The sequence below is a fragment of the Triticum urartu genome, chromosome 2 (assembly GCF_003073215.2).
Source record: "Triticum urartu cultivar G1812 chromosome 2, Tu2.1, whole genome shotgun sequence".
NCBI lineage: Eukaryota > Viridiplantae > Streptophyta > Magnoliopsida > Poales > Poaceae > Triticum > Triticum urartu.
Window position 1 is genome coordinate 747846096 of NC_053023.1, and position 71831 is coordinate 747917926.

Genomic DNA, 71831 nt, shown 5'->3' on the forward strand with positions numbered 1-71831 from the left:
TGACAAGTTCCATCATTTTCATATTGCTTTGCATGATCATGTAGTCGACATCGTATTTGTGGCAAAGCCACCATTCATAATTCTTTCATACATGTCACTCTTGATTCATTGCATATCCCGGTACACCGCCGGAAGCATTCACATAGAGTCATATTTTGTTCTAAGTATTGAGTTTTAATTGTTGAGTTGTAAGTAAATAAAAGTGTGGTGATCATCATTATTAGAGCATTGTCCCAAGTGAGGAAAGGATGACAGAGACTATGATTCCCCCACAAGTCGGGATGAGACTCCGGACTAAAAAAAAGAGGCCACAAAAAAAAAGAGAAAGGGCCCAAATAAAAAATTAAAAAATGAGAGAAAAAGAGAGAAGGGGCAATGCTACTATCCTTTTACCACACTTGTGCTTCAAAGTAGCACAATGATCTTCATGATAGAGAGTCTCCTATGATATCACTTTCATATACTAGTGGGAATTTTTCATTATAGAACTTGGCTTGCATATTCCAATGATGGGCTTCTTCAAAATGCCCTAGGTCTTCGTGAGCAAGCGAGTTGGATGCACACCCACTTAGTTTCTTTTGTTGAGCTTTCATATACTTATAGCTCTAGTGCATCTGTTGCATGGCAATCCCTACTCACTCACATTGATATCTATTGATGGGCATTGATACGTCTCCAATGTATCTATAATTTTTGATTGCTCCATGCTACTTTATCTACTGTTTTGGACTATATTGGGCTTTATTTTCCACTTTTATATTATTTTTGGGACTAACCTATTAACCGGAGGCCCAGCCCAGAATTGCTGTTTTTTTGCCTATTTCAGTATTTCGAGGAAACAGAATATCAAACGGAGTCCAAACGGAATGAAACCTTCGGAACGTGATCTTCTCACCGAACGAGATCCAGGAGACTTGGACCCTACTCCAAGAAGTTTCCGGGGAGGTCACGAGGGTGGAGGGCGCGCCCCCCTGGGCGCGCCCCCCTGCCTCGTGGGCCCCTCGGAGCTCCACCGACATGCTCCTTCCTCCTATATATACCTACGTACCCCCATTAGACCAAAGATGGAGCCAAAAACCTAATTCCACCGCCGCAACTTCCTGTATCCACGAGATCCCATCTTGGGGCCTGTTCTGGAGCTCCGCCGGAGAGGGCATCCATCACGGAGGGCTTCTACATCAACACCATAGCCCTTCCGATGAAGTGCGAGTAGTTTACTTCAGACCTTCGGGTCCATAGCTAGTAGCTAGATGGCTTCTTCTCTCTTTTTGGATCTCAATACAATGTTCTCCCCCTCTCTCGTGGAGATCTATTCGATGTAATCTTCTTTTTGCGGTGTGTTTGTTGAGACCGATGAATTGTGGGTTTATGATCCAACTTATCTATGAATAATATTTGAATCTTCTCTGAATTCTTTTATGTATGATTGAGTTATCTTTGCAAGTCTCTTCGAATTATCCGTTTGGTTTGGCCAACTAGATTGGTAGTTCTTGCAATGGGAGAAGTGCTTAGCTTTGGGTTCAATCTTGCGGTGTCCTTACTCAGTGACAGAAAGAGTTGCAAGGCACGTATTGTATTGTTGCCATCGAGGATAACAAGATGGGGTATTTATCATATTGCATGAATTTATTCCTCTACATCATGTCATCTTGCTTAAGGCGTTACTCTATTTTTAACTTAATACTCTAGATGCATGCTGGATAGCGGTCGATGAGTGGAGTAATAGTAGTAGATGCAGGCAGGAGTCGGTCTACTTGTCACGGACGTGATGCCTATATACATGATCATACCTAGATAACCTCATAACTATGCTCAATTTTATCAATTGCTCAACAGTAATTTGTTCACCCACCGTAGAATATATATGCTCTTGAGAGAAGCCACTAGTGAAACCTATGGCCCCCGGGTCTATTCTCATCATATCAATCTCCATTACTTTATTTTACTTGTTTTGCTTTTACTTTTTACTTTGCATCTTTATACCAAAAATACCAAAAATATTATCTCTATCAGATCTCCCTCTCGTAAGTGACCTTGAAGGGATTGACAACCCCTAAGCGTTGGTTGCGAGTTGCTACCGTTTTGTGCAGGTACGAGGGACTTGCGCGTGACCTCCTACTGGATTGATACCTTGGTTCTCAAAAACTGAGGGAAATACTTACGCTACTGTGCTGCATCACCCCCTCCTCTTCGGGGAAAACCAACGCTAGCTCGAGACGTAGCAGGAAGGATTTCTGGCGCCGTTGCCGGGGAAGCCTACGCAAAAGTCAACATACCAAGTACCCATCACAATCTCTATCTCTCGCATTACATTATTTGCCATTTGCCTCTCGTTTTCCTCTCCCCCACTTCACCCTTGCCATTTTATTCGCCCTCTTTTTCCCCTTGCCTTTTGTTTGCTCGTGTGTTAGTTTGCTTACCTGTCGTTATGTCGAATTCCTTATCTTCTCCGTTATCTCCCGAGAATGAAGTGCTAAATTTTAAACGAAGGGAGGGAGAAAATCTAAAAGATGCTTGGTATAGAATTTGCAATGCTCAAAATAGATCTACCAGAAAGCAATCTACTTCAGTCCTTCTTCGCAATTTTTATGTAGGTGCTAATCCTTGGTATAGATATATCCTTGATACCATTACCAGAGGGAATTTTTTGGGTAGCCATACTTTTGATTCCTATAATGTTTTAATAGATTTATTTGGCTCATCTCCCCTTTTGGTTAATGGAACTGTGTTAACCTTGGAGCATGTTATGCAAAGGCTTGAAATTATTGAAAAAAAAGTTGCTACCATTGAATCCATTGAAAATCTAGATAAAAAGATTCATAATCAAATTACTCAATATGGATCTAAGGTAGGAATGACTTTGAAAAATATTAAGGAGAAGGAACCCATGGTTAATGAAAAAATAAATCTAGACTCTACTCAAATCGATAAACTTGAGGGTATCATTACCAACTTGGGAACTACTTTTTCTTCCATAAAAAGTACTCCTAGTCCTCCCACTAAAATTTCCAAGTTTATGTATGTTCCTAAAAATAAGGGTGAATCATCTAGTAAGGAAAATGCAGATCTTAAATCTATAACTATTCACCCCGATCTTTTTACAATCATTAAGGAACCATTTGCCACGAATGAATTTTTCGATCTTATGCCTAAAAGTTTGATAATCACTAGAAAGAAAGAAAATTCTAAAGGAGGTGGATGCCTCATTGAAGAATTGCCTACCAAAGATGGCAATACCTAGATCTATCCTTACTTTTATGCCTAGCTAGGGGCGTTAAACGATAGCGCTTGTTGGGAGGCAACCCAATTTTATTTTTTGTTTTTTGTTTTTGGTTTTGTTTAGGAATAAATAATCCATCTAGATTCAGTTTAGATGTGGTTTTATCTTTTAATTAGTGTTTGTGCCAAGTTAAACCTATTAGATCTTCTTGGAAGATAGTTATTTGATCTTGCTGTAATTTCCAGAATCTTTGCGCTCAGTGCCCGAATTGTCAAAAATCACCAGAACGTGATAAAATAGTGATTCCAATTGCTGCTGATCAATAAACAAATTGCCCAGGTCGTCTAATTTTGGTAGAATTTTTTGGGTTCCAGAAGTTTGCGTTAGTAACAGATTACTACAGACTGTTCTGTTTTTGACAGATTCTGTTTTGCGTGTGTTGTTTGCTTATTTTGATGAATCTATGGCTAGTAAAATAGTTTATAAACCATAGAGAAGTTGGAATACAGTAGGTTTAACACTAATACAAATAAAGAACAAGTTCACTACAATACCTTAAAGTAGTCTTTTGTTTTCTTTCTCTAACGGAGCTCACGAGATTTCTATTGAGTTTTGTGTTGTGAAGTTTTCAAGTTTTGGGTGAATTCTTTTGATGGATTATGGAACAAGGAGTGGCAAGAGACTAAGCTTGGGGATGCCCATGGCACCCCCAAGATAATCCAAGGACACCAAAAAGTCAAAGCTTGGGGATGCCCCGGAAGGCATCCCCTCTTTTGTCCACTTCCATCGGTAATTTACTTGGAGCTATATTTTTATTCACCACATGATATGTGTTTTGCTTGGAGCGTCTTGTATTATTTGTGTCTTTGCTTGTTAGTCTACCACAATCATCCTTGATGTACACACCTTTTGAGAGAGCCATGTATGAATTGAAATTTGTTAGAATACTCTATGTGCTTCACTTATATCTTTTGAGCTTGATAGTTTACTCTATGTGCTTCACCTATATCTTTTTGAGCGTGATAATTTTTGCTCTAGTGCTTCACTTAGATCTTTTAGAGCACGGTGGTGGTTTGTTTTAAAGAAACTTGATCTCTCATGCTTCACTTAGATTATTTTGAGAGTCGTTAATAGCATGGTAATTTGCTTAATGTTAATATACTTGGTATTCAAGATATGTGAAACTTTCTTTTTAGTGGGTTGAATACTAAGATAAGTTTGATGCTTGATAATTGTTTTGAGATACGGAGGTGATAATATCATAGTCGTGCTAGTTGAGTAGTTGTGAATTTGATAATACTTGTGTTGAAGTTAGCAAGTCCCGTAGCATGCACGTATGGTTAAAGTTGTGTAACAAATTTGAAGCATGAAGTGTACCTGGCTTGTGCATCCTTATGAGTGGCGGTCGGGGACGAGCGATGGTCTTTTCCTACCAATATATCCCCCTAGGAGCATGCGCGTAGTACTTGATTTTTGATGACTTCTAAATTTTTGCAATAAGTATATGAGTTCTTTTGACTAATGTTGAGTCCATGGATTATACGCACTTTTACCTTTCCGCCATTTGCTAGCCTCTTCAGTACCGTGCATTACCCTTTCTCACATTGAGAGTTGGTGCAAACTTCACCGGTGCATCCAAACCCCGTGATATGATACGCTCTTTCACACATAAACCTCTCTATATCTTCCTCAAAACAGCCACCATACCTACCTATCATGGCATTTCCATAGCCATTCCGAGATATATTGCCATGCAACTTCCATCATCATCATCATCATGACATGCTTTACTTTTGTCATATTGCCATTGCATGATCTTGTAGTTGACATCGTATTTGTGGCAAATCCACCATGCATTATTTTTCATACATGTCACTCTTGATTCATTGCACCATCCCGGTACACCGCCGGAGGCATTCATATAGAGTCATATCTTGTTCTAGTATCGAGTTGTAATCATTATGTTGTAATCAATAGAAGTGTGATGATCATCATTATTAGAGCATTGCCCAATTAAAAAAAGAGAGAGAAAGGCTAAAAAGAAAAAAAAGAAAGGCCCAAAAAAAGAGAGAAAATAAAAAGGGTAATGCTACTATCTCTTTTTCCACACTTGTGCTTCAAAGTAGCACCTTGTTCTTCATGTAGTGAGTCTCATATATTGTGCTTCAAAGTAGCACCATGATTTCATATAGTGAGTCTCATAAGTTGTCTTGTTCATACTAGTGGGAATTTTTCATTATAGAACTTGGCTTGTATATTCCAACGATGGGCTTCCTCAAAATGCCCTAGGTCTTCATGAGCAAGCAAGTTGGATGCACACCCACTAGTTTTCTTTTGTTGAGCATTCTTAGCTCTAGTGCATCCGTTGCATGGCAATCCCTACTCCTTGCATTAACATCAATTGATGGGCATCTCCATAGCTCATTGATTAGCCTCGTTGATGTGAGACTTTCTCCTTTTTTTTTCTCCACACAATCCCCATCATTATATTCTATACCACCCATAGTGCTATGTCCATGGCTCGCGCTCATCTATTGCGTGAAGGTTGAAAAAGTTTGAGAAAGTTTGAGATTATTTGAGTATGAAACAATTGCTTGGCTTGTCATCGGGGGTATAGAAGTTGGGAACATCTTTGTGACGAAATTGAAGCATAGCCTAACTATATGATTTTGTAGGGATGAACTTCCTTTGGCCATGTTATTTTGAGATGACATAATTGTTTGATTAGTATGCTTGAAGTATTATCATTTTTTATGTCAATGTGAACTTTTGTCTTGAACCTTTCGGATCTGAATATTCATACCATGATTAAGAAGATTTACATTAAAATTATGCCAAAGTATCACTCCGCATCAAAAATTGTCTTTTTATCATTTACCTACTCGAGGACGAGCAGGAATTAAGCTTGGGGATGCCTGATACGTCTCCAACGTATCTATAATTTTTGATTGCTCCATGCTACTTTATCTACTGTTTTGGACTATATTGGGCTTTATTTTCCACTTTTATATTATTTTTGAGACTAACCTATTAACCGGAGGCCCAGCCCAGAATTACTGTTTTTTTTGCCTATTTCAGTATTTCGAGGAAACAGAATATCAAACGGAGTCCAAACGGAATGAAACCTTTGGGAACGTGATCTTCTCACCGAACGTGATCCAGGAGACTTGGACCCTACTCCAAGATGTTTCCGGGGAGGTCACGAGGGTGGAGGGCGCGCCCCCCCTGGGCGCGCCCCCCTGCCTCGTGGGCCCCTTGGAGCTCCACCGACGTGCTCCTTCCTCCTATATATACCTACGTACCCCCATTAGACCAAAGACGGAGCCAAAAACCTAATTCCACAGCCGCAACTTCCTGTATCCACGAGATCCCATCTTGGGGCCTGTTCCGGAGCTCCGCCGGAGAGGGCATCCATCACGGAGGGCTTCTACATCAACACCATAGCCCTTCCGATGAAGTGCGAGTAGTTTACTTCAGACCTTCGGGTCCATAGCTAGTAGCTAGATGGCTTCTTCTCTCTTTTTGGATCTCAATACAATGTTCTCCCCCTCTCTCGTGGAGATCTATTCGATGTAATCTTCTTTTTGCGGTGTGTTTGTTGAGACCGATGAATTGTGGGTTTATGATCCAACTTATCTATGAATAATATTTGAATCTTCTCTGAATTCTTTTATGTATGATTGAGTTATCTTTGCAAGTCTCTTCGAATTATCCATTTGGTTTGGCCAACTAGATTGGTAGTTCTTGCAATGGGAGAAGTGCTTAGCTTTGGGTTCAATCTTGCGGTGTCCTTACTCAGTGACAGAAAGATTTGCAAGGCACGTATTGTATTGTTGCCATCGAGGATAACAAGATGGGGTATTTATCATATTGCATGAATTTATTCCTCTACATCATGTCATCTTGCTTAAGGCGTTACTCTATTTTTAACTTAATACTCTAGATGCATGCTGGATAGCGGTCGATGAGTGGAGTAATAGTAGTAGATGCAGGCAGGAGTCGGTCTACTTGTCATGGACGTGATGCCTATATACATGATCATACCTAGATAACCTCATAACTATGCTCAATTTTATCAATTGCTCAACAGTAATTTGTTCACCCACCGTAGAATATCTATGCTCTTGAGAGAAGCCACTAGTGAAACCTATGGCCCCCGGGTCTATTCTCATCATATCAATCTCCATTACTTTATTTTACTTGTTTTGCTTTTACTTTTTACTTTGCATCTTTATACCAAAAATATTATCTCTATCAGATCTCCCTCTCGCAAGTGACCGTGAAGGGATTGACAACCCCTAAGCGTTGGTTGCGAGTTGCTACCGTTTTGTGCAGGTACGAGGGACTTGCGCGTGACCTCCTACTGGATTGATACCTTGGTTCTCAAAAACTGAGGGAAATACTTATGCTACTGTGCTGCATCACCCCCTACTCTTCGGGGAAAACCAACGCTAGCTCGAGACGTAGCAGGCATCTCCATGCCCCGTTGATACGCCTAGTTGATGTGAGACTATCTTCTCCCTTTTTGTCTTCTCCACAACCACCATTCTATTCCACATATAGTGCTATGTCCATGGCTCACGCTCATGTATTGCGTGAAGATTGAAAAAGTTTGAGAATGTGAAAAGTATGAAACAATTGCTTGGCTTGTCATCGGGGTTGTGCATGATTTAAATACTTTGTGTGGTGAAGATAGAGCATAGCCAGACTATATGATTTTGTAGGGATAACTTTCTTTGGCCATGTTATTTTGAGAAGACATAATTGCTTAGTTAGTATGCTTGAAGTATTGTTTTTTTATGTCAATATTAAAATTTTGTCTTGAATCTTTTGGATCTGAATATTCATACCACAATTAAGAATAATTACATTGAAATTATGCCTAGTAGCATTCAGCATCAAAAATTCTGTTTTTATCATTTACCTACTCGAGGACGAGCAGGAATTAAGCTTGGGGATGCTTGATACGTCTCCAACGTATCTATAATTTTTGATTGCTCCATGCTATATTATCTTCTGTTTTGGACATTATTGGGCTTTATTATTCACTCTTATATTATTTTTGAGACTAACCTATTAACCAGAGGCCCAGCCCAGAATTGTTGTTTTTTGCCTATTTCAGAGTTTCGCAGAAAAAGAATATCAAACGGAGTCCAAACGGAATGAAACCTTCGGGAACGTGATTTTCGGAACGAACATGATCCAGGAGACTTGGACCCTACGTCAAGCAACCAACAGGGAAGCCACGAGGTAGGGGGCGCGCCTACCCCCCAGGCGCCCCTCCACCCTCGTGGGCCCCCTGTTGCTCCACCGACATACTCCTTCCTCCTATATATACCTACGTACCCCCAAACCATCAAATACGGAGCCAAAACCCTAATTCCACCGCCATAACTTTCTGTCTCCACGAGATCCCATTTTGGGGCCTGTTCCGGAGCTCCGCTGGAGGGGGCATTGATCACGGAGGGCTTCTACATCAACACCATAGCCTCTCCGATGATGTGTGAGTAGTTTACTTCAGACCTTCGGGTCCATAGTTATTAGCTAGATGGCTTCTTCTCTCTTTTTGGATCTCAATACAATGTTCTCCCTCTCTCCCGTGGAGATCTATTCGATGTAATTTTCTTTTGCGGTGTGTTTGTTGAGACCGATGAATTGTGGGTTTATGATCAAGTTTATCTATGAACAATATTTGAATCTTTTCTGAATTCTTTTATGTATGATTGGTTATCTTTGCAAGTCTCTTCGAATTATCAGTTTGGTTTGGCCTACTAGATTGATCTTTCTTGCAATGGGAGAAGTGCTTAGCTTTGGGTTCAATCTTGCGGTGTCCTTTCCCAGTGACAGTAGGGGCAGCAAGGCACGTATTGTATTGTTGCCATCGAGGATAACAAGATGTTTTTTTATCATATTGCATGAATTTATCCCTCTACATCATGTCATCTTGCTTAAAGCGTTACTCTGTTCTTATGAACTTAATACTCTAGATGCATGCTGGATAGCGGTCGATGTGTGGAGTAATAGTAGTAGATGCAGGCAGGAGTCGGTCTACTTGTCTCGGAGGTGATGCCTATATACATGATCATACCTAGATATTCTCATAACTATGCTCAATTCTGTCAATTGCTCAACAGTAATTTGTTCACCCACCGTAAAATACTTATGCTCTTGAGAGAAGCCACTAGTGAAACCTATGGCCCCCGGGTCTATCTTCTATCATATTAATCTTCCAACACTTAGCTATTTTTATTGCCTTTTATTTTACTTTGCATCTTTATCATAAAAATACCAAAAATATTATCTTATCATATCTATCAGATCTCACTCTCGTAAGTGACCCTGTAGGGATTGACAACCCCTTATCGCGTTGGTTGCGAGGATTTATTTGTTTTGTGTAGGTGCGAGGGACTCGCGCATAGCCTCCTACTGGATTGATACCTTGGTTCTCAAAAACTGAGGGAAATACTTACGCTACTCTGCTGCATCACCCTTTCCTCTTCAAGGGAAAATCAACGCAGTGCTCAAGAGGTAGCAGCAACCCATCATCTACTTATTACTTCCCAATGCCTTCCTCTAGGCCCAAATAATGGTGAAGTGCCATGTAGTCGACGTTCACATAACACCACTAGAGGAGAGACAACATACATCTCATCAAAATATTGAACGAATACCAAATTCACATGACTACTAATAGCAAGACTTCTCCCATGTCCTCAGGAACAAACATAACTACTCACAAGATGGGCATCGAAGGGCCACCAGGGGGCCCACGAGGCAGGGGGCGCGCCCAGGGGGTAGGGCGCGCCCCCCACCCTCGTGGCTGGTGAGTGGTCCCCCTCTGGTACTTCTTGCGCTCAGTATTTTTTATATATTCTGAAAATAACTTCCGTTAAGTTTTAGTACTTTTGGAGCTGTGCATCATAGGTCTCTAATATTTGCTCCTTTTCCAGCCCAGAATCCCAGCTGCCAGCATTCTCCCTCTTTATGTAAACCTTGTAAAATAAGAGAGAATAGGCATAAGTATTGTGACATAATGTGTAATAACAGCCCATAATGCAATAAATATCGATATGAAAGCATGATGCAAAATAGACGTATCATTTGGTTCATGACTAACTTTGCCACAACTAACCTTAGACAAAGTGTGGCTGCCACAAAAAGTGTGGCTAACAAAATGGCCACCACAAGTGAGACAAAAAATGGCAAAAAATTAAGCATGTGACATGTGGACCATATAACTAGAAAACAATGACAAGCCACAAGTGTGACGATGAACCAAACATATGTCTTAAATGTTGTGGTATAACTAAGGTTAGGCGTGGCAACCGTAGGCTGGGAACCAAATAGGCCCACATGCTCGTGATATGGAAGTGTACATATAATATGTCCATATCATATAAGCAGTGCACTGATACATGTCAAACATATCTATAGTTTTTCTCATGCTAATGTTACACTGTTGTCATTTATATATGGTTTCATACAACAATTTATCATTTTTTGAGCTAACATATTAATTATGTGCCAAAGTGCCAACTTTTGTATTTCGATTTACAAAAGGGGTATTTTACAGGGTGTGTGTGTGGGCATCTACATTTGTATTGTCTTCAAAAGGTATTTTATGAAGCGATGAAAAATGGGAAAAAATCACGATGGAGATTTTTGTATGGAAAATCACGACTTTTATATCAAGAAGACATTTGTCAAAAGAAAAAATTTCCATGGGCACTAGCACCTAGGACGTATATTTTATAGAAGGAGCCCACCGGATGAGACGCCACAAATTCGCTTCCGACGGGAGTCAAACCGTGGGCGCAAGGTTCGCCACTGCGACCCTTGCCACTAGGCTACTGCCTAGTCCTCCATTTTGTCAAAAAGAAGGCATTTGTGCCTTGCTCGCCAAGTTGTATGAAGTATTTCTACTGGTCTGTTCAATTTTTTTGGATTTTGTTTGATACCATTTTTCATTTTTTTGGCTAAATTGGGTGTAGTACACCCATCCAGTCTCCAAGGCAAACCATAAAATAGTGTTTACAGCCTGTTTGGTAAACACTCTGCTCATGAATGGTAGTTTGCACGAGGATGTTTATGGATGGATTAGGCATGGAAAGTAGATATTTACTCACATTCCCTTGTTTGGTATATGATGGGAATTAGCGTGGGATAAAACTCTGCTCAGGGTACTCCTAGCGTGTTTGGTTGGGGCTGATTAGATCTAGGGAATGGGAATTGAAGGGGTGTGAGTCTTTAAATCTATTGTTTGGTTAGGGGGACTGGGAATTTAGAAGGGAATATGCATGGGACTTTAGACTCCAACTCCCACCGTTTTATTAATAAGAGAGGGGGTGGGAATTGAAAGGGAATTATTTTAGTGAGTCGATCTTAGCCCTTCATCATAATTTACGTTAACTTCCCATGTCCAGTCCCTTGCCAATTCCCATGAGCCAAACAAAGGAATACACTTTTTCCTCAAATCTCACATGTAATTCCTATTATGTGCCAAACAAAGGATTGGGAATAAAATGTCTCATCCCATGTCTAATCTCAATATAACTACCTACTCTAAACTCCCATTCCCCTTCCCAAATATTACCAACAGCATGTTTGGTTGGGGGTAGTTAGAGCTAGTGAATGGGAATTGAAGGGGTACGAGACTTCAAATCTATTGTTTGGTTAGGGGGATTGGGAATTGATAAGGGAATAGTCATGGGACTTGAGACTCCAACTCCCACCGTTTTATTAACAGGGGAGGGGGTGGGAGTTGGAAGGGAATTATTTTAGTGAGTCAATCTTAGCCCTTCATCATAACTTACATTAATTTCCCTTGTCTATTTCCTTGTCAATTCTCACGAACCAAACACGAGAATACAATTTCTCATCAAACTCTCACACATAATTTTCATCATGCGTCAAACAGAGGATTGGAAATAAAACGACTCATCGCATGTCTAATCTCAATACAACTCCCTACATTAAACTCCCATTCCCCTTCCCATTTTTTGCCAAACACGCTGCAAATGCGTTGTCCATAGAAAGAAATCGATGGGAATCGGCTTCCTCAACTCCCATTCCCCTTCCCACTTAAACTCTCATTACCTCTAATCAAACAGTGGACTTTTAATCTCCTCACCTCTCAACTCCCATTCCCCATCTATAATTCCTCCGAACCAAACACGCTGTTAGGAAGAAAACTCGATGGGTAAAGCCAGGAAAAGGTAATTTAAAACAGAACGCGGGCGCTTCTTTCCATGGTGAAGGCGGAGTGGGACCAACGAGAGCCGTCATTCCTGATGACCAAGCTACATTTGTACGCCCTCCGGTTCTTTTTAGTTCGAATATAAGATTTGATTGAAGTCAAGCCTAGTAAAATTTGACCAACTTTATAGAAAAAAGTACCAGCATTCACAATCTGAAATCAATATCTATAGATGTGTCATGACTTAAAGTTTCATATTGTATAACATTAGCATGTCAGATGTTGATATTTTTTCATATAAGTATGATCAAACTTTGTGAAGTTTGACTTCAAAGAATTCTAATATGCAAAATAAAAAGGACCGGAGGGAGTAGCTGCTGGTTATTGCCGTGTTCCTTTTGCTTCGGAAGTCTCAACTATGGAAGCTTTGGCAATGAAAGCATGGCCTTTCTTTGGTTAAACCGGGCCCGATTTTCATCCCTAGCTGCATGGTCCTTTTTTTTTACAGAATGCATCGCACTTCTTGCTATCTCAGCATTCGAGAGCCTACGAGGAGGTATTGCTTGTCTATCAAGAAGCCATTTCTGCCTTGCTTCCCAAGTCGTAGCATACGGAGTTATTTCTACTGGTCTCTTCGGACAGAAGAAAGAAAAAAAAAGAAAAAAAAATCCGGTCGAGCGAGCAAGAAGAAGAGATGGCGAGCCGCTTATAAGCCGACCTGGGCCCGTCTCCCGGCCCAGCCCAAGTACAGTCTGCTACTACTTCTCTTCCACGCCTGAGCCCTCGCCCCTTCTGCTTGCTCCCCACGCCGACCAGACCGCCCGCCCGCCCGTCCCCCCGCCGCCGCCGCCATCGCCGTCGCCCCCCGCGCCTGCCCCGCCATGGCGTCCTCCGCCGCCGCGAGCGCGTGGCGGCGCTCCCTCCGCGGCGCGCTCCTGCGCGGCTCCCCGTGGCGCGGCCCCGCCCCCGCCCTCGCCGGCGCCCGGCAGGCCAGCAGGACGGTCTCCGCCGTTGCAGTGCCCATTAAGGTGCCCCCGCCTCCCCGCAAGGTAACGCGTCCCTCCCAGCCGCCCCCCGCCTCCTCGGCATTGACGCATACACCTCACGCGCGCGCGCTGCGCTCTGCTCCTCCGCGCGCTGCTTCCTCTCGAGTAATGGAGGAAGCAGCTGGCGTGTTTTAGATGCCGCGCCCGCTGGTTGCCGCCAGTACGCTGCGCTGGTGATCTGGTCCATGCTCTCGTGCCATCTGAACGCGTTGCGTCTTTTGATCAAAGATAATATTTTTGTGTGACCTTTTGTAGCGCAGTTACTCACTTGCGCTCTGTCCCATCATCATGATTTAAATACAAATACAAAGGGGAAAATAATAATCGGACTTGATGTTCCTGTAGATGGAGGATCTATTGACTGCACTATTCTTGAGATTTTGACAACAATACTTGTCCTCTTTTATTTGAAAAAAGTGCATTCTTAAATTAGTTTCTTGTGAAGGATCTTATGAAAGATTGAGTTGATCATACAGTTATTATAGTGATTACCTACCTGTCCCTTTACTGTGTCATTTACTTTATTAACTAGTCCTTGTTGTTCCTCGTCAATATGCAGGGTAGGCTTTTGACTGGGGCCATGATAGGATTGGCCATTGCTGGAGGTGCTTACGTGAGTACTACCGACGAGGCCACGTTTTGGTACATGCCACTAAGTTCTTGGACCTAATTTTTCATTAGAACAAGTTGTAATTACATCTGAATAGCACGAAAGCACCCCATAGGTGCTTGAAATAGCCACAAGTTGGGATTCTAGGAATTCGTAAGCTCCTGCTTATTCGTACCCTTTTCTGGGTACAACTATCAACTACTAGGAGCCTATTCACTAATGGCTCTGCCCTTTGTGATCGTGCAGTGGGTGGTTATTCAAATCAACAGAACTCGTGAATCCACTTTTTGCGCTGCTAGATGCAGAGTTTGCTCATCGTTTGGCTGTTTCTGCTGCTGCTCATGGATTTGTCCCAAGAGAAAAGAGACCTGATCCACCAGTTCTTGGGATAGAGGTTTGGGGAAGGAACTTTACAAATCCAATTGGTCTTGCTGCTGGATTTGATAAGAATGCTGAGGCCGTGGAGGGTCTATTGGGTCTTGGATTTGGCTTTGTGGAAGTTGGCTCTGTAACACCTCAGCCTCAAGAGGGAAATCCTAAGCCGCGGATATTCAGATTGAAAGAGCATGGGTAAGCATTTCATGTTCTGCTGCTGCTATTCAAACTGTCCGCTGCCACTTTAATTATGAAACAAATTAAAAATGTTGTGTGGTGGTTTCTTGTAATGGTGTTTTCTTGCTTTCTCTTCAGTGCTGTAGTCAATCGCTGCGGGTTCAACAGTGAAGGAATTGTAGTAGTTGCTAAGCGTCTTGGGGCACAACATGGTAAGAGGAAGATGGAGGAAACTTCGAGCTCCAGTGATGTAAAGCAAGGAGGGAAAGCAGGTCCTGGAATTTTGGGAGTCAATCTTGGCAAGAATAAGACTAGTGAAGATGCTGGTGCTGACTACGTGCAAGGAGTTCATTCGTTGTCACAGTATGCTGATTACCTGGTATCCATCTTTTGCTGTTACAAGATAACCTCACATCACACGTTTGTTACTTTCAGTTTCATATGCACCATAGATTCAGATGGATATGGTTGTTAGAATAAGGAAATTTGCATTCATTCATGTTGATCTGTTCTCATCTAATGTGGCTCATCAAAGAGAGAAAAATAGCATAACTAGAGAAATGTTTGCTTCAGAATAAAACTGATGCATTTCTTGAATGTTTTGTCGTCAATGCACATTTTTTAACAGAAGGGCTTAACTTGTGAAACTGTGTGCTTCATGATGGCTCCCCATTTGGTACCACCTGCTAAAACATGCTACTATACTTTCTTATTGAAATCAGGGGCTATGCTTCTGCATATGAAGAAAAACATTTCATTGTTTTGTGCTCTCTTTCAAGCATGGAAATAGGACTGCTGCTGGATGAGCAGTGTATATGGACATGCAGCATAAATGGTAACAACCGGTTTCTTACTCTTAATGCAGGTCATAAATGTTTCTTCCCCAAATACTCCTGGTCTTCGCGCATTGCAAGGTAGAAAGCAGCTGAAAGAACTTGTGAAGAAGGTCTGTAGTCTTATTAATTGAACTGGATATTTTTCTTCATTTTTATGGGTAATTAGTATGACGTACACTGGATGTGCAGGTGCAAGATGCACGAGATGAGATGCAGTGGGCTGAAGATGGTCCACCACCATTGCTTGTTAAAATCGCACCGGACTTGTCGAAGCAGGATCTTGAGGACATTGCTGCCGTAACATACTGGACTAAAGCCTTATTTTTCATGCTCTTTGACAGTTGGTGAATATTTTTCTTATGCTTTTGCTTGCTGTTTTCCAGGTTGCTCTTGCTTCCAAGTTAGATGGCCTGGTAGGTGGATAATTATTCCATGACACACTTTTACGTGTCACTGCACTGACTAGCATAACCCTAATTAACTCCTGTGCAAATATGTATTTCTCTCGTCCATGTTGCTTCACTAATGTTTGCTTACTCTTTATCGATATTTTTAACAACACAGATTATATCAAACACAACAATTTCAAGGCCACCCCCTGCAGACGCACATCCATTAGCTCAGGAAGCCGGCGGATTAAGTGGGAAGCCTCTGTTTGACTTATCTACTCAAGTTCTCAGGGATATGTATATCCGTACAGGCGTGCGTGCTTTATCCTGTTTCTTACTTTATTACAGTATATATCTATTTACTTTAGCACATCTTCCATCCCGGGCATTGCATTCTTGGTTCTACTATTTCTTTACTGGAGTTTCGTAACTCTCCCTGATGAGCAAGTGTTTGCATATCCTGCAGGGCAAGGTTACGCTGATAGGCTGTGGTGGTGTAACTAGGTAATGTTGGTTTGTTATTTACTTTGATGGTGTTTTTCACTTTCAACACCAATATTTAATCAAAAAATTGTAATGCACATACAGCGGCGAGGATGCATACAAGAAGATACGTTCTGGAGCCACGCTGGTTCAGCTTTACACTGCACTTGCCTACGGAGGTCCAGCTCTCATCCCGAGAATAAAGGTGATCTAACATTTATTTTACTTGGCATGAATCTTACAAGTTGCAACCGTTTTCCTAGTTACAAACGTACCACTGCTCAGTAAATGAGCCCGGCCATCCTGACCAACATATTTTAGCCTGCTCCCTTGTGTATGTCTGAATTGAACTCTGATGCTGATGGTTATTCGACAGGCCGAGCTCGCAGAATGCTTGGAAAGAGACGGTTTCAAATCTGTCCAGGAGGCAGTGGGAGCAGACTTCAAGCCGTTGAAGGCCTGAACACCAACTGAGATCCTCAAAGACACTAGCAGATTTTCCCGTGAGCGTCCTTTTGCGCTACTCACTCGGATGCTACCCGAAACCAACCAAAGTCTGAAACTATTTTGAGGGTGTCGTACTAATTATACAGCATATGCACGTTTGCGTGCATACCCATGGCATCATCTAGTTCTTGTTTGCTTGTAAGCGAGCTGCGCAAGAAGTGTTTTGTTTGGTTAACTTATGTGTATATCACCAGGCTTCTCTGTGGAAACAACGGCCGGTTTACATAGTATTGTGCTAGGATATCTGAAGCTGCATTCCCTCCCTAGCAAATATATATGCAGAAACTACGGCTAGGATATGCCATGTGTTTGCTGGCTGAATTGATGAATTGTTGGCGAGAAAACTTAACTAGTGCCTTTTGTGCCGCGGTTATAATTTGCACGATCGTTGTTAGCTTTTTGTGTGAAGAGCTTTCGTGTTGCCATCTGAAAATGCTGCAGTTATAACTGTGGTGATCGTTGTGCATCATGAAAGCCTTTGTCTGAAAATGTCTCCAGTCCCTGAAGAGAGCAGACTGTGATGGAAGTTTTGCACTTGTGTGCTGTTCCAAACGGCTACTGCGTTGAGACACCGTAATCATGCAGCCGTGCAAGCGCATGCACTTCCTAATTTAAGTGTAAACTAATATAAGAGCTTTTAGATCACTACTATACTATCGCGTGCAGCTTCCGGTGAGCTTTGAGCTGACCATACTCTGCATTTTGCATGTGCGTGAACCGAACCATCCTCAGAGCACTAGCAACATAAACAGAGTTTCTTTAGCCAAGCAAACAAACAGGGTTGGTTGGTGAGGCGTCGCCATGCATGTTTGTTTACCTACAGCTACTGCTCGCCCATGCCATGCCATGCCATGCACGATCGTTAACAAGTGCGCCAGGAATGCACGGCGACCTCTGGTTTGTGTCGAGGAAAAATAGACTGGATATCTGCTCTCATAAACGTGCCTGGCTGCATGCGCGTGTTGTCCCTTCCGCCGTTCGTTCGTTAGTCGCCACTTGGTGCGATGATACGATGAGATGACCAAGCTTTCGCTCTTCTAAAAGCCACATCTACTCCCTCCGTTTCAAATTACTTGTCTTAGATTTGTTATTCGGAATGAGATGACCAAGCTTTCGCTCTTCTAAAAGCCACATCTATTCCCTCCGTTTCGAATTACTTGTCTTAGATTTGTTATTCGGAATGAGATGACCAAGCTTTCGCTCTTCTAAAAGCCACATCTAGTAGCAGCAGTACCGCTGCCCTTTCGTGGCTTTATTAGTGCTTATTTTTTGCGAATAACAACGTAGCGGCTAATCTGTTAGAAGAAGCAGGATCTGTCTGCCCGAGAGATATTGTTGTGGCTGCGACGCAGAGTACCCGCGCAAAAGGGTGCGACTAGATGTTGTGAAACCGCATTGAGGAAAGTGATCCAAGGTACGTATAGTCTTCTATATCTATATTTCTTTTCGGAAAAACAGTGCGTACGACAGTCATAAACTAGTATGCAGAGGCCGGGGGTAATTGATCCTCCTTTTCAAAAAGAAAAGTCATAAACTAGTCTTCTATACAGTAGTCAATCTTCGGGATTTTCTCCTCCTCACTCATGTTTAATCCCACCCTTCTGAGAACGAATCCTAGCTAACCACATATAGCCAAGTAGATGATCCACGATGACCTATTTATCTCAACTATACATCCAAATATATCCACTCAGAATTAAAAAAAATTGCAAACATATATGACACCTCAATATGTAACCATGCATGTGGAAAGACGGAGTTTTCATTATATTATGCTACTTAATAAATTTAACAAATATACAATAAATGTATGTGTTATTAGTTACCGTTCTCACACTATTAACCCAAATAATCGTGTTTCATATAAACAAATCTCATTTAGTCTACAGTGTTTTTTTTTGGATAAATGTACCGCAGTTCATAAACTAGTCCTTTAGTTCCTCTTGATATTTCACGAACAAAGATGACCCTGACAATTAAATTTGTACATTAATTATGTCACTGATGAGTATATACATAGTTCTTTATATTGCAAAATTAAGTCCGCACTGAAATTATCATTGTGCCATGCATCAGGTGGCCGGCGTGTGACAAAATGATGTGGACTTTGATCAAACTTTTCGATGAGTGGGAAATTCAGCTACTTGTCCTTCTCAGCTTCACACTACAATTGTTCCTCTTGTTTGCTGGAAACCTTCGGCGCCGCAGGTCCAGTGGGTTCTTAAGGGTTCTCATTTGGTTAGCTTTCTTGGGGGTAGACTTGGTAGCAGTTTATGCCCTTGGCCTTCTCTCACGACGAGAGAACAACATCACCACCATCATTGACAAGGGAAGCCAACCCCTAGCTTTCTTTTGGGCACCATTTCTCCTCATCCATCTTGGTGGACAGGACACCATTACTGCCTTCTCCATGGAGGACAACAACTTGTGGCTGAGGCATTTGCTGAATCTGGTGGTGCAAGTTGTCCTAGCATTCTATGTTTTCTGGAGATCCATCAGAAGCGTACACAGCTTGGGGTTTCTCACTTCAGGTGTCCTTGTGTTTGTTGCTGGAATTATCAAGTATGGAGAAAGAACATGCTGTCTTAAGCGTGGGAGTCTTAAAGGCCTTGAGAGCTCAACACGGGTCCTAACAACATGGAGTTTTCTGCATCTGGATCCTGCTATTCAGGGCTATTCTAAGGCTGTTTATGATGCTCTCAGGTCAGTGTCATATGCCCTCCACATCTTTTCAGCACGTGGTTACTGTATGACAAACTTCTACCCGCCAGGAGACATCAACCAAACGGTGAAGATAGGGAGGCTTCAGCTTGGCCTAGTGTACGACGAGCTCTACACAAAGGATGTTGTACTCAGAACAAGGAGCGCCATGATATTCAGATACATCTTTCAGTTATCCATTGTTGTTGCTTTTGGGCTCTTCCACGCAATTGTAGACAAACAGGGGTATGCCAAAGTTGACATTGCAATCACATATTCACTATTTATCGGAGGATTTTTCATAGAAGTTTGGTCAATAATACTTAATTCCACGACATCACCACGGACGTGGTTGATGTTGAAGCGCCGGAAGTGGGAGAGGCTTGCGAAGTTGTCCTGGTTTATTTTTTCCAATGATATCATTGGCTTGTCGGAGAAGAAGCAGCGGTGGCCAGGCCAAGTTCAATCGGACAGTACGACCTTGTAGGTTGGATGAATGGTAACCGAGGGACTAGATTCAGTCAACGAGTGATGACCGCGGTCATAAGGGTGTTCGTTGGTTTCTTTGGTGGCGAGAAGGTGAATATATTTTGGATGAGCAAAGTGTTAGACACCTGGTACATGGATGCTGATGAGATGACCATGGCGTGTGTTGCAAAGGAGATTATTGTCTTAGATGATGAACTCAGCGGGATGCCACTCGAGAGTGGCCAAATGTTGGCTCGATGTTGGCAAAAAGGATGCAGGGTTTTGAACAATTTTTTGCTAGGACTGTCGTGGAGATGCATGTTCTGACCGAGTTACTCTTGAACAAATACTCCCTTCTTTTAGATTCAGACATGGTAGCACCAGCAGAAGATTATGGTAGTATGGTGCGGGTATGCCGTAAACTATCCAACTATATGATGTGCCTTTTCGTTGCCCACCCTACCATGCTGCCACTCACTACCAGCACTGCAGGTCTGTGGATAGATTTTCAGAGCCCATATATGGTGAGCAATTTGTCTAAGGAAATGGACAAGTATGATCTCCAGCCAACCAAGGAAACAATAGAGGAGATGGTACACATGTGGATGAGGATTCTTCTCTACGCCGCTGGCAAGTCTCGAGCAGAGTTACACGTGGCGCGACTGGCCAACACGGGAGGGGAGCTCATCACCTTCGCCTGGCTAGTCATGGCTTTCTTCCAGATTGGTGATACCCAAGGGAGAAGGATTTCTATCATGAAAACACCTAATGGAGAGGCCAACGCTGAATCGAAGGCTTACGCCTTGGACGTCATTGCGAGTACAAGCGAGCATGGCAGTAGGTATGTAGTAGTAAACTACTCATCCTACTCCCATCGTTTATTTATTTGTGAGTAATTTAAGTACCTCTCCTCACTAGCCTTTTTAAAGAAAATCTCCCTTATTACTGCACCTATATAAAACGTGGAGTCAATGGTGCAGTAATAAGGGAGATTTTCTTTGATGCATGCTCAAGAAAGAATTGGATGATGCATGAGGGCCTCCAAAACAATGCATGGATCCTGAAGATCAAACCTCCTACCACTCTATCCATCGAGCACACCCGATAGTTCTTCATCTTTTGGAGTTTACTGCATGGCATACAGCTTGATGAGAGTGCCAATGATGGCATTGTGTGGAAACATAAAAATTCGACAAATGAGCTCTATTCCGCAGCCTTTGCCTACAAAGCGCAATTCCTTGGCATGACCTTCTCCTCTTTGGACCAGATGGTGTGTAAGGCTTGGACGCCGCCAAAGGTTAAGTTCTTCGCATGGTTGGCTATTCAAGATCGCATTTGGATCGCCGATAGGTTGGACAAGCGGAGATGGACAAATTGTGGGCTTTGTCCTCTTTGCAACAGAGTGCAAGAGTGTGGCGAGCACCTTTTTTTCAAGTGTCGTTTTACATTGAGGCTTTGGGGCTTGGTCAAAGAGAAATTACGACTTGAGAACTTCGACGTCACTTCTTGTCACTTGGAAGGCTTCGTAAAAAAGTGATGGAAAAGTCGTGCCAGCGCGGGCATCACTCAGAGGAAGGCCATGGCTTCGCTTACCATGCTTGTCTCATGGACCGTATGGAATGAAAGGAACGCAAGGGTCTTTCGCAACAAAAGCGCGCCACCAACCATTTTGCTCAACAACATCATGACGGAGGCAAATCTTTGGGTCACCGCCGGGGCTAAAAACCTAGGGTCACTCATGACGCGAGAGTAATAATCCATGACGTTGTTTTGGGTCGCTTGTAATAAACACTATTCTCTTCTTAATTAATAGATGAGGCAAATCTTTTGCCTCGGTTTCAAAAAAAAATTGACTCCACGTTTGACCGCCATTGAGACTGCTCATAATGGGAGTAACTTGAGTACTAGTATCATAGACTTCAACTCAATTAATTTGCCTATGTGGCAATGATTTAATGAGGTCCCTGCGCCTGCACCGGCACTCGCATGCGTACCACTCTATTTCGCGGAGGCATCCAGCAGTAGTTGACACTCCTATGGAGGGTCGCCGACGGCAGACAGATCGATATGGCCGGCCGCGGAGCCCACCCGCCCTTCTCTGCCGCATGGCTCGATCACTCGCCGCAACCGGAGAGGATCGCGTCAGGGCAGTTTCAGGCTTTTGTTCAGCTCGATGTCAGCTGCTCGATCGGCCAGATGGTCCAAAACACATGGCGCCAGCTGATCGGATCGGGGCAGTTTCAGGCTTTCTTTACATATTTCTCTTCAAATGCGTAAACTTTTTTCAAATTCATTTTTTTCTCAATGTTGTGTTTTTTTTAGAATTTGAAAACCTTTTCAATTCATTCGTAAACTTTTTTCATGAAACGGAAAGTTTTTCATATTCGTGGACCTCGTTTTGTGAACTTTTTTCAAAATTTGATTTATTCAAATTTCAAAAATGTTTTCCATATTTTGTATATTTTTTTCTCAAAAATGTGTTTGTTTAAACGCGTGAAATTTTTAAAATTTATGATTTTTTTTCAGATTTATGATTATTTTGCAAAGTTACCAGTCAACTGATGAACAAATGAGCGAGGGAGGAGAACATCCGAGCGAGCCAATAGCTCGCGTTTTGGTGGGTCGGCGCAGGCGAGAGAGGCCAGTGAGCGTGAGCTCGCTAGCCAGCGCCACTACAGTACAGTATGCGTGCAACGCTATGTTGTTTTGCCCGCGACCCACTATAGGTCATCATATGCATATCAGAATCAAACATGCGGCCGGTTCATCCGTAAGTCATTTCTGAGCTCGGGCTCATCTACACCCGATGAACAATAAATTTGTGGGCACCGAATCGCTGCTTCCCCGGTTAATCGCATACTGTAATTTGGTTGGGCATACATACAAGAATCAACAATGAGATATAGCTACAATCATATTTGGAAATGGATAACAGAGTTGAAAAACTGCCTGAAAACCGAGACGCCGACTCAGCAAGACCGACACATGTTTTCTTGAGAAAAGCACTGCAAAATGCAAATCCTCAAGGACCCTTCTGGCTGCTAGCCGGTTGAGTTCGCGGTCGCGAGGACATTGACTGTTGATAGCACATAAAGAACGTTTTGTGAGCACCCAGCTGCTGCTTGCCCAGCCGTACGTGCTTATCATGACGCTTTGAGGCTAACTCCACCGTGCGACCCAAAACGGATGTTCGGTTTGGCCGGATTTTGTCCCTTTGAGGCGCCGATGGGTTCGTCCGTGTTCGGTCTTATCCGTTGGGTCGTGCGTACGTGCGCCTACCATGCGGCCGCACCCTAAATCACGTCCGTGTTGGACATGATTTAAAAAAACAGAAAACATAAATAAAATGACTAAAATAAATAAATAAACGCAGTTTAATAAACATAAAACTTAGTTAGGATCGCCACGGCCACAAAACGGCTCAGTTTCATGTCCAACTTGACATAATTAAACATAAAAAAGAAAATAAAAAACGGCCGCCGCCAGCACGCTTCTGCCCGTGCCCGTCGATGTCGTCGCCGTCGCCGTCTTCAGTGGCCGCCGGGGTCATCGTCGTCGCTGACGAGGTCCATGTAGGCCGGTGGCGTCCATAGGTGGGCCGGCGGTGCGTGGTAGACGGGGGCGGGCTGGATGGCTGGAGGTGCCTGCACGACCTCCTCCCGTGGCGACGCCTCCCGCTCCGGTGACCGCGGCGGAGTGGCGCACCAGTTCACGCCCACGGCGGCGGCCATCTCCGGTGCAGTGCAGGACCAGCCCCACCCCTGGCCCACCAGACCCGGGTGGAACGCGGCCACCGGCTCCTCCTCCATCGCCTCCTCCGTCCTCTCCTCCTTCTTGACGGCCACCATCTCCATCTTAGGGAAGGCGACGTCGCCGGCGGCAGAGAGTGCCATCGCCTCCTCCAGGCCGTGCCATTGGCGCTCGTCGTGCGTGTTCATGGAGTCGTCCATGACACGCTGCATGAGCCGGGCCTCCTCCTCCGCTGTCATGCGAGGAGGTGGAGGTGGTGACGGAGACGGGGAAGGCGACGGCGTGGGCGTGAGGCCGCGCACCCGCGTACGCCCCCGCACCTCTCGACGTGGCCGCCGCGGCCCCGACACCGTGCCGGCGAAGTAGGACGCGCGGTGCGTGTCGTGCTCGTCCTGGAGCCATGTGTCCCAGAGCACGGAGTCGGGGGCGTACCTGTCGTCGTAGTACAGGTCGTCGGGGAGGAGGCGACTGCGGCGCTCGATCTCATCGCGGCGCGCATGGCCGCTAGCCGGCACTGGCGGGATCGGCACACGGTCGGCGCTGAGGTGCCATCCGTTGGGGAAGTGGACGTCGCTCCACGGGATGGGCGTCCTCGTATCCCAGTACCGCCGGCACACGTCCGCCGCGAGGTACTTCTGGTCGCGCTCGCCGGCGGGCCTAGGGTTGATAGTGAAGGGGGCCGGCGGGGGGGCTCGACAGGAGGAGCGCGGAGGTGACGCGGGCTCCTCCTTTTTCACGGAGTCGGGGGCATACCTGTCGTCGTAGTACAGGTCGTCGGGGAGGAGGCGGCGGCGGCGCTCGATCTCATCGCGGCGCGCACGGCCGCTAGCCGGCACCGGCGGGATCGACACACGGTCGGCGCTGAGGTGCCATCCGTTGGGGAGGTGGACGTCGCTCCACGGAACGGGCGTCCTCGTATCCCAGTACCGCCGGCACACGTCCGCCGCGAGGTACTTCCAGTCGCGCTCGCCGGCGGGCCTAGGGTTGATGGTGAAGGGGGCCGGCGGGGTGGCTCGACGAGAGGAGCGCGGAGGTGACACGGGCTCCTCCTTCTTCACGGAGCCGTGGCGGCGCCCCGAGGAGGAGCCGGCCTCACGGTCGTGCTTCCTCTTGCGGCTCCAGAAGCCCATGGCTTCGAGGTGGCCGGCCGGCGAGCTCGAGAAGAAGAGAGGGCTAGGGTTTGGGTTCGGCGCTGTCGGGTTTCGAGGAGGCCGCGGGGTGGCGTGGGGTAGTGTGGACGACGACTCGTCCACGCTTCCCACTTCAAGAAGGACGGCGACCTTTCGATATTCGGATGACAGGTGAGGCCGCCCGCTCGTGCGTATTGATGCGGGCGGGTAGGAGGTAGGTGGCCGCCTGCCACGCGGCCTCGACACGGACGAGGCGCACGTCCGTTTGATGTACGTCGCGACCAAAACCCGGCGCAAGTTTACGCTCGAAATGGGTCGGCCCGAACACAAAACGGATAAGATGGGTCCGAGCCGTCGCGTAGAAGTGAAGCAAGATATGACGAACCGTAAATATGAATATTCCATTGGATCTCCAATACCAACATTTAAAATGTAATTGTAATGTTCAGCATTTCAAGCTGTTTAATATTCATTCGTACAATATATGCTTTTCTTTGAATCTGTTCATGGAAACCATAAAGTTCTGCAGCAACGCGCGGGGTATTATCTAGTTGAAGATAAGGATAGGAGATGATCCATTGTAGACTTTCTTTTTTGTCATCTCTAAATTACATGCAAAACTTAAGATAAAACTATTTTATCAACCATTGTATATGCACTTAATAGGTTATATAGCTACACAGTATCTGCAGGGACGGAGCCAGGATTTGAACATAGGGGGGGCAAAAAAAATCCTCTAGTACAGAGACTCATTTTTTTTTTGAAGAGACAACCTAGTTAACAAACTAAATCTTTGTCAAAACATGTTCTGCTGTGAGCAAGTTTAATTTTTATCAAAAGTTACCATCAAGCAAATGCCAAAGCAATTCACCTGTTAATGAACTAAAACAATGTAGTATTGGATGGGGCAAACAATGCAAAAGCTTGTCCAATGGGTACAGGGATATATCCCCAATCTTTTACTTTTATACAGTTATTACTACCATTCGATTTGTGTAGTTCTGAAGGCATCCATTAATCTGATTTAGAAACATAAGCAAGGACAAACCAATGAGTGAGAAACAGACTAACCTAACCCTTTCCTTGGTCGCCGCTTCTCTCAACTGGTTGCGCGGCCGGCCGGCCGCGCGTCCGCGCAAAGATGGCCCTCGTTCGCGTTAGACGCGATCTCGTCCAAGTAAGGATTCTCCGCTCAAATTGATACGTTGCTGATCATGAATTGCCCTAAAGCTTAGATTGAAACGGCCTTGGTCATGGACTCAGATTGAAACGGCGCTGGTCAGGAATTACCCTAGACAGCTAGACCTTGGCGACAGGCATCGAACAACGGAAAATCAAACGATCTGACGGTGTCCCTTCGTGCTGGGCTATTTCCTGCGGCGTGTTAAGGATGGGCTTTGTGATTTTGTTGGGCTTCAGGTGGTCAGGGGGCCTCGGGGGGGGGGGCGATACTAGCTAAATATTCACTTTTTTCTGCCGACCTGCTAATCGCTACCGAGTAAAATGAGATTGTTAGGGGGGGTCTCGCCCCCCCTCGTCCCCCCTTGGATTCGTCCCTGAGTATCTGTGCTGGAAGCTGAAGATGTTCTAAGGTGCCACGTAAGATTTCTGGCCTTTGCATATCAGATAAAAGGTCTCTGTCAAATAGTTCTCATTTTTTGGGATTTTATTTATTCTTCGCCATGGGCAGAAAATATGGACGGTGTGACTGCGTGTGTATCGCGAGACAAAAAGGAAAAGCAGGGGAAAATCAATCCTTTCCTGAGCATTCTGTCTCGCACCTTTTTTCGAACTTTTCCAATTCATTAGCACTGTATGATAAGAATATAAGGCCAACTCTACCGCGCGACCTCAGACGGACGTCTGTTTTGTCCTGTTTTTGTCCCTTTGGGTAGGGATTTGGGGCCGTGTCCGGGCCTGTCCTGGGATGCGGTGGCTGTGCGCTCAGCGCGCGGCCGCATCCTTTTGCCCCATCCTGTCCGCCAGGGCCAAGAATTGCCCAAATTTGCATTAAAACTAGTTTCGAACCTAAATATTTGTCTGAAAATTAAAATAGTTTTACAACCCAATTGAAATTGTCTTTAATAAAATAGTTTTACATCCAAATCGAAATTGTCTTGACTGAACATAAAATGGACAAATACATCTATTGGTTGCCAACGTGATCCCACACGTGCTCAACCAAGTCATTTTGAAGATTCACATGAGTGTGCCAATCACGCATCTCACGGTGGAATTGGGCAAACTGTTCAAATGTGGCCGGGTCTTGGTGCAGTGGCTCAATATTTTCACCTTGATAATCAAATCCTTGGTCGAAGATACTCTCATCACGCTCGTCCTTGACGATCATGTTGTGCATGATCACACAAGCAGTCATCACCTCCCAAAGCTTCCTTTCATCCCATGACAGTGCAGGGTTTCGAACGATACCCCACCGGGATTGAAGCACACCAAAAGCATGTTCCACATCCTTTCTAACACTCTCTTGCATTTAGGCAAATCTCTTTCTCTTCTCACCTTGGGGTTTCGAGATTGTCTTCACAAAAGTTGACCACTAAGGATATATACCATCTGCTAGATAGTATCCCTTGTTGTAATGGTGGCCGTTGATCTCAAAGTTGACAGGTGGGGAGTGGCCTTCTGCAAGCCTCGCGAAGACTGGAGAACGCTGCAGCACGTTGATATCATTGTGAGAACCTGCCATGCCAAAGAAAGAATGCCATATCCAAAGATCCTGTGATGCCACCGCTTCTAATATGACAGTGCACCCGTTAACATGCCCCTTGTACTGGCCCTGCCAAGCAAATGGACAATTCTTTCACTCCCAGTGCATACAATCTATGCTGCCAAGTATACCTGGAAAGCCTCTAGCTGCGTTGGTCGCCAACAATCTCTCTGTATCAGCGGCAGTTGGCTGCCTCAAGTACTCTGGGCCAAAGACCTCGATCACAGCCTGACAAAACTTGTACATTGACATCAGACATGTTGTCTCACTCATACGCACATACTCATCCACCAGATCGCCTGGAATTCCATATGCAAGCATGTGGATGGCCGCGGTGCATTTCTGGTAGGAGGAGAATCCAAGCTTGCCAAGGGCATCCGTCTTGCACTCGAAGTATGGGTCATGAGCAACCACTCCCTCTCGGATACGATTGAACACATGCCTGGCCATACGAAAACGGCGACAAAATTTATCCGGCCTGAAGAGCGGGGTGTTGGCAAAGTAATCTGCATAGAGCAGGGCGTCGCCTCTCTCCCTGTTGCGGTTCAGGTTGGGAGCACGGCCAGGGACTGACCCCCTGTACCGAGGAAGCTGCCGTTGAATATGGTCGTGAACGACCAGTGCAGCCACCACAAGATCGTCATCATCCGACGACGAATCGTCCGATGAACAAAGGAAGTGATGGTAGAAAAACTCGTCTCCACTGTCCATACCTTTATTGGCAAAAGGTCGAACATCTTGCGCTCGTGGTGGCGAAGAGGCCGCAATGATCACCTCGACGCAGCAGGGTGGTTGTCGGCCGGCTACAGGCCGCTCTGGAGCTCTCGTGGGAATCTGCCTCGGCCGCCGTGGTACGTCGCCGGCAGTCGTGTCCCCTCTGCCACCGGCAAGGACGGCGAGGGCCAAACCTCCTCCGATCGACGACCAAAACTACGGCGGAAGCGCGGGCGTGGTGGCGGCCATGTCGAGACGTGGTTTGGTACGGACGGCGGGGGGGGGGGGGGCTGGGGGGGGGGGGGGGGGGGGGGGGGGGGGGGGGGGGTGGGGGGGGGGGGGGGGGGGGGGGGGGGCTGCGCGGTGAGGAGGCGGCCGGAGAATAGCGGCGGCGCCGGCGGCGGGGCGGGACAGGGAAAGAGGGTGAAGCGTTGGGAGCGGAGGGACTGCTAGTGTCCCCGATAGGCGGGCCACGGGGGGACAAGGGCGTGCGTCGAGGCCGTCCGCGCGCGTCCGTTTCACTCCAAACCGAGCGCAAGTTTGGGCCGGGGATGGGTCGAAAGCGGACGGAATCCGGACATTTGTCCGTTTGCGCGAGCGCGCTGGGCCGTCTCGTTTGTCCGTTTTACCCCAAACGGACGGGGGCGGGCAGAATAGGGTCGCGCGGTGGAGTTGGCCTAAGGTTTGTTGTTCACATGAAGTGCTGATTTATTCACTTCAAACCATGGTCTAGTACAAACAAACATAAACCAGTTTCCATTTGATGACCATGCAAGGGCACTGACATGAAACAAGACGGTGGCATGGTCATTGCTATGCAAAGCAATATAAAATCCGTTGTTCTATCTAAATGAAAATGTAGAAGGTGGTAGTACTACTGCCAGCTTGTTGGAGTTCAAACACATATGTGTTAGTTTGGTAAGTTTTGTAGTCTAATAGGAAGATTCTACTTGAGTTAGCTTAATATTTGTGATCACTGTTGCCGTGTGCTTAGACTAGGAAGGCTGAGTGAGGCTAAGACTAGTAATTCAGCACGTACGTGTGGTAGTAGTGTTTTGCCGTGTCCGATATGTAATCTGTTAGAACATGCAAATCTGGTAGCGGGGGGGGGGGAGGGGGGGAATACCATTAGTTATTAGTTTAAGCAGAATCTTTCCTTTTGGCCCCCTCAATAATCTATGTCACTTAAGATTTCGTGATCAATAAGTGACTGACGCCGTCCATTACGTGGCACAAGACGGCTCAGCGGATGATACACGGGGCCATCGACCTTGTAGTGTAGGCAGTTCTAGAGATCTTAGAAGCAGCTCAACCGCTCCATCAAACTAGTTGTTGTGCCCTGCCTATTCTCTTGCAATAAATCGTGTTGGCTTGCTCGTCGTTGTTGTAGCTCAACTGCCCTTCCTGCAAAAGAATTCCACTGCAGGGGTATGTATTGATGCAATTGAAAGTCATGGCCACTAGCATTGCTGAAGAGCCGTAGATACCAATTTATTTTATGTCGCTGATGTTGATGGCTGGAGTCTGCGTGTAGATAACACAGAGTGAGAAAAACTGCAATCAGAATAACGTTTATATACATTGGATGAACGTATGTGGTCCCATGTCCGAGGCAGTCAATGTTTTGGAGGCAGTAGTGCTGGTCACGGGATGTGATTCAACATGAATGTGAGTTTGTTTACCGAGCCTGGCTTTGAATTAGCCCACGTTTTTATCCTAACACCATTTTTTATGCCAATGAATGCACACCGTCATGTTCTTCACCGACTCATGGTCCAACCCTCTACTGGTGACCTGGACTCCCAACACTAGCTGAGATAAAAAGAATTGAACAGACTGATCTGTTAGCCGTTTGGTACAACAAATGCTTCTTTTGTCCATGTGAGAGGAAAGTAAAACATATCAACATCTTACCTTATGTCATGGCATGAGCCACAGATGAAGCCTTCGATCCAAAGATTCGAGCTCCCAGAACCAATGGATATGCAACCATTGCCTATGCTGATGTTAAAGCGATATATCTGAACATTCGTTGACATATTTATGTGAATGCCAACTGTATCCTAACAATGTTCGTCATTACCTATTTCAGCTCCGCACTTCCATTTTTTGCTCCTGTGTCTATCTGGCATTTATCCTTTTTTGCTCCGGTGTTTGTCCCTAATGTCACGCAGTGTTTACTGGAGTTCTTGTAGCTTACTACGACTTGGTTACACACGCTGATTTTTTCTCTCGAAAAGGAGGCGTACCCCGGCCTCTACATCTCTTGATGCACACAGCCATTTATTAAAATTAAGTTTCCCGAAGGTTCCAACAAGAAGTCTCAACATGAAACAAAGGTCTTACTAAACAAAGAAAAGCCACAAGCGGCGAAAAATAAAAATCACAACCGGCGCCATAAAGACTAGGAGACTAAACGCCTATCCTATTATTGGACCGCCATCCAAACCGGTTGTATGTATCCCGTGCAACCATCTCCCATCGGCTGCACCCAATATCCATATGCTTCCTGTGGTCCGCACGGCTGAGTAATGACCACATACGGATCCAAGTAGACGCTCTGAAGATGACCTGCAAAAAGTTGGTAATGGTTTGTCTGTTAAAGGCAACGTCATTGCGACAATTCCATAAAGACCAAAGTAATGCACATGCTCCCACTCGGATATGTGCCGCGGACTTTGGCTCCACTCCAGCCAACCAGTTATCAAACAAGTGTGATATCGTGAGAGGTGGAGTTATGTTGAAAGTAACGTGAATAGTTCTCCAAAGCAGTTTAGCAAGCGGACATTTGATAAATAAATGTTCTATTGTTTCATCTTGATCACAAAAGCAACATCTTTTACTTCCTTCCCACTTACGCTTAGCTAAGTTATCTTTAGTAAGAATGACACCCTTATGCACAAACCACATAAAATACTTTTATCTTCAAGGGCACTTTAACTTTCCAAATATGTACCGTCCTCAGGATAGTCCCGGTATCAATCAAATCCGTGTACATGGATTTAACCAAGAAGACTCCTGACCTGGAAAGCTTCCATTGCAAAGTGTCTGGTACATCCGAAAGGTTAACCTCCATTAACCGACGCACAAGATGTAACCATCTATACCAACGCTCACCTATAATAGACCGCCTAAACTGAATATTAAGCGGAATGGAACCCAACACTGTAGCAACGGAAACCTCTTTCCGTTGTGCAATGTTGTATAAGGATGGATACTGCAAGGCCAGCGGTGCATTGCCTAACCAAGTATCCTCCCAAAATATAGTATCCCGTCCATTCCCGACGATAAATTTAGTCCTGCTGAAGACGGCTACTTTCGTCCTCATAACCCCTTTTCAAAACGGTGAGTCGGACGGTTTTGCCATAACCTGGGCTAGTGTTTTGGCATAGAGATATTTGTTACGCAATATCTGAGCCCAAACTCCATCTCTTTCTATCGATAAACGGTACAACCATTTCCTAAGTAAACACCTATTTTTCATCTTCAAATTTTCAATTCCCAAGCCTCTCTGGTCCTTTGGTCTACAAATTACATCCCATTTTGCCCGTCGATACTTATTTTTGTTCTCATCAATTTGTCAAAAGAATCTAGATCGATAAAAATCCAATCTTTTCCGTACCCCAACCGGGACTTCAAAGAAAGAGAGGAGGAACATACGTATGACCGTCCCTATACGTTTGTGACACCTTGATCTACAACTATTCATGTCGATTCGGGTTCTTGAAATAGAAAGCAAAACAACGCTAATATACAACCATACATACTCGTGCGAACTTGAGAGGAAATCCATATGATGCAAACCTGCGCTCTATCGGTTGGATTTGACCACCGGATTGGTATGGCGATGTCGCCGGCTAATGGCCGGTCGCTCGCTGGCACGGTTGTCTGCTAGCCGGTTGAGTTCGCCCGTCGCGAAGACATTGGCTGTTGACAGCACATAAAGAACGTTTTGTGAGCACCCAACTTGCTCAGCCGTGCTTATCACGACGCTTTGAGGCGATGAGGATATCGATCAAGAAATCCACCGCTGGACGCCCATCGCTCTCGCCGAGATTGCATGCATGCCTTGGTCAGAGTCGAGAGCTCCACTTTACACGTCCTTCCCTGTTCCTTTTCTTCACCCTCGTCTCTCTCGGTGCGAAAGGCATGGCACCGGAAGGAAGGAAGGGGAGACGGCCGGCCGGGGTTCATCGATCCATGATCATGATCCATATCACCTTTGCCTATTTTGCGTGCCAGCTAGGAGTAGTGGCCATGCATGGCCGGTCCGCTGGTGGGTACGTACTTGAATGAAAGATGACACGTACGGGCAATCAAATGTGCGGTGCGCTCTATCGGTTGGATTTGACCACCGGATTGATATGGCTAATGGCCGGTCGGTCGGTCGCTAATGGCGACACACACTGCTAGCTGTACATGCTTGGTTTCGTTTGTGCACAACAGCTAGCTGTACATGCGAGGGTGACTCGTAGCGGCGGGTCGCGCTTCGGTCGCTGCGGCGGACGGCGACCCGGCAGCACGCGCACGCAAAGATTCCAAGTACACTAGCTCGATCATAATATAACGGCCGGTCTGGAGCATGAAAGGTACTCTACGTCGTTGCTCGATTGCGTGCCGGCATGTCATGGCCAAGGCCTCGCGACAGTTTACCTTGTCGATCGCATGCCGGCGGCATTAGGTTCGGCCATGCTGAGTACCCGACGGCAAATACGTACGCCGATACGCCACCCCACCGATCGAGCCGCCGACGCACCGCGGTGTAGCTGGCGCCGTCGTTGTCGCGGCTGGCGGGCTGGGTGGCCGACACGGCCGGCCGGGTTCATCAGCTGCACAGGTTGGTTCGCTGCATCTGCAGAGAGGCAGGACAGGGCTAGTCAATTCTTCCTCGCTAGTTGGGTGTAGCTGCTCGATCCTCAACCAGATGCTCCCAAACCCATGCATGCATGCCGTGTTATTGAACATTATCAGTACATGCCCGTCCCCACTGTCTATCTTGCACTGCACTGTATAGTTTACTAGTCGGAAGCAGACCATATGCAATGCACGCCTTCCATCTACAATGCTGTAAACTGTTGTTGGATGCTAGCTCGATCGCCGGCCACGCGCTCAGGAAACAGACACGACTCCAGTTTAAGTTAGCCTGTCCTACCACGCATGCATGTTTTTCCCGCCCTGTACTTTAGTAGTACATAGCATAGGGCACCCCAACATTGAGCTTTCCACAAACTTTTATTCCCTTGGAACATCGTTCAGCTCTCGTGCGACCATGCGCACTACCGTAGCTGGCCTGATCAGTAGTGCTTGATCGCAGTCCAATACCATCGTGGCATCGATCGGTATACCTTTTTTTTTGAAACGTCACCGGGGGGCAGTAGAAAACTGCCCACCTGAATTTTCCATTAACTTCTCATCCAACCAAACATAGAGAATAGGGTTTTACAGCTAGTACGAGAGCATCTCCATTCCCAGAGCGAGACGTCCGCAGAGATGTTACGGGCCACATCAGAGGGCAGGAGGTTTTGCGCGCGGAAGACCTTTGCATTTCTGCTCTTCCAAACATTCCAGAGGACGGCGATGGAGACGGCGGCCCGTAGACGAGGCGCCACGGGGAATCCCTCGCCGCTACCAGAAAACAAGGCCTCCACCGATGAAGGAACTGCGACGCTCGTGGAGACCAAAGCCCAAATGGCGGGAGCGTGGGCGCATTCGAACAACAGGTGCTCCGTGGTCTCCAAAACCCCACAGAACACGCAGTCAGGGCTGGCAATGATATGCCTCCTGAAGAGCAGGTCGGCACTAGGCAGCCGCTGATGGTGACAGAGCCATAGGAAAATTTTGCATTTGCCCGGAGTGAAACTCCGCCAGGTCGTCGGCACGAAGACATCCACCACATGAACCTCCAAGGCGGCCCGACACGCCCCCTGGAACTGTAACCAGCCCCGGAGACCTTTGGTCAGGGACGCCCACGGTCAGAGTCACACCGCGCAGCTCATCCGGAGAGAGACCGGCTTTGCCCAAGCGACCGAGGAGAGCCGCGGTTGGAGCTGCCCACCCAAGCCAGCCAAAACCGCCGAGACACTCGCATTGGGGTGCGGCGAGTGAGAGAAGAGAGCGGGGAACCTGAGCTCCAGTGTTGCCTGGCCCGACCATAAATCCCGCCAGAACGCCGTGCGCTCGCCATCTCCAACCACACATTTGGTGCAAGCATGGAATTCAGGGAGGAGAGCCCGGAGAGACTTTCAAGTGGGAGTGTCTAGCTGGCCAGCATCACCAAGGTCACGCCCAGCAGACCACCCATATTGCAAAGAGAACCACCGTTGTCAGTCAGTAGAAGACCGGGCATGGATTTTGTCCAGGAGCTTCATGAGTAGACACGTGTTCTGCAACCGCATATCCCGAATGCCCAGGCCCCCACGCGCCTTCGGCCTGCACACCCGAGCCAAGCAATTTTGCACAGAAAAAAGCGCGGCATTTCTTCTCAAAGCTGGAGTGCGTGCCCTCCGCGAGCTGGAATCGGTATACTTTCACATTACAGAATCTGGATGCCAGTAGTGAAGAAGCGGGGGAGGGGAGGCCTAGCTAATCAATCATTAGCCCACCCATGGCCAGCACCAACGCGGCCATTACGCAGAGGGGCGCAACACAAGGAAGGAATCGACCACACACACGCACGATCCCATCCATGGCAAAAACTTTCTCTCGTCCATCCATCCATCCATCCAAAGAGACCAACCAATTCTACAATTTCTCGACCTTCAAGCCGCTCCACACACGAGGATATATAGCCCTTCCCAAGTCCCAACCATACACATCATGCATTATTCTGCATGCAGAATTGGATTCGACCGACCGAGCATAGCCATATCTGAGACGCCGACCTGGCATGCGTTTCTATAATTTTGATAATAGAATATAGCACTGCAGATCGGTCCTGATTTGCATGGCACAAGCCATAGGGAAAGATAAGGGCTTGATAGTCCCCCACCACTACATGCAATGTATCTATGCAATTGGTTTGGTACGTTATTGCTGCTCGCTACCTTGAGTGATGGGGATCGGCCCATTCTTCTTCTTCTTCTTTTTTTTTTTGAGAAATTCTTGATGCCTGCCTGCCTGCCTGCCTGACTCACTGCCATGGACTCTCAGGGACCCATCATTCATTGATTCATGCAAGCGCCATACACCACAATCATTTCAATTTTGAGCTGCGAAAATGGCCTCTGTTCGAAATTGAAGCCACAGCTAGCCACTCCTTACTACAACTAAGCTGATCCACACGATGTAGTACTAGTACTTCCCAGGCATGCTTAGCTTGCTTGTCTTACTCAAAGTGAGCTTTAAGCATGCATGTTTGGGAAGCCATTACAACCTTTACCTTGTCTGGCATGCATGACTAACTGGCCCCCTTAATTAATCTTGAATAATCGTTGGAGGCAGCCCGGCCGAAGCTCCAAGTGGGCACCTGAATATATAATCGATGTGGATAAGAAATGCCCCCTGCTTGCACTGCACTTGCTTAACTGCCTAATTAAATTATACTAGGTTCTTTGTAGTACTAAGAAAAACAGATTAGCTGTTCAGTAATGCCAATTTAGTTGAATTCTCAACCGATTATTAATCAGTTATATTCTTAGGTGGTTACAAACTCCAACTAAACAATAATCGGTTGGAGAGCAAGTAATTAAGTATGCGTGCGTGATCAGTTCAATCATAGTGTATGCCCCGCAAAAGTTCAATCATAGTATATACACCCGTTGAACCATTGATGCATCACGCAGGAGAAACAACGAATAAGGCCGTGCTCAATCGAGGAAAGCCAGCCCTGTTGAACTGGAGCGTACGGAGGGGAACCGGATTAAGCTTAATTTGATGGTTTAGCGGTTCACATCTCAGCTTTGGAGCTAATCTTTGTTTAATCAAGTTGTACAAAGTGCTAGTAAAACCTGTTGCCGGCAATAGTGGTTGAAGATATTATATGCATAAATGCACTACCTTTATACAGTACACTTTGAAAATGTAGCAAGTACATATGCAATTACTTGTTTTTCTTTTCACAGTGCCATAGTAACTATCATTGGCGTTGTATTTTATCTCACCCTGATATGATTGTGTTTTATGTGGGTGCCAAGCTGGGGACGTACGCACTCCCTCCATCCGAAAAAGCTCCTCCTGATCCGCCGTCTCGCCGGGTGCCGACAACGAACGCGACGGCGGTGTCAGCGGAAAACGTACGTACGGTGCAGACTTATGCACCAAGGTCGTCGATTCCCAAAGCCACTTTAGCCATTTGCTTCCTGTATAGGAGTGGCTAGGCATGCGCGGGCATCCGTCCAAAGCGTCGGCGCGCAGTCCCTCGGAAGATTAAGAAAACAGAGCGACTAGTAGTTGCACAGTAGGAGTAGTTGAGTTGGAAAGTAAAGTGAAAAAGAGACGCGAGGGCACAAGTTGTGCACTATCTGAAAGCAGTAGCATTTTACTATACTTGACTTGCACCTGAATTCATTCCCCTCGGGACTGAACTGAAAGCAGTAGCCGTGAATAGGAAGTCGTCTACTGTTACTGTCTGCCCAAACCAAAGCTTATCCCCTGGGAACTGAAATGAAAGCAACAGCAACTGCCATAGCAGTGCTCCTATGTTTTCTGCAGGCTTAGTGGAGTGCTAATTTAATCTCTGCTCTACCATTGTTTAGTGCTCATAATTGTGGCCTAGGGCAGCTACCCCCCTGCTAGCCTCGAGCAAATCAAGATTTAAGAAGTACGTAGCCACGGACATAGACTCCCTTGGCAGCTTCATGACACTAACAGTGCGATTAATCATTAGGATTTGTCACATCTTGTCTTGCAACAGGCTGTCCAAGAATTCAAAGGTCTAGTGTGGTGGTAGCCTTTACAAATTTAGGCACATGTTGGTAGGGCATTGTAGGGAGAAAACGGTGTGGGGAATTCAAACCTGATAGGTGAGTTGATCTTTGGAATGTCAGTGGCAATGACGCCAGTAGTTTTTAAGAAAAAAGAAGCCAGTTGTTGGGACAAAGACAGAAAGTGGTTAAGCAACAATATAACATAAAGCATACATATTCGTGTTCTGCTCGACCGTGTGAGCTCCAAATGGAATTGATAGAATACAAGCAAGTTGCACATTGCCTTGTAAAGTTTTCATATAATAATTTATATACTCCTTGAAGATGACCTCAAGTACTAATTATAATCAGGTATATGCAAGCAAATGGAACTGATAGAAGTACGAATTTATATACTCCATGGCTGCACTATATGTTTGTGATTCTGCTTATGTCAAGCTGAAAGCAATACAACAGAGTCCGACCAGGGCAAACTACATCTTGTCTTGCAAGAGGCTATCCAGGAATTCAAGGGTGTAGTGTGATTTTACAAATCTTGGCGCATGTGGCCAGTGCATGAGTCCCTCTCATGTTGGGATAAGATGGAGCAACTGAAAGTCTGAAACTGCTGCGTAGGGACAACGTGACTGAAAGAAATTTTGATCTGGTAGGTGAGTTGATCTGTTTGTTTTTTCTTTAAAAAAGGGAGAAATACCGCCGGCCTCTGCGGGCGACACTTTCAATGAATGAAAAAATATCAAGCAAAGCGGATATATATAATGGTTTAACTTTACGGAAATCATAATTAGTCATGCACTTTTGCTTGGAGTAGCACTGCTCGCTCGGTTCAGACGCCACTAGGGACACACCACTTCTCTCGGTCTCATCTCAAAGAAAAAGAAAAAGAAACTCTCATCTCACAGAAAAGGCAGCTACTAGTTGTGACATGGACACAAGTGGTTAAGGAACAATACTAACACACGCACACATACTCATGTGAACTTCAAATGGAATTAAAATACTCATCTGAACTTCAAATGAAATTAAACAACAATACTAACACAAGCATACATACTCATGTGAGCTTCAAATGAAATTAAACAACAATACTAACACAAGCATACATACTCATGTGAACTTCAAATGAAATTAATACTAGGATGCAAGTAGCATACTGCCTTATAAAGTTATCATATAATGAACCATTTATATACTCCCTGAAGCTGACCTCAAATACTAAGTGTAATCTGTACAAGTTCTACTCCATGATAGGCATATGATTGTGATTCTTCTTATGCCAAACTGAAAGCAATACTACAGAGTCCGGCCAGAGCAAAAAGTACAACATACACTTGCAGAAGTAATAGGCTGGATAGCTACAGAGTATCTGTGCTGGAATCTGAAAATGTTCTCTGGCTTCATGTCCGAGCCAACAGAAAGGCTACAGGCGTGACCTGAGATTTCAGGCCTTTGCATATCAGATAGTCTCTGTTGAACCATTTTTCACTCTTCAGGATTTTATGTTCACGTCGCATACGGGCAGAAAATATGTACGGCGTGACTGTGTGTGTATCGAGATTCGAGAGACATCAGAAAAGGCAGGGCAAAATAAATCCTTTCCTGACCAGCTTGTTTGGCACCTTTTATCCATCTATTCATTACGACAGTATGATATAAGAATATGAGGTTTCTTGTTCACTTGAACGGCTGATTTATTCACTTCAAACAGTGGCCTACTGCAAACAAACATATACCTCTGGTGCAAAAAGCATGATTTGCCGTTTTGTCGATGGCGCAAAAGGCATGCTTTACCGTTTTGTCAGCACCCAGCTAGCCCAGCCGTGCTTATCATGACACTCTGGGGTGAAGAAATTAATCAGGAAAGCCACTGGAATGTCGATCGCTCTCACCGAGATTGTATACCTTGGTCAGAAGAAGCAGAACAACTTTAGTTCTTTCCTATTCCTTTCTTAATCCTTGGTCAGAAGAAGCAGAACAACTTTAGTTTACCCAATCAATCAATCATTGAGCGTTTGTCATGTACTGTCCATGTTAATTAATCTTTGGGATTCACTCAATCGAGTCCAGCCCCACAGACAGCCTCGGTTGGTTTCGGTTGTCGCTGCTTGTTAGTAGTAGTTAATTGGAGGATAATGAACCTAATGCAACTCACCATTAGTACCAATTGTTAACTGGCATGATCTTCTATCTAGTTCAGCAGCGTTTCTATCTGCTAAAACGAAGCTTATTTTGAATCCGTATGACTCATCTGTTTCTGTGACAGCAACGTTTCTACCTGCTAAACGTTTTTAATTATTTTGAATCTTTTTCATGACCTAGTTAAATAAATAAAGTACTATTCTGCTCTCCTCTAATGACCATTCGTGTCTTGTCTCCTCCTTTTGCTAATTGCCACTTGCTGCGACGGCTGCTTCAGTAGTATAGCATATTACTACTGTAGTGTATTAGTCCTCATTAACTAACCAAATCCGCAGTGCTCCAGTAGCAAAGCAAGCATAGTGCACTACACTTGGGGATAGGGTGGCACATGCCGTGCAGATTACTTTAACGAAGATGCAGCAGATCAGACTGTCTGTTGATGTTCCATACTTACAATGCATCCAAGGTGCTGTCAACAAAACTGTTGGTTGCTAGTTGGATCGCCGGCCAGGTGCTCTACTGTAGGTTATCTTGTACGTACCTGTGTCTATGTGTACTGTCAGTCTGTGGCTGGACATGGCTCACGGACGGGCTGTTTGACACGCATGTTTTCTCCCTCTGTACTTACCTAGAATAGGACAGCCCAGTGTCTGAGATTTCGACAGGAAAATATTCCCCTCACAGCAAAAAAAAAAAGAGCTTTCATGGAGTCCGATCATTTCTTTGTGGGGGCGACAGTTTCAGTTTCATGCTTTGAGATTTTCTTCACGTCAACTCCGGCAAGCAAGCGTCACCACTAACTAACCTGATGATTAGAGTACGTACGTGGTGCCCGATCGCAATCGGAAACACCACTCGATCCATCTGCATGCATCCCGTTACAGAATCCGGATGTGATGTCTGTAGTAATGCAGGGGATGCCTAATGATTTGCAGCTGATCGCCCAAAGCCAGCCAGCATCAACTACGCAGATGTACGGTTTCGCTGGCAAAAGCTTCCTTTCGTCCATCTGTCCGCCCAAAGAGACCATATATGCCACTGACCAACCAATATCTTGACCTCCAGGCTGCCTCCATGCTCATCAATTCTCCTTGCCAATCGTACATGCACCATGCATTATTCTGCGTGCATGCATGCAGAATAGGATTCGATCGAGCAGAGTCTTGTATCTGAGATGCCGGTTTCTTTGATTGATTGAAAAGATAATATAGCACTCCGAATCGGTCCTGATTTTCATGACCCCGCATAAAAATTGCAAGATCCCTTGAGTCTCTGGGACCTTGACTATCGTACAGGCCAGGCACGGATAGAAGCTTCGTTGCATCTATCATCACGAGACTTTACGGGCAAGTCTTTATCAGAAATAGTTCCACTTTACATCTTCATATTCCTTTACTCTCTTTTCTCTTTCTCTTTTCAGAAGCAGCAAGGGGAGATGGGGTGCATCCATCCAACATCATAGTATATATAGAAAATGTGGGTGTGGATTCATGAGTGACCGACGATGGCGACGGCAACTACATTCGTGTAAAGAAGAGACGAAGACGAAGAAGGTGGAAAGAGGAGGGCCCAAGCGTGCACGATGGCACCGGCCATTGGGAAAGATAAGAGCTTGATAGCCCCCACCACTCCATGCAATGTATGCATGCAATTGGTTTGGTACGTTATTGCTGCTCTCTGCCTTGAGTGATGGGGATTGGCGCATGCTTGATGCCTGGATTCTCGAGGATCCAACATTCAATAATGCAAGTGCTAGGGAGAATCATTCCAAATTTCAGCTACATATAAAATCAATACAAATTTTAGCTACAAAGATGGTCTGTGTTAAAAAATAATGCAACTCCTTAGTTTACTCAGAGTGTGCTTTAAGCCATTGCAGCATTAACCTTGTTTGGTGCGTGGCTCGCTTAATTAATAAGTACTACCTCCAATCAGAAATAAGTGATGTTGTTTTAGTTCAAATTTAAATTAAAACAGAGTCACTTATTTCCGAACCGGAGGGACTATCGAACAATCCTCTGAGGTAGCCTTGCATTGCAGGAGGTGGTGCTCACCTGGAGCTCCATGTGGATACGAAATGCCTCCTAATTGCACTGGACTTGCTTTACTGCCCGATTAGATTACGTTCTTTGTAGTACTTAAACAAATACTAGTTGTTCAGAAAAGCCAATTTAGTTGACCTCTCATCAGATTTTCTAAACCAATTCTTAACCAGCTTATTCTTAGGTAATTCCAACTAAACAATCATCGGATAGAGCTTATCTTAGTTTATACACTTGTTTGTGCATCACGTAGTATTTGTTTCAGGAGAAGCAAGGAATAAAGTTGTGCTTTAACCATAGGGAGCATCGGCGACCAGATTAAGCTTTAATTTGGTGGTTAGTAGTTCGTGTCTCAGCTTTGTAATTAATTAATCCTTGTTTAAGCTTTAGAGTGTGCTAGACACACATGTTGCCAATAATAGTGCTTCCGTCTTTTAAACATATAAATGCACTGTCACCCGAAAAAAAAACACATAAACGCACCACCTCTCCCTACTTTTGAAATGGAGCAAGTAAGTACATAAGCTATTACTTGTTTCTTGTCATTACCATCCTAGCTATAATCGGTTTGTATTTTACCTCACTACCATATGATTTTGGTTTGATCATACGAATGCGTGTTAGTTTTACATCTATATTGGATTAGAACAAAGTAAGGGGCAAGCAGGCCACACAAACATTAAATCTAGGATAATCCTAAAAAATATGGACTTGCACTCATATGATTGCGATTTGCGAATAACGAATAAAAATTGTAGTTCGACCCTGATGCAAATTACTAGTACGAAGGAATTTACAAGTACAACAACCGGCTCACACTTTCTGATTTGTTGTCCATCGTCCTTTCCACTCGAGTGACTGGACCATCTCCCTTGCTAAAAATAAAAAATATGCCATTGGTTTTTTTCCAAATGGTTTAATAAAGGCCCCATTTTTCTTACAAGCCGGATAAATTATCTTATTTTTAAAAAAATGTTTTAAAATAAATATTAGCTTATGCGTTTATGATACTCCTACACCGGTGACCATAAAAACAAATTGCATGTTGTCGCCCTTTAGATGTTATTTTCCAGCCGAGTGTGATTGCCAATTTCGTTTCGTTCATCAATTTGATTAGGCCGAGGGGTATCCATCCCGAGTTTATGCTGCATTTCCCGTGAAGTGGTAGGATTTGGCCCGTGCACATGCCACAATGAATTGGAGTACCAGTTGCTCACCTAAACCGGTTCAATTATCTTGTTCTTGATAATGCACCTGATCTCGTGCTACCATCGTCCGTACGTGTGGACTGTGGCGCCGTTCCGGGACAGCGACCGCCGCTGGTATTTGTGTCGACGCTCGACAGGACCAGGAGGGAACGAGAGCTACGTACCGATCAGCGACGACGGCGTCCAGCTCCATACGCCGGCGTCGCCGTCGGAGTGACCGGAGCATTATCATATCGCGTTTCATTCTGCAGTTGCACGCTGCGAAAAACTGCACCAGACATATAACGCATAGGACGGTCGAGAAGTAGAGGTAGCGTGCATGCCGTTGTCACGGTGGTTGGCGAGACGAGCGCGCGTGTCTTGCTCACCGAGTCACTGTGTGTCTTCCTCGTCGGTATGGACAGATTGCTACCGCGGCGAGCTAAGTCTACTAGACTGTACTGTGTACAGCGTGGTGAATCAGTCATTTGAACTTTGTGGAACGAGTTTGACGACGTGCACGGTCGACTGGTCCAAGATAGATGTACGTGTGCCCTTCTCTTCACTGAGACGAACCCAACCAATTCGATGGTACCGATCGGACGGTGCCCAAAGCGCCAAAGTACATTTGGCGCCCTTGCTGGAGATGATCAAGCCTGCTCGGCACGTCCGTCGGCCGCATCTATGCTCCACTCCAGAACCAGACGCAAAACGTGCAGCGCAACGAACTTATCCAACCATTGGTGCTGGCTTTTGATTCCAACTGCTTCGACCTTCCAAACTGGCTTGTGGTCTCGTGCTCAGGTCAACGACGGATCTAGATCCCAGATACACATTGTTTACGCCGGTGGAGGAGTTGATCTGCGAGCGGCACGCACACGGCAACTTCGACGTGGATCTGGCGGTTGCTCGTGCCCATGTAGGGCGCCAACACGATCTGCCACGAGCTCTGACAGCTTCGTGTCATCGAGGCGGAGCGAGTCCAGCTCTTCGAGGGTCAGGAGGTGGAGGACGGCGATGCCAAAGAGGCAAGCATCGTCAGCTCCGCGCCGTTCGCGCCAGTTGCCAACGATGATGAGGCCACGCATGCAGCATGCACTACCTGCTCCCGGCCGGCCTCTCTTTTCCACGTACTCGGTAACGAAATTTTGAATCTTGCAACTACGGTCCGCTCCTCGACCATTATGCTTTTCATGCTCTCTTCATGTCCTGTCTCTTTCGTTTGTTAATTGCCACTTGTTGCGATGCGATGAGCAGGCATGGACTCTTCGAAAAGGCATATCTTGTAGTGTAGGAGTATCGGTGTATGTACATAATTCTAATCCTCTGTACTGATCAGTACTTCAGTAGTGGCCGTGCTCGATCACACTGTCACACGTATCTGAGATGCCACGACTTGGCATATCCAGTGCAGAGACACCATGTTTTTCTTTGAAACCGGTTCTCATTTTCATGGCCCGGCAGAAAAATCGCAAGATCTCTGGAGTCTTTGCGCCTTTGACTACTGATGAAGCAAGACCCACACGCACAAAATTTCGTCGCGTCGAGCCACTGGCCGTTTGGCAGCACCCAGCTAGCCGGCCGTGCTTATCTATCATCACCGCAAGACTTTGCGACGAAGGAAAAATCCACCGGAACGTAACGCTGGTCGCTTTCCCCCGAGAGGCCGAGATCCCATGCCTTCGTCGGAGAGGTACAGATCCACTTTAGACCCTTCTTCCTATTTCTCTTTCTCTTTTCAGGCCTGAAGGTGAGACTGGGTGATCCATCACTATAGAGACGAAATGTTGGTCTGGATTGCTGAGTGAGTGACAACGACGGTGACGTTAGTGTAAAGAAGAGAGGAGGAGGAAGACGGTGGAAGGAGGATCGGGGGCCCTGGCTGCACGATGGCACCGGCCATGAGAACGATAAGAGCTTGATAGCCCCAACCACCAATGTAATGTGTGTATGAAATTGGTTCGGTACGTTATTGCTGCTCTCTGCCGTGCGCGATGGGGGATCGGCTGGTCATTCATTCACGCGCCTACGCAAGCGCCATACAAAATCAATTCAAAATTTGAGCTACAAAAATGGTCTGTGTTCAAAATCTTGTAGCTCATCTAGTTGTTGTAGATATTACTAGCTAATTTCCCATTAAACTCGTTCGTAGGTAAATCATGATGATGGTGTAAACAGTATTAATTTCATATTCAAGTTAATCATGCGTGCACTTACTAAGCATATAACATGCATATCTATGATCACATTAAGTACGAAAACACATAAAGAGGAATGGAGAAATCAGAGTTGTGGCGGCTGCAGCATTGGCACCAGGAACCTTCCTCGCGGCATGTGTGTTGCCACCCATGATGATATTGGGGAAGTCAATAAAGTAGATGCGCGTCGTACGATCATTCGAGCAGTCATCGAGATGGAAGAGCCAGCACCAAAAGCAGTGAGATGATTGGCAATTAGTTCGAGAGGAGAGCATATGTTGGTTAATGACTTGTACTTAATTAGCAATTAATTATCTGATTTCAACCAGTAAGAAACACGATGCCACGTGGGCGACGAAGGAGGAGCACACTCCAGATTTGGACTAAACTTTCCTCCATATTATGAAATCATAAAAATTAGCTTATGGATTTATGGGCCTAAAGCTCATCAAGAATTCAACACTAGTGATATAGTAGTAGCACTGCCATGCATGCTTAGCCGACTTGTCTTACTCAAAGTGTGCTTTAGGCATGTTTGGGAAGTTGCAAGCGTACATCAGAAAATCAAGGTGGATCTGAAATGCCTCCTACTTGCACTACACTTGCTTAACGGCCTAATTAAATTATAGGATCTTTGTGGTAGAAAAATATATATTAGTTGGTCAGTAATGCCAATTTGGTTAACCTCTCATCGGATATAGTCTTCTTAACCAGCTATATATTCTTAGGTGGTTCCAACTTCAAACTAAACAATGATCGGATTCGGATGCACATCAACTAAGTACACATGCATGATCAATTTTACATGTGTCTATATACTAGTTGAGGCATCCTGCAATATTGTTTAGGACAAGCAACGAATAAAGTTGTGCTCAAACTAAAGAGAACATCGACGAAAGATCTGGAGCATACGGATTGGAAGAAGATTAAGCTTAATTTGGTGGTTAGGAGTTCACTTTTTAGCTTTGGAGCTAATCCTTGATTAAGCTGGAGTGCTAGGCAAACCTGTTGCCAATAATAGTGCTTTGGTCTATGAAATGCGTGCACAGAATAGCTTTCCCCACTGGAGCAACTGGAGGAAGTATATATGCAATTGCTTGGTTCTTTTTTCAGTACCATACCAACTATCATTGGTTAATATTTTTAGCTCAGTCTAGTATGACGATTTTTTGTTTAATCATCTGGATGATACAACCGGGCCAGGACGTCGGGTAGGGAGGGGGGGTGGGGGGAGGAGTGCTCTGATCCTCATGCAAATTACTCGTCCCACAAGGAAAATCACGGGTAATAAAACGGTAGGCGCACGCCTTTAATATTTTTTATCTCACTGTAGTATGATGATTTTTTGTTTAATCACGTGGATGATACAACCGGTTCAGGACGTTGCGGGGGCGGGGCGGGGCTGCTCCGATCCATGCAAATTACTCGTTCCGCAAGGAAAGTCACGGGTAATAAAATGGTAATTCACGCGCCTTACTGATTTGCTTTCAGCCGGGCTTTACATACGGGTGAGCACATCATCTCCCTTGCTAAATTGTTGTTTCCTTACCTAACCCTTGAGGGTAGTGTAACTTTTTCCCTCAAGACTTCACTGGCAAGCCCGTGGATTTGCTCCCTCTGCTTGCCGCTCCGGCGGCCGGTGGCAGCGAGGAAAATTCCGGTGCCTCCACTCCGGTTAGTTGTTTAGGTAAGGGTTTTTAATCCTTACAGGTGCGGCACTCAGGCGGATGGCGGCACTTTTTCTTTGAGTTTGGCTTCCAATCTTCGATCCTCTCCGAGTTCGTCCTTTTGGGCGTAGTTGACGTAGCTCTGACATAGATTCATGTCGTCTCCCTGGGGTGGTGAGGTTAGGGTTTTTCGTCAAGTGACAAAATTTGGCGTCAGGTGCTTCAGATCTATGTAGCGGTTTAACGGCAATGACTATGGCTCACGGGCGCTGGTCCTTAGGGGCACGTGCGCGAAGAATTCCCGGCTGTAATCAACAAGGTCTAGCCGGATCCGGTAGAGGAGCGGCGACAGCGGCGCGTCGGCAGCTCGTTTTGACGGCAGTAGTGGTCGTTCGGTGGTCTCAGAATCTCGATGTATTTTATTACGTCTAAAATGCTTTATACTTTCAATAAACTTTTATAATAGACCCAACCCTTTCTCAAAAGAATATCCCTTGCTAAAGTGAAAACATTTCTCTTATTTTAAATAATTTTTATGTTATGGATTTTCTTTCGATATGCCGACAGCCCGGCACCGATAAAAAAACACCCATGTGCTGTGGTGCTTTCAATTTATTTCCTTTGAAGTGCTATTGCTACTAATATTTTTCGTCCTATCAATTTAATGAGGCCCAGGTGTATAATCTCAAGCTTAATGCCGCATATCCCCTGAGCTGGCATGAACTGGACCGTGGGTGCAACACAATGAAATAGATTACTAATTATGCGTGCATAAACTTGATCAATTATCTTCTTCTTGATAACTTTGTTGATAAATAACATCCGCCGCCACCCCTTCGTCTCTACATACCAAGCGAACAACAACTAGGGTTCACGCCTCCCGTTGGCGATGCTGCAGTCTGCAACATCTCCTGTGGCCTTCGGGTTATGGAGGCATGATGGATCCCGACATATGCCGATGGGAGGGGTCTCCAGTTTTAGTTTTTTCATTGAATTTTATTAGGGTTTGTGTCCTGCTCAGGAAGGCATGACGGCGCCGGCTCCCTGATAATAGAATAAGGTTCTTTCCATGTAGCCCCCGTCCCGATGGTGCGTCTAGTATCGTCAGAGGGGGCGTGGAGACGTGTCCCTGATGGATCTCGCAGGACTCAGTTGGTGGTCGTCTTTGGTTGATTTACATGGTTCCGGTCTTCGCTCTTATGCGTTCGTGTGTTTTGAGGCTGGATCCTTCCGATCCAAGTGTCTCTTCATTGACGGCAGTTGCTATTATGATGCATTTGTTCTATGAGATCTTAGCACGACGACATTCCGACTGTATACTGCAATAAGTTCTGCCCGGCTTCGGCAAATGAGGGACGATGATGACGGCGCGCCTTCGGCTCGCTTCACTGCCTGTAGTTGTCACTAGGTGGGTCTACGGATCTGACGTGATTTTTATTGTTTCTTGTGCTCATTGTATTGCAATGATTGAAAATGAATAGATGTTTCTTGGAAAAAGAAAACTTTGTTGATAAGTTTCAGGGTCCGCCTGTCCTTGTGAAGCGCCAACGACCATGAAAAGCACCCGCACGCTGCATGTGCCACCTTCGACTTTATTTCCCATCCAAGCGTGATTGCTATTAACTTTTTTTCGTCCAACTCATCCATATCTGATGATGGAGGTTAGCGGCGTGGATATGCACCTGATCGATCTCGCGAGATTTGGACCGTGCGTGCGCGACGTGATGGAATGGATTACGCTGCTGCTGTCATCGCCCGTACGTGTGGACCGTGGCGCCGTTCCATGACAGCGACCGCCGGCCGGCTCCGCCACTGATGTTTCTGTCGATCGTTGGCTCGACAGGACAGGGAGGGAAAAAGAGCTACCGGCCAGCGACGACGGCGTCCAGCTCTATGCGTCGCCGTCGCCGTCGGAGCGTCGTGGTCCCTTAGTGAGCGCAGTATATATATCCCGTTTCACTCTACAGTTGCACAGTGGAAGATTGCATGTGTGTGCCAGACTTGTAACGCACAGGACGGCGGTCTGAGAAAAGTAGAGGCAGCGTGCATGTGCATGCCGTTGTCGTCGGCGGCGAGGCGAGCGTGCGTGTCATGTCAGTGTCTTCCAAGTCTACTAGGGTGTACATTGCGCTGATTCAGTGGCCATTTGAACTTTGTCGAACGAGTTGACGTGCACGGTCTTTCTCCGAGACGAAGCGAGCGAGTCGAGTGGATGGCGCCGATCGTACCGTGCCCAAAGGCGCAAAGTAAACTAGGTTTGCCCCATATCGGTGCACCTCGTACGTATGTACTCCTACTCTACTCCTACGTACGTTTTCGGTTAACGCGTCATATTCACACGTATGCACGTCCACGTCGTGACTTCATCTGTGCTCCAGAACCAGAAGCAAAACGTGCGTCCTATAACGACCTGACGGTGGCGTTCAATGGTGAGGAGATTTTTTTTTTTGAACAAAGCAAGGCACCTGAAAGGTGCCCAAATTTCCATTGACAGCTTATGGGGTCATTACAAGTTACAGGGGCAACAGACTGAAGAATAAGAGACAGAGCCCGAAAAAGAGGCTGCAATGGAGAAGCAAAGATAGGTTGAAAACTAATCAACCAGATGAACTGCAGCTTAAAGAAAAGACCACCAGCTTGTGGTAACACCAGAGTCCAGCTATTCTTGCAGGCAGGAGGACCCTTGCTTTGAGTGATGTTTTTAGTAGCAATACACCTTGTGTAGTTGGAACCCTGTGCCAGAGAATTGAGCTAGAGAAGCCGCAACAGGACAGAGGTTTGTGTCATGAGATCTTGTAGAGCAAATCATCAGTGGCTGATCTGAAGCCTGGTACACCTGTTGTGCAAGATTGTGAGCCACTCCATTTAGATTCCTGGAAATGTGGAACACCTGAGCATTTAGAATAGAATAAATGCTATTAAAAGAGGCTAATTCATTCCTGATATTCCAAGGAGTAGCATGGTGGGAAATGGTCTTAGAAGCAGCAGCAGAAGCGAGAGGAAGACAATCAGTGAAAAAAGTAGGTTGCTGCACATTCAATTTGTTTGCAATAAGAGCAGCACAAGAAAGAGCCTTGGCTTCTGCATGAGTAGGATCTGTGGTTACAGGGGCAGATGCCTGAATCTGAATATTAAGCTCACCATGATCAACAGGAATAGAAAAGTAAATTCCAATACCTGTACCAACCTGTCCCCTCATAATACCTAGAATTTTTGAAGATCGAAAGGCCGCATCAGAATAAATTTTAGTCCCTTTAATGATGAGATCAGACTTGATAGTTGTACCCTGCAGAGGTATATGTTGTTCATTATTCAAACTGTCTGAAAAACTGTTGTACACTTGTTCCGACGCCAGTGCCTCAGCCTGCAACGCGCATTCTGTATTTGCAGCCATGATGTGAATCCTGTTGGGGTGTACTTCCCTGCGCTCAAAAAGGAGTTCATTCCTTGCTTTCCAAATGCACCATAAAAAAATTGAAAATATTTTGCATAGAAGCAAAAGGATGACCAGAATTAAGAAAAGAAGTAATGGCAGAAAGGAGAGAATCATGATTATGAACCAGAGTGTCGGATCTAATAAACCAAGGGTGCGCAAACCAGGAAGCTCTAGCAAAGTGACAAAGTAAAAAAAGATGGAAATCGTCTTCGTGATGCGCACATCTAGAATAAATTTGAGAAATATGACTGGAAAATTTACCTGCTCTCATACCAGTAGGCAGAGCATTACTAAGAAGACGCCAAGCGAAAGTTTTGATTTTAGGGAGCATGGAATTGTTTTTCCACAGCACTTTAAGAAAGTTTTTTAAATTAGTGGCGACTTGAGTAGAAGCTGTTCTAGGATGAGCATGAATGTCCTGTAAACAAATTTTATAAGCATGTTTAGGAGAACAGGTACCATTGGGAGCTAAAGGCCAACAAAGAAGATCTTCATTATCATCCTGAATAATATTGGTATTAATGATTTGAGAAGCAAGAGGTTCCCTAAAAAGTTGGCGGATGAGCTGATGATTCCAAGACCTAGCTTCTGTCATCCAAAGATCTTTAACTAAAGAGGGATAAACAAAAGCAGAATGTTGAGGAATAAGGTAGTCATGAATAGTATTCCAATTGGTACACCAAGGCATGCTCCATAAAGAAATATTCCCCTAGGTCAGTTGGTAGAACGCATGATTTTTAATCTTGGGAAACATTTTAAGAATAGCAGCCCAAAAAGCAGACTTAGGAGGAGCTGGAGTAGCTTTCCAAATAGTTGTATTAGGGAAATATTTGGCTCGGAGTACAGAATATAAATGTGAAGTAGGATTAATTGCTAACCTCCAAGCCGCAGCTAGAATTAGACTTTCATCAATTGCCTTCAAGTTTCTGATACCCAATCCTCCTTCTGTTTTTGAATTTGAAATGTCCTTCCAAGCACGAAGGCAAAGACTTTTCCTGGAATCTGTTTCTCTAATACCTGTCCACCAGAAGTTTCTGATTACTGCAGTAAGTTTGGCAATGAACTTTTTTGAGAATAAAATATTGGACATGTAATAAACTGGAATGGTCGAGAAAACAGAACGGATTAATTCCAATCTAGCAGCATGAGAAAGCATATTAGCTTTATAGGAAGGCAGCTTGTTAAGAAATTTATCTAAGACAAAGTTGTAAGCAGCTGCTCAATTGTTAGCAGGAAGAATGAGAGGATGACCTAAATGAGTGAAGCTATCATCCAGATTAGCTACTGGAAAAATGCTTTTAATGTCATCTCTTACCTGCTGAGGAACATGAGAACTGAATAAAATAGCTGATTTACTCCAGTTAGGAGTTTGATCAGAGATATTACAGAAGTGATTAATCAAGTTGGCCATAACCTGAGCCTCCTGATAAGTAGCCTGCCCACAGACAAGAAGATCGTCTACAAACAGTAAGGAATGCACAGAAGGGCAATTTGGTCCAAGAGAAATACCAAACAAATGATTGGCCTGCAAAGCCTCATTCAGCATAATGGATAGCTCATTGATAGCTAGAACAAATAAATAAGGAGACATGGGGCAGCCCTGTCTAATACCTCTGTAGTTTTTAAATTTTTGAGAGGGTTGACCATTAATAAGCACAGAGAAAGTAGGTGAGGAGATGCAGGCATGAACCAAATTTATGAAATGACCATGCAGTCCTTTACGAGCGAGAGCAGAAACTATGAAGTTCCACTCAAGACGGTCAAAAGCTTTAGCAAGATCAATCTTGAGCATGAAAGCTTTGTGATTCCAAGATTTAAGAGAAAAAGAGTGAGCAATTTCCTGAGTAATAATGATGTTATCACTGATACGCCTACCTTGTATGAAAGCCTGTTGAGCAGGATCAATATAGTTAGGAAGGTGAGTCTTAAGTCTATTAGCCAGAGATTTAGCAATAATTTTATAAATCACATTACAAAGACTAATAGGTCTATAATCAGTAGGAACAAGAGGCACCAATTTCTTAGGAATGAGAGCAATGTTGGTGTTATTAATATGAGAAGGAAGGGTAGCCGTCTGATAAAAATTAGTAACAAGCTTAGTGACTTCTTCCCCTATCGAATCCCAAGTAGCTAAATAGAATTCAACATTGAAACCATCAGGACCAGGAGAGGCATTAAGCTTCATATCCTTAAGAATCTGCAAAATTTCAGCATTATCAGGAATAGAATAAGTAGGATCATTGTTATCATTGTATCCCTGAACGTGAGGAAATGGTCTAGTCATATTGTCATTAGGGGAAGAGAAAATACATTTGAAGTAGTTCATAAAAGTTTGCATAATGGCAGTAGGACTGCAGTGAACAAGATGCTCATCTTTAATGGAACAAATAGTATTTCTTTTCCTACGTTTAATGACAGCTTGATGAAAAAATTTAGTATGACGATCCCCTTTCGCCACCCAATTCTTTTTACTCCTTTGCTTGTAGTACTGATTGATTTTAGTAAGCGTCAATTCATACCTTGCCGTGAGAGAACACTGTATATCTTGATTTTGATGCTGAAGAGGAAGTTGTTGAAGTTCATTGATTTTTGCCTCCAAGAGCGCAAGTTCATTTTGTAGAGGTTTCTTCTTTTTACACCAAGCTTTGAGTGATCCTGCAAGATAGGAAGATTTTGCTGCAAAAGAAGTATGAGAAGCATTGCTCCAAATATTTTTAGTGAAGGAGTGAAAATCTTGTTCCATAAGCCACCAGTTTTCAAATTTGAAAGTCTGTCTAGGTTTGACAAAATTACCATCAGTAGAGATTAAAATAGGAGCATGATCACTGAGAATAATAGGTAAATTTAAGACTTTCGTATTCGGATGGAAGGAGCACCAGTGAGAGTTAAACAGACAACGATCTAAGCGTCTAAGAACAGGTTTAGAGGTATTGTGTCTACCACGCCAAGTATAAGCAGGACCGCTATAACCAATATCAAAGAGACCACAATTCTTGACAAGAGAGCGAAAAGCATGCATACGATAGTAGTTGATATTACCATTGCACCCATCGATATCATACAAGATGTCGTTCAAGTCACCCATACAAACCATGGGTTTACCTAAGTTATCATAAACAAAAGCAGCAACCTGGTCCCGGATGACCTCATTCTGCTTATGGTATGGGTCACTATATATACAGATCAAGCAAAAATTGACCCCAGAGGCTACATGGATAACATTCGCTAATATATAGTGGAAGGAAGAACTATGGACAGTGACTTTGAGCTCATCGTTCCACATAAGCCAAAGACCCCCTGCAGTACGTCTAGAAGGGACAACGAAAGCATTAGATACATCAAATCTGTTAATTAGATCAACTGAACGCACTTTGGAAGATTTAATCTCAGAGATGAACGTTACCTGAGCATGAGTAGACCGCATCAAGTTAGCAAGGTAAGACATTCTTTCACTGCCAAGGCCCCTGCCCATACCTCGGCAGTTCCAAGCAATTGCTTTCATGACGCATCAGGCGCGTTAGGGCCATGCGGCGCTGCCCAAGAAGCTGAGTAATCCATGCCATCCTCTCCTTGATCTGCAATCTCCATGTTGGAAGTCGCATTGTGATCTGTCTGGTGAGTAATGAGAACATCCATTGGAACATCTTGGCGAGAGGAGCTAATGTTATCTTGATTTTCCACTGCGCCTTTCCCTGTGGTGCCATATGGGCCATGACAAGCATCCACACCCATGTACTGGAAGCGATCATGTCCAGGAGGAGAGATAGGGCCCTTGTAAGAGCTATCAGCATCTGCACTAGGCGAGTTTGAAGGCGTCTGAATTGGCCATGGATCATAGCTAGCTGCCGCTTCTCTGCGTTGATCCTCAGTGAGTTTGTTTTGCTTAGCAGTGGGCCTGACATCCAAGTTTGCCACAAATTTGCCGCTGCTTCCGTACAACATACCGCTACTAGCCATCGGATTGGAAACAGTCTCGCGGTGCCAAGAGGTAGAACCATAGCAACGGCGAGGAAAGTATTTGACAGAGGTACGCATACCTCCAGATTTCCCAGTTGGGGGAATATCCCATCTTGAAACTGTAGATCGACGGCTGCTCCTGTTGACCGATGGATTTCTGGCAAGTTGAGACCCTGAGTCTGGACGGGTGGGGGAATCGGTGGCGCGCCCACCACCAACTGCTAGTTCTTCAGATCGGTAAGCGAGGGAGGAACCGGCTCGAGCAGTTGCGGCATGGGCAAGAGGAGCGAGTCCGGGTGGAGGAGCTCCGAGAAGGCTCGATCCAGCATGGGGATCGAGCGACGCGGAAAAGGGGACTCTGATTGAGCCCGAAGGAGCTCCGCCTGCCGCTGGGGTTTCTTGAGTGGAAGGAGCTGCATCAGGAGAATTGGTCAACTCTAGTCTCTTTGTTGGTGGCAAAGGAGGATCTGAAATGTCTTCAATGGTTCTTTTGGGAGCGAGACTTGGTGGAGTTATGTCTGTGTCAGCAATAACTGCGTTAGGTGCAGCAACTACAGCTGAAATCAACTGGGCACCGCCTGAGGCATGAACAATACTGTCATGGTGAGAAGATAGGCGTCCGTCCAGGCCGGGTCGGGGATGACGATGTGTGTTCCTTATCCGCACGTGCGACCAACCTGCACGCCGCTCCATCCGCCGGCCATGGCCACTCACGCACGCACGCACTAGCTTTTGAAACTGAAGGAGTACGGGTTCTGGACAATGGCGAAGGAGGCGCACTAGCTTTTGATCCGCACGGTACGCAACCCAGCGCTCCCGCGGGAGCAAGACGGTCCGTCCATCGCTGCCTGAACGCGGCCGGCTCAACTAAAGAAAGCACCGCGCCCCGTCAACCCGCGTACAAAGTGTATACTCTCCTACTGAAAGAGGATCAGGTCAGGGATAATACTGTCGTTAGCGTGGCGGCGCGACGAGCTTGGAAGATTAATAATTTTGCGCATCCATCCAGTGGCATTTGTTTACTCATGCGATGCCAAGTGATGGGGAATCTTGCATGGGGGTGGGCACCTGGCTTGGCTTACGCGTCGATTCCCAGGGCAACAGAAGCATGCGAGAGAGCAGCAGAAAGTCCAACCTGCCCGCCGTGATTTGTTAGGGCATCTTCAGCCCTTCGGCCCCCAGGGCGCCTAAACAGAGCGGGCCTGGGGGCATTGCCGGTGCTAGTTCGGCCTCTGGGGCGACCTAGCTCCCAGTCACTCCCCCAAGCGCCGGCCTCAGGATGCGGAAATTTTAAACTAGGTCGTTCCCGCTCACAAAAGACCCCACAAATCCGGCGATCGGACGTAGTCTGGCGTTACAAAAAACAGAGCACCGCACGCCGCAAGTTCGCGTGCGCAACGAATCACTCGGCGGGGTCGGCTTCAGGTGTTGGCGGAGTCAGCGTGCGCGGGCTCAGCGGTGTCGGAGCTGCTTCGGTGCTGGGCCGTGTCGGCGCGGCTTCGGTACTGCTGGGCGGCGATGTAGAGGCGTCATTCGGGCTTGGCGTCCGTGCGGCCGTGGGCGCGGGAGCTAGCGTCGTCGGCGTCGTCGGCGTTGCCGTCTGCATCTGGTTCAGGATGAGGCCGTGCTCCGCCATGTACCACACCCTGAGCTGCTCGTCATTACTCTGGAGCATGTCCGCCCCGCCCATCAGAAAAGTCATGTCGGTGTTCCTCTTCTTCGCGGCGACGTTCGTCCGGAGCAGGTCGACGTTGGTCCGGAGCAGGTCGAGCTTGATGGCGCTGTTCGTCATCAGCGACAACCACCGTGCCTCGGTCTTCTCTTCACGTAGGATGGCCCGGGTCTGGGCGTCGGCGAGGCAATGCTCGATGGACTCCTGCACTCGCGCGGTTGCCGCGTCGGCGTTTTTCGCCTTCTTTGCCAACTTGTGGCCGTCCGGCCGCCCCTCTGACGCGCCCGGAGTCGTCGCGTCCGGCTTGTATGTCTCCTTGGCCTTGTCGAGGGTACGTCGGACTTCCGCCCACTTCTCGCACTTGTCAATACGCTTATAGACGTGGAGGAACTTGAAGTCGGCGTCGAGGTTGTCATGCCGATACATGGTGAACATGCGCAACAACTGCGCGGAGGAACAAACAGTTGGCGGGCGGCGGGCGTAGACGACGAAGAGATGCGGCTGAACGGCGTGCGTACCTGATCCTCAACGCTGGCGCCGCTCTCCGGACGAGCCGCGACCTCCTCGACGATTCCATGCCATTTGTTGCACACCCCCTGGATACGCCCCCAATGGTTCGCCATCGCCTTGGAGCCGCGCTGCATGTAGACGCCTTTGAAGTAGGGGTCGACGAGCTTCCGCTCGTCGAACTCGGCCTTGATGCGGTCCCAGTACATCTCGAAGCTCTGGTTCGTGCCGGTGGTCGGGTCGAGGCAGACGACTTTCCATGCTTCGGCGAGGCATTCCTCCTCCTTGGACGTCCACCTGATGCGCGCTTCGCCTGTCCTAGCCGCCCGCTTCTTCTTCTGGCGCCGCTTCGTCGGATCAGGAGCTGGCTCCTCCTCCTCCTCGTCCTTTCCTCCTCCTCCTCCTCGGGTTCCTGCGCTTCATGCGCGTCCTTGCCATAGACGTAGCCGAGCTCGGCCTCCATGTTGCCGCTGAGATCCACTACCTCGTCCTGGGTGGCGAACCCGGGAGACGCGACGGCCGCGGTCGATCCTGTCGCGATGATGTCGTCCATGTCGGCTCCTGTGTCGTCGGCGTCGCCGAGGTGCGAGAAGGGCAGCGGTCCACGGCGGAGATGGGGCGTCGGTGTGGACGCATAGGCGGGCGGCGAGTAGTTGTATGGAGGGTACTGCACACCGACGAAGGCGGGCGAGGGTGTGCGCGTCGCGGGGTGGCCATGGGGGAAGGTCACGTTTGGGTTGAAACCACCGTGGCGTCACCGTTGGCGTAGTCGGGCGACGACGATCCCCATGGAGATCCGACGCCTTGCTGTCCCCAGGGCGCGTACTGGGCATGGCTGACGACGGGTGGATTCATCATTCCCGCGTGGTCGACCGATGAGGAGGACGCCGTCGCGCGCGCCGCGTTGTCGCGGGCCTTCTTGGCGATGGCCCTGTTCCGCCGGTCGGTGGTGACTACGTCGCGTCGCTGAACTTCCACCCTCCACTCGGCGTTCGACATGCCCGGCGGCTTCAATGGCGGCGCCCTCGGCTTCCTCTGCTTCGGCTGGGCTACGGTGCCAGTCGTGGTTGCCGCCGCACGCGGCATGGCGTACTTCTTCGGCGGCATGGCGGCGACTGGAAGGCGAGCGGGAGGGGGTTTGGTGGGAGAAAGGGAGGGAATGGCGGGAGGAAGGCGAGCGAGCGGGAGGGATGCGAGGGAAAAGCGTCAAGAAGCGACGGGAAAAGGCCCTCGGGACGCCGCCAGGGCGGACCCACGCGCCTTTTTCGCTTGTGCCGGCTCCCCAAGCGCCCCCAGGGCGCCGGGTTCGGCCTGGATCCGCCGGCACCAGTTTTGGCCAGAGCCGGCGGAAAACGGACTTCTGGGGGCACGACTGGGCCGTTTTTTTGGCGCCAGCGCGGCAAAAACGCCTAGGGAGGGCCTGTTGAGGGCGCGGCTTGAGATGCCCTTAGTGAATTGCTGTAGCTGGGAGTTCGTGTAACTACTGCATCCGTACGCTCTGCGGTAAGAAATTTTGATTCCATCCAATAAATAATGACAGACCACTGACGGCGTCCCCCAAGGGGCAGGCGTCAAGACTCCCATAAGCTATCAAGACGATAACGTCACGGCCGGGCCTCAGGGAGACAAGACAACAAAGGAGCCCACCGGAGGTCTTGCAACCCTCCGCCACGCTCGGGGACTACTGACGGAGTCCTGTATCGGGGGTGGCCGGCGCACAGGAACCCGGCCTCATCAACCACAATGGGGCCCAATAGGCCCAGCAAGGCCCAGGACATAGTGCAAAACCTAGGAGGCAAGATGACCTTCTTGACGCCCAAGACTAGAGGGCGGCCGCACCATAGATTGCATCTGACGTGTAAAAACCCTAGACCTCCCCGGCCAATATAAAGGGAAGTCTAGGGTACTTCATGATCATCTATCCTCATACAGGAGAACTGTCGGTAGCAAACTCATACACCATTGTAACCCCTCGTATGAGGTATCCCTTCATTATGAATCATCAAAACCATCAGGATGTAGAGTATTACTCTTCGGAGGTCCGAACCTGGATAAACCCCTCGTGTGACCTTTGAAGGAATCCGACGAAATATTGTGTGGCTATTCCTAGGTAGCTACTAAACACGAGAACGAGGCCTCGGAACGGGTCAGACCCTTGACATTCAGTCCATGACTGCAACCAAACACACCCTGAACATATACAGGTTAGATGTTAGATACAATTTAACATCTTCCCTAGGGTAAAAGGGGGCCATTGCCCTCCTCCTCCTCCACACCCACTCTAGAAATCCAACATGTGTACCTCTTTCATGTTCGGTTTTGTCAAGGGCAGTGCTAGGCGGCATCCGACTATAGAGGCCAAAAAATCATCCGCGTCTACAGCCGTCTGATACAGGGGTGCGTGTGACCCTCTGATTTTCTAGCACACAAACTGCTCGTCCTTTTCTACATGTGTGCGACTGATGATCCTCTTCACATCTTTTACAATAGCGGATCAACTTATGCCCCATGTCGCATGACTTGGAGTAGCACCACACCCGTCCAAGCATGCCTCAAGGCATTGCAATGGCCATCAAAGCGCGTCTTGTTATCGTGGCTGTCGAAGCACCACCACGGCTGTTGAAGCGCGCCTCACGGCATCGCCGCAGTATCAAGCGCAACACGCCTCGTCCTCCTGCCCGTTGAAGCATTGCCGCGGCCGTTTAACCACGTGTTGACGCATCACAGCGGCCGTCCACGTCCTCATCGTTGTGGAAGCATTGTCACAGTCGTCGACGCCGCTGTGACACCCCTCATTGTTGAGGCAATGTGTTGTGGTCATTGAAGCATGCCCCGCAGCATGGTTGCGGCCGTTGACACTGTCAAGACACGCCACATCGTCATGGTGGTCAATACATCATCACAATCATTGAAACACGCCTTGCAAACATCGCCACGACCATCGATGTCGTGGTCGTCAAAGCATCGCCGCGGTCGTTGAACCTGGTACAGCTTCTTCTACCCTCATCGTTGAGGCAATGTGTCGTGGTCACTGAAGCATCACCACAACAATTGAAACATGCCTTGCAGCATGGTTGAGACCGTTGACACCATCGAGACACACCTCATCATCGTGGTTTTCAAAGCATAGCCACGGTCATTGAAGCATGCCTCACAACATCGCCGCGGCTGTCGACGCCGTCGAGACATGCCTCGTCGTCGTGGTCGTCAAAGCATCACCGCGGTCGTTGAAGCATGCCTAGCAGCATCGTCGCGACCGTAGAAACCCCTCATCTTTGAGACAATGTGTTGTGGTCACCCAAGCATCACCACAACCATTGAGGCATGCCTTACAGCATGGTCGTGAATGTTGATACCGTCAAAACCCCTCGTCTTTGAGGCAATGTGTTGTGGTCACCCAAGCATCACCACAACCATTGAGGCACACCTTACAGCATGGTTGTGAATGTTGATACCGTCGAAACCCCTCGTCTTTGAGGCAATGTGTTGTGGTCACCCAAGCATCACCCCAACCATTGAGGCGCGCCTTACAACATGGTCGTGAATGTTGATACCGTCGAAACCCCTCGTCTTTGAGGCAATGTGTTGTGGTCACCCAAGCATCACCACAACCATTGAGGCACACCTTACAACTTGGTTGAAAGTGCTAGTGATCGACTAGAGGGTGGGTGAATAGGCGATTTTTATGAAAGTCTTCAAAACATGGAAGTTTTGAAGACAAACGATAGAAATAAACCTATTACCATGCAGCGGAACGTAGACTACACTAGACAAACCATAGTCAAGTGTTCAATGAAGTGAAAGCACAATGACTAATAGCAGCTAGGCAGTAAGGATCAGGTAGGAAGATATTGTGAAGCCAATCAGAACAAGCAGTCACTCACTGAAGACAAAAGATAATGCAATCATATAATGACTTCACAAGGACCAACAGTAAGTAAAGGGAAGGGAAGGATGAAACCAGTGACTCGTTGAAGACAATGATTTGTTGGACCAGTTCCAACTGCTGTGACAGTTGTACGTCTGGTTAGGGCGGCTAGGTATTTAAACCTGAGGACACACAGTCCCGAACACCCAGTCCTGAACACGCAGCTCAAGACACCCAGTCCTTACCGTATTCCCCTTGAGCTAAGGTCACACAGACCTCGCCCAATCACTTTGGTAAGTCTTCAAGGTAGACTTCCAAACCTTCACAGACTTCGTTCACCGGCGATCCACAATGACTCTTGGATGCTCAGAACGCGACGCCTAACTGGCCGGAGGATTCACAGTCCTCAAGTGTAATAAGTCTTCAGATCACACAGACAGGAAGACTTAAGTGATGCCTAACACTCTTTAGCTCTGGGTGGTTAGGGCTTTATCCTCGCAAGGAATTCTCTCTCAAAGGCTTCGAGGTGGGTTGCTCTCAAACGACAAAAGCCGTACTCTAACTCTGAGCAGCCAACCGTTCATGGTTGTAGGGGGTGGGCTATTTATAGCCACTAGGCAACCCGACCTGATTTGTCCGAAATGCCCCTGGATCACTAAGGAACTGACACGTGTTCCAACGGTCAGATTTCAAACACACACGGCAACTTTACTTGGGCTACAAGCAAAGCTGACTTGTCCGACTCTAGACAAGATTCGCTCTCATAGTCTTCACTCGAAGACATAGGATTTTGGTTAAGCATCACTTCAGTCATTCTAACTGGTTCTCTTGGACCCCACTTAACAGTACGGTGGTTCCTATGGTCAACAACGAAGAAAAAGAGCTACGAAAGATCTAAGTCTTCGCGCGCCATAGTCTTCATGCGATGTCTTCTCTTGTCATAGTCTTCAATGTGAATGTCTTCACATACCACCTTTGACTTCAATGTCTTCATACATTTTTAGGGGTCATCTCTGATAGGAAAACCGAATCAATGAGGGACTTCTACCTGTGTTATCCTGCAATTCTCACAAACAAATTAGTCTCTCAACTAGGTTTGTCATCAATACTCCAAAACCAACTAGGGGTGGCACTAGATGCACTTACAATCTCCCCCTTTTTGGTGATTGATGACAAACTAGTTGAAGTTTTCAACGGGGAATATAATATGTGAAATTGTAAAGGATAAGGAATTGTCTTCATAAGTTGCAAGGGCTCCCCCTGAAGATGTGCATATAAGTAATTTGCTTTTGGAATGCAAATGCACATGGCAGGTTGTACTTGTGGAGATCCTCTTCAACTTATGATGACAATTCATCATGCATGAAAAGTATGTGAAGATAATGACATGCATAATGAAAAAGAGACATCTGCAAAATGATCTAAGTGCGGAATTTATCGTCGCACATGCGGAATTTATCATCGCATCACAGAATAGCAAATAAGTAGCAGACGACCATCGAGTTTAAGTGTTACAACTCAAAGAATCAAAAGTATCAAAACGAGAGTTGTAAACACTAGGCAAAACATAAAGTAACCGCCCATATGGACCCGCTTGAAGACTATCAAACTCATATGCTTCTCCCCCTTTTGTCAGTAAGGACCAAAAAGGTTTGAAGACATAGAGCATCTACTCGTTCCCATGAGGAGTAGGTGAAGCAGCAAGGTCGTCGGTGTTGTTCGGCGGTGCAATCGAACTCGGGGCAGTGTCGATGCGTGCAGAAGTAGGGGGCGGTGAAGTAGCATCGTCTTCGTCCTCGATCACTCTGGCATTCATAGTTGCCGCGGAGGAAGAGAACTCAGAGTCTTCAAGAGACGGAGTTCGTCGCAGCACAGTCCTTCTTGGAGGTGTGGAGTCAAACTTGAAACGTTCAGAGAAGCCATCCTCTTGAAGATCATCTTCAGAACACATAAGCGTCAGCCCTTTCCATGTACGCCGACAGGTTTCATGGGCAACAAAGGCATTCTTGGTGGCAAGATTGTGAATGCGGTTGACATCCACCAAGAGGCTTTGCATTTGGTGCTTCAGCCAGTCATGATGCCTATCCTGTTTCTGATGAAGGGAAACCAGAAGCTCTCGGTCATTGAGAACACGAGATCGCTTCTTGGGCCGTTGGGCAATAGTGCTTTCAGTGGCTTCAGTGAGGGCATGATGAGGTGCACGTGTAGTACCAGCCAGAGGATAAACACAAGTGACTGCTTCAACTCCTTCAATGTTCTGAGAAAAACTTTGATGCTCAGCATTCTGAAGACTAAGAGGCTCCTTGGCAGGCTCTGGATAGATGGCTTCAACGGACATATCCACGTCAGGCAGAAAGATCCGATGATTGCGAGCAGAGGGCTGATATGCGATAGCTGAGTGGAGTTTGATCAGCCGCATTATCCATGGAACGTAGAACTTCAAGCCAAAAAGATCAGATCCTGATGCAGCAAGTTGGCGGATGAAGAAGTCTTTTGCATTGAAGCATTTGCCGTGAAGAATATAGAAGACCAAAGTCTTCATTGCACCTTCCAGCTTTGCATGTGGAGAATGTCCTTTGATGAGCCAGAGAGTTTGCCTTATAATGTGATAGATAGTGCGTGGCAGATACTCGAGGTCTTCAACAAAGAACTCCTTAGGATATGCAACATCTGGAGGCAAAGGCTTCATCATGCTAAGCATCTGACTCATGTTCGGTTCAGGCTTCTGAAAGATGCTCTCCATAGCTTCACTATGAAGCTGACAGCCAAGTTCATAGAGATCTCCAGGAGTGGGTAGACCAGTGAGCTCAATGATATCAAAGGCTTTGGCTTCATGATGAACATTTCCGGTCATCCACTCAAGGACCCAAGTCTTCGGATCTCTGTTGTAGCCACGAATGTGAAGAGTGGCATAAAATTGGAGCAGCAACTCGTCGTTCCAGTGCTCTTGGTCGGTGACGAAGGGCAACAATCCAGCCTCTTTGAAGCAATCTATAGCTTCTTCCAAGCAGGGCAGACCAGTTATTGCTTCGGTGTCAAGACGCATATGAGGGAAGATGTGACCTTGATTGTACAGAATGCATGAGTAATAACTTCGCTGCGGATAGCTCCAGAACCGATCAGAAGATATTCTTTCCCTTGAGTAGGTGTTCTTGGCGCTATTGAAGAAGGTGTTGTCTGCTTTGAAGCCATTGACATTAAAGGATCCAGGTGCTGATGCAGGACCTGAAAACCTGGGCAACCTTGGCATTGGCTTCTGTACCTGAGGCATGTGCTCAACATGATAGTCAAACTGAGGACTAGCAGCAGGTGCAGGAACAGGAGCAGTAGCATCATTGGCTTCACTGACTTCTGGCTCATGGGTTGGTGTAGGCTCCACATTTGCTTCAGCCATGACAACGTCATTGGCTTCATTTGTGTTGGTGGTGGCAGCCTCAAGATTTTCTACCTCCACTTGATGAGCAGGAGGGTCGGGCACAGACACGTTCTCCTCGAGAACAGCATCTTCAGTAATGGGGGGAGTAGAGACACGTTCTTCTTCTTGGGTGTCATCGGCTGATGCAGCCGGAATGTCTTCAGCAGCTTTAGCCTCTGACTCAGAGACATTCACAGTAGGAGAGGCATCTGGAAACACTTGACATGCAACAGAGTGGTGGGGCACTTGACGTGCATCTGGAAACGCTCGAAAGAGGGACTTGAGACCTTGGTCCTTTGCGAAGCCTGCATAACGCTGGCAACGCCTTTGGAGATGGAGTTGGCTGGGCCTCAAAGTCATCTTCTTCTTCTTGCCGGGGTGGTGTGACTTGTTGTTGTGGGTGATCAGCCCATGATGCATCCTGAGCAATTGGCGTCAGAGGACGACCAATGCTGATGAGTTCGCTGTGCGTAAGCACAGGCGATGATACCTGTTGGTGCTCGATCTGAGGAAGAACTACATCATCTTCAACATTGTCATGGTGACCAATGTCTTCAGCAGCGGTGGGATCAACTGCTGGAATGTCTTCAGCTGTATGAGCCTCTGTGGAAGCAGGCTCATGGACAATCAGTTGGCGCTCTTGGTGTGTAGATGCAGGGCGAACCATTGAGATAGGTTCAACAACTAAGGGCTCTGTGGGAGTAGCCCGATCCATCTTGGTCTTCCGCTTCTTCTTGGAGGGAGCAGCATCAGAGGCTTCAGGATGTTTTCTCTTTCTGGCTTCAACCTCAGCAGTCCTCGTCTTCTTCAGTTTTGAAGTGGTTGACCTGACCTTTGGCTTCGAGCCAGTCATCCTGGCTGGGAAGACAATGGGATGTGCTTCCTGCCTTGATGCGTCGGGTTTTGGCCACAGCGGGCTTCTTCTTCTTCTTTGCAGCCATCCTGGGATCGATGCCAGGACGACCAAGGGCCTTGCGCTTCTCAGCCTCATTGTAGACTTGCACACACTTGTCAGCCAGGCTCTTCATGCGCTCACGAGAACCTTGAGCTTCTTCACGCTTCTTGAGAAAGGCTTCTTTGAGCTCGTGCAGCATGATCTTGAAGTTCTTGACCTCTTGCACGCTGAGCTTGGCCATATGCTTCTTGAACTGAGCTTTCTCAAAGTCGATCTTTTGCTTCAGTTCGACGATGTGCTGAGCTAGAGTTAGCTCTGAAGCAATGGCGCCATGGAAGGCGACACTAAGGCCAATTGGAAGTTGCAAATCTTCAAAGCTGAGGTTGGGCGTGTCAAACCACTCATCAATGAAGTTGTGGATGATTGCCACATCAAAGAGAGGCAAATCATTGAAGATTTCTGCTTCTTCTTTGCTCTTGATCAGTTGCTCAAGAGCGTCATCTGCTAGATCTTCATCGCTGGATAGATCAATGGCGTCGTTGTGCAGAATAGCAGCAGCAGTCAGTTCTTGGCTGGTGCATTGCAAAGGCATCTTGACTCTCGAGGGCTTGGAGATGCGTGAAAAATCTTCAGACTGCACACTGTCTTCAGGAGGTGCAGTAGCTAGTGGCTTCTCCCGTGAGATTTTTGGTGCTGAGGCAGGCTTTAAAGCTTTAGGATTCTTCAGTTTCTTTGGCTTCGGCGGTGCAGGCACTTCATCAGATTCAGCGTCATCTGCAGGCTCATCCACGGCTGTCCCTTGAACCTTGATATGAGTGATGATACCTTCCAGGTTGTAGAAGGTCCCAACAAGATTGGGTTCAGCTTTGCGGGTGCCATCGGCACGGGGAGCAGAAGGGCCAGGGTTGAAGTCGAGTCCCCATGACTTCTTGTTTTGCTTGCCCGAATTCTTGGCAAACTGGAAGTTGCGCTTGAACAGATTGTCGTCACGACGCCATAGTAGTGACGATGGGTGTGCATCCGCAGGCTGTGGTCCACGGACCATGCAGGGATAGATGCCTTGTTCAATGGCTTCATCTCTGGACTTGGGTCGAAGATTTTTGTATAGGATGTCTCCCCACGGTTGCTTGATGGCATTTTTCTCAGCATATTCCTGGGTCACAAACCAGTATTTGAACCATTGTTCTGCCCAATATCTTCGAATCCATTGGATTCGGGTCTTGCGCTGATTGTAATCCTCTTCAGGATCTGTCTTGTAAAGCTCTGAGAGGTCATCAGGCAAATCTCTTGACATTCCCCCACGACGCTGTCTGCCACCCTTCCTTACTGATTTCTCTACAGCCATGAACTTCAAACTGAATGGCTTCAATATGTTCAAAGGCTTCAAAGGCTTTCGCTTACTTGAAAAACAGGAACTAGCTTCGGGAGAATTTATATGGTACTGTAAGAATTCTAGAAATGAATGGAGACTATGAGAACCAAGGGATTCTCCCACGGACATGTACCTGTGGCAGCATTAAGGTGCGAGGGAAGGGGAAGATGTCATATGCATTCTCAGAAGATTTTGAAGATAAATCAGTTTAGAAGACATTGACCTCATCGTGCGAACACATTCACTCACAGATAAGGAGTTGGTTCCAGATTTGTACGAATCCACGGATCAGTACAAGTGCGGAATCTAACTACTTTGTGAAGTATAAGTGAACATACTAGGCATATAACGAGATGCGGTATGAAATAGATCCATCTTGTGTGAACAGAAACTTCTTATGGTAGAAAGTGATGAATCTATAGGATCGAAGGGGCCGTAAAAAGGAAGTTTTATTTACCACACGAAGAACTGCTAGACGGAGTGGAAGAGGAGGCCGAGCAGTTCGATCGTCCGTGCCCTAACTTGGCGACGGAGGACACCTACGGCGACGGCGGAGAAGACGATGTCCACGGCCGGCGTGAGGACGGCGTCGGAGAGGTCGCGACAGCTAAGCGCTTCGTCGCCGGCGTCGTCGAGGGCTAGCGGTGGCGCTAGGGTTCGTGCGAGAGTGGAAGAAAGGATAATGACTGTGGTGAGGCGTGTATTTATAGGGACAGGGACGGCACAGCGTTATTACACAGGTGCCCCTGGTGATTCACATCTGAAGGACACGTGGCCATCATGCAACATATAGGAGGTTGTTCCATGTTCCCACGCACGCCTGGATTGTCGGGTGATCGTTCCCACTTCTCTGGGTTTCAGGTGAAGGATTAGCATTGAAAGCGGACTTAATGTTTGTCTCTGTATTTTCTGCTGACAAGGATGCAGAGAAGACATTCGACAGTTTCAAGAGAATGCATATGATTTGCAGAGATAGAGTTTGAGATAGAAAGCATAGAGAGGTTAGGGTTTGATCACATTCACTTAGTTCAAAAGATTCAACAAGAAGACATAGCTATAAGTGAATGCTGTAGAGGACAGAACACTAGTATATGTATATATATGTGAGAAAAACAACCAAACCAACATAGTGAAGATAATCATGAAGACAAGTTGAGAATGAAGACAAACAAAATGTGAAGACATAGCAAATGTAACACCATGGGCAAAACACTTCAAACAGAAGAATTTGATGGTGGCGTTACCCACCGTATAGGAAGTATTAGACCCAGACATGGCGCACAATTATCGTGGCGCTCCGAAGTCAAATTCCACATTAATGTATTCACACTTAGAACGTATGTCTTAATTGATTGAAGATATACTTTACTTCGTGTGTTGCACATCTAAGTCATCAATATGCATAAGTGTTAGGATGTGTGCCTGATCACAGGACATTTGAGGATTCCAAGATATTTAGCTCACACCGTAACTTGCAAAATCTCTTCTCATCCAAAGACTTGGTGAAGATATCTGCCAATTGCTCTTCAGTGTTGACGTGTATGATATCAATATCTTCCTTCACAACATGATCTCTGAGAAAGTAATGACGAATTTTAATGTGCTTTGTCTTCGAGTGCTGAACTGGGTTGTTGGCGATCTTGATGACACTTTCGTTGTCGCAGTAGAGTGGCACTTGCTTCAGATGAATGCCATAATCTTTGAGTGTTTGCTTCATCCACAGAAGCTGAGTGCAGCAAGATCCAGCAGCAATGTATTCAGATTTAGCATTGGAGAGAGATACACAGTTCTGCTTCTTTGAAGACCAACATACAAGCGATCGCCCCAGAAAATGACATGTGCCTGATGTAGACTTGTGATCCACCTTGTCACCAGCATAATCAACATCCGAGAATCCAACTAGATCAAACTCTGATCCCTTTGGATACCATAATCCTAGTGTTGGGGTGTAAGCCAAATATCGAAGAATTCGCTTCACAGCTAAGTGATGCGATTCCTTTGGTGTCGCTTGGAATCGAGCACACATGCAAACACTAAGCATAATATCTGGCCTAGATGCACATAGATAAAGTAAAGAACCAATCATGGAGCGGTATACCTTTTGATCGAACACTTTACCATTGTCGTCGGGATCCAGATGATGTTTGGCTGGCATTGGCGTCGTGAAGCCTTTGCAGTCTTGCATACCAAATTTCTTCAGGCAATCTTTGAGGTACTTCTCTTCAGATATAAAGATGCCGTTGCATTGCTGACGTATTTGAAGACCAAGGAAGAACTTCAGCTCACCCATCATGGACATCTGATATTGCTCTTGCATCATATATCCAAACTCTTCACTGTATTTCTGATTGGTGCAGCCGAACATAATGTCATCCACATATATATGGCACACAAACAGTTCACCATCATATTTCTTCGTGAAGAGAGTGGGGTCGAGGGAACCAGATTTGAATCCTTTACTCTTCAGGAAGTCTTTGAGTGTGTCATACCAAGCCCGAGGGGCTTGTTTGAGGCCATACAGTGCCTTGTTGAGTTTGTACACCATGTCAGGATGTTTTGGATCTTCAAAGCCAGGCGGTTGTGCAACATACACTTCTTCTTCAATCTTGCCATTGAGAAAAGCGCTCTTCACATCCATTTGATATAGAAGTATGTTATGATGATTTGCATAGGCCAGTAGTATGCGTATGGCTTCAAGTCTAGCCACAGGAGCAAATGTTTCATCGAAGTCAATCCCTTCAACTTGAGTGTATCCTTGAGCAACGAGACGAGCTTTGTTTCTGACAACTTGACCATGCTGATCTTACTTGTTGCGATATATCTATTTGGTGCCTATTATATTGTGCTTGCGAGGATCAGGACGCTTAACCAGTTCCCATACATTATTCAGCTCAAACTGTTGAAGCTCTTCTTGCATAGCTTGAATCCATTCAGGTTCCATGAAGGCTTCTTCAACTTTCTTGGGTTCAGTTATTGAGACGAATGCGAAGTGCCCACAGAAATTTGCTAGCTGTGTTGCTCTTGAACGAGTGAGTGGACCTGGTGCATTGATGCTATCAATTATTCTCTCAATCTGCACTTCATTTGCAACACGAGGATGTACAGGACGAAGATTTTGCTCTTGCTGATCATTGTCATTGTTAGAGGGATTGTCTTCAGGCTGAGCATTGTCTTCAGGTTGATCAGGTGCGGAGATGATAAGTTCCTCTTCAGGTTGAGCTTCAGAAGGTATGATTTCTCCAGTTCCTATAAGTTTGATTGATTCACTGGATGGAACTTCATCTAGCACATTTGGCAGGTGCTCTCTTTGTGAGCCGTTAGTCTCATCGAACCGCACAGCCACTGTTTCAACCACTTTATAATGAAAGAGGTTGAAGACTCTGTAGGAGTGCGAATCCTTTCCATATCCAAGCATAAAACCCTCATGTGCTTTTGGTGCAAATTTTGAAGTGTGATGTGGATCCCTGATCCAGCACCTGGCGCCAAATACTTTGAAGTAACTGACATTTGGCTTCTTGCCAGTAAGGAGCTCATAGGATGTCTTGTTCAGAAGCTTGTGAAGATAAACACGGTTGATGATATGGCATGCAGTGTCAATGGCTTCAGGCCAGAATTTTCTTGGAGTCTTGTATTCATCAAGCATCGTCCGAGCCATCTCAATAAGTGTTCTGTTCTTGCGTTCGATGACGCCATTCTGCTGTGGCGTGTACGGAGCTGAGAATTCGCCCTATAGTGAGTCGTATTACAATTCACTGGCCGTCGTTTTACAACGTCGTGACTGGGAAAACCCTGGCGTTACCCAACTTAATCGCCTTGCAGCACATCCCCCTTTCATTGCTCGATTGGCGAAGCGTCTGAAGACATCCTGCACTTCAGTCTTGTAAAGGATTATATGCACCCAAGTATATCTTGAATAATCATCAACAATGACAAAGCCATAGAGACAAGCAGTAGTAGTAAGAGTTGAGTAATGAGTGGGACCGAAAAGATCCATGTGTAGCAGTTCAAAGGGTTGAGTCATTGTCATGATTATCTTCGAGGGATGCTTGGCCCTCGTCATCTTTCCTGCTTCACAGGCACCGCATAAGTGATCCTTCTTGAACTTGACGCCCTCGATGCCTATGACATGCTTCTTTCTTGCAAGGGTGTGGAGGTTCCTCATGCCAGCATGCCCTAGCCTTCGATGCCAGAGCCAGCATTCAGAAGCTTTTGCTAGAATACATACTGCAAGTTATGGTCCTGCTGAGAGATCTACTACGTACAAATCATCTTTCTGATACCCTTCAAACACTAGAGACTTGTCAGATTCCATTAGTACAAGGCAACGATATTTTCCAAACATCACAATCATGTTTAAATCGCAAAGTATTGAGACAGACATTAAGTTGAAACCAAGGGATTCAACAAGCATGACTTTATCCATGTGTTGATCCTTTGAGATTGCAACTCTACCTAGACCCAATACCTTGCTTTTACCAGTGTCAGCAAATGTGATGTGACTTTTGTCAGATGGACGTAAGGTTGAGTCCATGAGAAGGCTTCGCTTGCCAGTCATGTGATTGGTACACCCACTATCAATAATCCATTCTGAAGTTGCTGGTGTCATACCCTACAATGCAGTTAGGGGGATAGGATTCACGAAGAGAATTGTGAAGCAAACACATTTGACGAACCAGTGGATTATTAAAGCTTAGATCGAGATTAGGACTGATAGGGAAAGTAGCAAGCGACTCAGGAACAAAGTACATAATAAGACCATTTGGGCATTTGATCTTGCGCCCTACAAGATGTGTAAGGTCCCCAGCAATAGCATCAGGCGATTTTGGTTTTTGTCTGGAGACCTTTCCCTGCAAAAGAGAGTTAAGCTTTCTTAGCCACCCACATCTTCAAGGGTGGCTTCGAAGCAATGAGTCTAAGTGCAGCATCTGAGAACTTTGACTTTGGAGCCCTAGCAAAAAGTCTTGCAGGTGGACAATAGTACTCATAAGAATAAGCAGAATAGTTCTTGGTCTTATGAACATGGCAGTTTGATAAAACACGCTCATATTCACAGGCCTGAGTATGGTTTCCCTGCAAAACATTTGCGTTAGTGCGACTCAGGTGAGTCCTCTATCTGTATGAAGCCTTTGGACCGTATGAAGCCTGTGGTCTGGGGTTTGTCTTCTTCACCTGTGGTGTCATGATGACATTCACAGGAAGATTTTCCAAACACCTTTTCGGCACCCAGATCTTCTTCATAGGCGGTCCATTCCTGCAGTTAGTACCAATATACCTGGCAAACACTTCACCATTCTGATTTTTAAACAGTTTATAGTTTGCGTCAAAGGATTCATCAATAACAATGGGATTAGCACAAGTGAAGCCAGATAGGATGGATGGATCTGCTGAAGGTTCCTTTGCAGCAACCCATGTGGTTTTGGGGTACTGCTCAGGTTTCCAGTAAGACCATCAGCATTCATTTTTCTTTCGAACCCAACACCCTCTTTCCTAGGGTTTCGGTTCAGGATCTGCCTTTTGAGGACATCACATAGTGTCTGATGCCCTTTGAGACTTTTGTACATCCCTGTTTCAAGCAATGTCTTCAACCTAGCATTCTCATCAGCAATAGCAGTGGTATCCTTAGCAGAGGGGTTAGTTACCACATCAATAGTTGAAGATATTGCAATAGTAGCAGCAGTAGAACATTCAGCAATAGAAGTAGCGTTATCACGCTCAAGGCATTTAAGACATGGTGGTTCAAATCCTTCCTGAGTGGGACTGATCTGTTCAGCGCGAAGTGACTCGTTTTCCTTTTGAAGATCTTCATGAGCCGTTCTCAATTTCTCAAGATCTTGCTTCCTTTGAATATAATCATAGGAAAGCCTTTCATGAGTTGTTGAGAGCGTTTCATGACGACTTTCAAGTTCCTCATACTTAACGTGAAGATTTTTTATGTCTTCAATTAAGGACTGAGATCGAGTCATTTTAGCGTCTAACAGATCATCGCTTTTGTCTAACAGTTTTTGAATGTGTTCCATAGCTTTCTGTTGTTCAGTTGCAATTTTAGCAAGTGTTTTGTAGCTGGGTTTGGAACCACAATCAGAGTCATCGTCACTAGATGTTTGATAGTGAGTAGTGCGTGTGTTTATGGACTTGGCAACGTATGCTGTAGCCAGACTCGCAACGCCAGAATCGGACTCCTCCTCAGACTCCACCTCCGCCTCCTCAGAAGCGGACTCCTCCTCTGAATCCATTTCCTTGCCAACAAACGCACGTGCCTTGCCAGATGAGCTCTTCTTGTGTGATG

General features: G+C 46.2%; 3 protein-coding genes across 3 annotated transcripts; 2 read left to right on the plus strand and 1 right to left on the minus strand.

Annotated features, from left to right (window-relative positions):
* The first annotated feature begins 13236 nt into the window (after positions 1 to 13236).
* On the plus strand, positions 13237 to 17188 carry LOC125540461 (dihydroorotate dehydrogenase (quinone), mitochondrial). The gene is made up of 11 exons (XM_048704080.1): positions 13237 to 13465; positions 14022 to 14104; positions 14319 to 14642; positions 14763 to 15003; positions 15490 to 15570; positions 15650 to 15757; positions 15844 to 15873; positions 16025 to 16162; positions 16316 to 16353; positions 16438 to 16537; positions 16709 to 17188. Exons 1-11 carry the CDS (start codon positions 13298 to 13300, stop codon positions 16793 to 16795), a joined length of 1398 nt encoding a protein of 465 aa, XP_048560037.1. The 5' UTR covers positions 13237 to 13297; the 3' UTR covers positions 16796 to 17188.
* A 1746-nt stretch (positions 17189 to 18934) lies between these two features.
* LOC125538536 lies at positions 18935 to 22336 on the plus strand. Its single transcript, XM_048701820.1, has 4 exons — positions 18935 to 20012; positions 20119 to 20156; positions 20229 to 20848; positions 22330 to 22336. The coding sequence occupies exons 1-4, from the start codon at positions 18935 to 18937 to the stop codon at positions 22334 to 22336; spliced, it is 1743 nt and encodes a 580-aa protein (XP_048557777.1).
* Positions 22337 to 49124: 26788 nt separating this feature from the next.
* LOC125540462 lies at positions 49125 to 51015 on the minus strand. Its single transcript, XM_048704081.1, has 2 exons — positions 50738 to 51015; positions 49125 to 49845 (listed from the first exon to the last, which is right to left on the minus strand). Exons 1-2 carry the CDS (start codon positions 51013 to 51015, stop codon positions 49125 to 49127), a joined length of 999 nt encoding a protein of 332 aa, XP_048560038.1.
* Between the last annotated feature and the right edge of the window lie 20816 nt (positions 51016 to 71831).

What these genes read in the sequence shown, in the direction of transcription:
- LOC125538536 (XM_048701820.1), top strand. Translation starts at nt 18,935, where the DNA reads ATGATGTGGACTTTGATCAAACTTTTCGATGAGTGGGAAATTCAGCTA. An exon ending in AGGCCAAGTTCAATCGGACA is followed by an intron (nt 20,013 to 20,118) that starts GTACGACCTTGT and finishes GGTGGCGAGAAG; the next exon opens with GTGAATATATTTTGGATGAG. An exon ending in AGCAAAGTGTTAGACACCTG is followed by an intron (nt 20,157 to 20,228) that starts GTACATGGATGC and finishes TGATGAACTCAG; the next exon opens with CGGGATGCCACTCGAGAGTG.
- LOC125540461 (XM_048704080.1), top strand. Translation starts at nt 13,298, where the DNA reads ATGGCGTCCTCCGCCGCCGCGAGCGCGTGGCGGCGCTCCCTCCGCGGC. An exon ending in CACAGTATGCTGATTACCTG is followed by an intron (nt 15,004 to 15,489) that starts GTATCCATCTTT and finishes CTCTTAATGCAG; the next exon opens with GTCATAAATGTTTCTTCCCC. An exon ending in TGAAAGAACTTGTGAAGAAG is followed by an intron (nt 15,571 to 15,649) that starts GTCTGTAGTCTT and finishes CTGGATGTGCAG; the next exon opens with GTGCAAGATGCACGAGATGA.
- LOC125540462 (XM_048704081.1), bottom strand. Translation starts at nt 51,015, where the DNA reads ATGCTTTCTCATGCTGCTAGATTGGAATTAATCCGTTCTGTTTTCTCG. An exon ending in ATTCTAGCTGCGGCTTGGAG is followed by an intron (nt 49,846 to 50,737) that starts GTTAGCAATTAA and finishes TTTTGAGCGCAG; the next exon opens with GGAAGTACACCCCAACAGGA.